Source organism: Neopelma chrysocephalum, unplaced genomic scaffold, assembly GCF_003984885.1.
Source record: "Neopelma chrysocephalum unplaced genomic scaffold, ASM398488v2 Primary Assembly neopelma1_77, whole genome shotgun sequence".
NCBI lineage: Eukaryota > Metazoa > Chordata > Aves > Passeriformes > Pipridae > Neopelma > Neopelma chrysocephalum.
The window spans coordinates 1,990,895-2,058,194 of NW_020897738.1; the positions used below are offsets into that span (position 1 = coordinate 1,990,895).

Consider the following 67,300-nt stretch of genomic DNA (forward strand, 5'->3'; position numbering starts at 1 on the left):
GCAGCAGGAAGGTGACTTTTCCGTGATGATTCTCCCCAAACAAAATGCCTCTGTTGTTATTTTTTTATAATTTGCTTTCTCCTCTCCATCATTCCTGCCTCCCACCCTACATTGCTGGAAAGCTTTGCAGGAAAGGATTTGTTCCCGAACCAGATGAGTGACTTCCAACCCTAGCCTCCCTGCACCCCTTCTGAGTGGAAGGGACTGGGGAGGGTGGTTTTATCCCAGTTTGGAGAACTGGTTTCTCACACGTTCCTTTGGGGAGAGGCCCCGTGAGCGCTCTGGGCTGGCGAGCTCCTCCTGGAATCCCAGGGATGCCTCGACTCAGCAAAGCTCTGCTCTGGTGGGGTCTCCCCTGTGAGGGGGCTGTCAGGGATGGGGCAGGCTGGCTCCCTGCTCCCAGGCCATGTCCTTGTGCTGGGAATGGGATCCAGGACTGCCCGGCAAGCTGTGCCAGGCTGGATCAGTGTCGCCTGTCCTGGTACAACCAGGGAGTGGTGACAGCCCATCTGAAATCTAAAGGTGGGCAAAGACCACTAGGTGTCCAGGAGCTCTGGATCCCTCTCCCAGCTGGACTCTGTGCCTGTGGCAGCTCCGTGTGTGTGTGACGTGTGCGTGGGAGCCTCTGCCCCGCATCCCCTGCCCGGAGCATCCCGGCGGGACACGTGTCCCTTCGGCCAGGCTGAAGTGATTGATTTTTTTTTTCCATTAGTTTAGCTAGGAATTCTCCGATTTTTCCATTTTTCCCAGTGTTTGCATGTCCAGAACTTCCAGGTTAAGGATTCCCTGTTGTGGAGGGATGTGTGTGTGTGGAGGTGGGACCGCGCCGTGGGAACGGCCGGGTCACGTAGCTGGAGAGGCACAAGGACGGGAAGGAGGAGATGGAGGATGTGGGAGGATGGCAGAGCATGAAAGCTTCAGAAAAATGGGATTTCTGTGTTTTAGGGACAAGTGGCATCCCCTGCCCTGTGCCCGTGGATCCACAATCCGGCTGCTCCGGATTCTTTGGCTGTTTGGTGACGTTTCTGTATTGCAGTAAATGCCTGAGATGTGTATTTTTATGAATTTTTCTTTTGGAAACCAAACCCGAAGGTCGTTACCCCCAAAGTGGTGATTTCTGTGTTGATTTGTACGTGTGACTTCGGGGTTGTGTGCTTGGGGACCTCGGGTTTGTTCCTAAAGTCGGAAGGAAATCAGTTTTGGGAGCCGCTGGATTGAGATGCCCAGAGGTGGGGGTGTGGGAGACGGTCCCAGAGGCCGCCCTGGATTTTAGTTCTTAGTCTGTATTTTATTTAAATGAACTGATGCCTCGCCAGGCTCAACCGGAGTCAGTGCCTGAAGCTTTTTGTAGCCGTGATATCCCGGGAGAGAACCAGCCCAGTCCGGAGAGACGCGCTCTTATAGAGCGCCGGAGTATCTGTCCAAATATTGCTTCCATTTTCAAAAGATAAAAGTCATTGATTATAAACTGCCTCTGCTTTGCTTTTTCTTTGGCTCTCGGCGTCCTGTGCCTGCCCTTGGCATTCCAGGTTTGATCAGTAACCTGGATATTAAATGTTGGACAGCTGAGCGGGGGGTTGGGGCTGAGGGGTCCTTTGGGACCCCCTGCTCTTGTCCCAGGGCCCATCCCTGACATCACACACGGTGATTGCCAGTGAGTGAGTGGTCCCAAAAGCTTGGCTGGATGTGGGATGTAATGGCACAGATGGCCTGGGGGGTCTCAGGGTGGCTGAGACCAGGCTGATGTGTGGAAGGAACAGCCCTGGTTGGGAATGCCCTGCTCTTCCTGAGCTGAAACCTGCTTCCACAGGGCCAGAGGCCTGGAATGGCAGAGGGCCTGGGCTGGAAAGAGCGTCACTCATCCCGCCCAGGTTTGAGCCTTCCCGGGGCTGCAGCGTTTCGCTGGTGTTGCACAACCACCTCCACCCCTCCCACCCTGAGCAGGGCAAGGATGCTCCAGGAGAGGCACCGTGGATCCATCCCCGGGGGATGCTCATCCCTCAGACCTGAACCCCTTTTCTTCCCTCCCCCAGCCCCATGGGCAGACTATTCCGAGAAGGGCCGGGGTGACCGCGGCCCCGGGTTTCGGGGGGAGGGTTGTTGACGCCCCGAGCCCGTTCCTGCGGATGTTCTCTTGCAGCACCTTCCTGCGGCTGCGGCCGCGCCTCCCGCCCGGTGCCCACGCTCGGGGCGGGGGTTTCCTGTCGTGCCGATGCCACGAGGCCGGGACAACACCCAACAGCCCCCGCAGCCTCCTGAGAGCCCCTCAGGACATCCTGGGCACGGTGCTGAGAGAAGGAGCCCGGCACAAGGGCTCTGCAAAGCATCGTCAGGCCCTCACTCTCCTTCTCCTCCTCCTCATGTGTAAAGGCATTTCCCTCACTGGGCTACCCTCATGTGCCCTCTCAGAGCACCATGACCCCCTCCCCGGCCGTGCCCACACGGTGCCCGAGGGGTGGCAGCCCTGGCACCAGGTTTGTGTCACTTCTGCTTTCAGGGTGACACCAGCCCCGACGCAGCAGCTCCTCGGGGCCGCCGGTGGGGCCGGGCCGGGGGCTCCCACCGGGCACCGAGGACACGGCGAGGGCGAGAGGCCCCTCTTTGGGGCGCACCCCACCCCCTGCCACCCTCCCCGGTGGGTGCCCGCAGCCCCACTCTCAGTGACGTCCTTCCCCCGTCGCTCTCCGAAACCGCAGCCGCCCTTCTGCGCTCCTTCCCTTCCCCGCCCGGGAGGTGCAGGGGAGGGTGGCCCACGACACCCTACGGGTGCCGGTGCCAGGGCTGCCCTCGCCCCCCGTGCCGGGCACTCGCCGGTGGATCCCGTCACCGCTGCAGCTTCGGATCCCGCGATGTCCCCGGCACAGGTGAGCCCCGCTGGGGAGGTGCTGGACTGGGGCTCGGTCCTGGGGATGCTGTGGGTGCAAAGGGAGTGCTCAGGGTCCCGGAGGGTGCCACGCTCAGGGCTGGTCCCTGGGGTTTTTGGGAGGAAGGTGAGCGCTTTGGGGATGTGGGAGCCTCCCGGGGATGCTCGGAGCGTTGGTCCGTGTGAGGATGTCTGGATGCTGTTGGGTGTGGAGCCGCAGGGACCGCGGTGGCCTCCACCCACTGGGGCTGCCAGGGGGGATATTGGTGATGGACATGGAAGGGGGGGCTTTGGGGGGGCTTTGGGGTGGGTTTGGGGCAGGTTTGACTCTCTTGCTGCAGCACAGAGGCACAGGCACACGGTGGCCTCAGCCCTAGAGCCCTGTGCCAGCCTGGCGGGTAGAGAGGCAGGACGGGCACCCTGGGGTGGAGGGGTCTGTCGAAACGTGGGCGAGATCCCTGTGGTTTCATTTCCACACGGAGACTCATCCCGCAACTGCCCGTCCCGCAGCAGCCGCCTCCATCACGGCTGATTTCCCATTTCCAGACACTCAACTTCCTTATCAAAACCTTCCCCTGGAGCGGAGCCGCCGGGGCTGAGCTCCCGCGGCGGGGCAGCGGCAGGAGGAGGTTGGTGGGCGCATCCTCCGGCTCCCAAACCCAAGGGCCCCTCTCCAGGAGGGGAGGAGGATCCTTGGCTGGAGTGCGATCCCACCTTGGGGCAGTTCGGGGCTCAACATCCTCCCGCAGGAGCAGGACCCCGATGTCACCTGCCCGCTCTGTCCCCTGCAGGTCCCGATGGCACCGGGCCGGGCTGTGCTGGTGCTGCTGGTGGTGCTGGTGCTGAGCCCCCCGCGGGTGAGCGGGACTGCGCTGGGGCAGCCCCAGGGCGGGCAGTGGCTCTGGGGGGCGGCCGGGCGGGCGCTGCCCCTCTCCCGCGGGAAGAGGGACGATGGTGGGCAGGACCCCGGTGCCACCGCAGCCACACCGGGGCACAGCCACGCTGCCACCGCGCTGATCAGCAGTGACCAGCCCGAGGGCGGCTCTGTGCCACCACCAGCACCCGGCACCAAGGCCAGCCTGTTCCGGGTGCCAACCACCGCCGACCCCATGGATGAGACCGATTCCCCTGATCCCGACCTGCTGCTGAGCTCTGCATCACCGGCACCCAGCACCAATGCCAGCCTGCTCCGGGTGCTTGGAGCGCTAACCACAGCCGATCCCGTGGATGAGACTGATTCCCCTGATCCCGACCTGCTCCTGAGCTCTGCACCACCACCAGCAGTGCCTGGCAGCAACGTCAGCCTGCTCTGGGCACTCACAGTGTCAACCACAGCTGATCCCATGGATGAGACAGACTCCCCCGATCCCGACCTGCTGCTGAGCTCTGCATCACAGTCCCCCAGCACCAACGCCAGCCTGAACCGGGCACTCACAGTGCCAACCACAGCCGATCCCATGGATGAGACTGATTCCCCTGATCCCGACCTGCTGCTGGGGCCCGGCACATCGGCTGCTCCCCAAAGGAGCGTCAGCACCACCCCCAGCTGGCTCACACCACCTGGCAGGGAGGGGACAGTGGCTGGTGGCACGGACAGCACCTCCTCCACAGGGCCACCCTCAACAGCCCCCTCAGCCCTCGGCCCCACCACCACGGGGTACAGTAAAGTCAAGAAAGCCGGAGCTCCCCCCGCACCGACCCGTTCGGCCCCTGGGGACACGACACCGACGGGCACCGCGGTGCCTTGGGACCCCAGCGGGGTGATGGGCAAGTGCCTGCTGGCCATCCTGCTGCTGGGGCTGGTGGCCGCCACCTTCCTGGTGAGCACGGGGGTGCTGGGGGCGCTGCTGTGGCGGCGGGCGCGGACGGGGCACCGCCGGCTCAGCCGCACCGAGATGGTTTGTATCTCGTCCCTCTTGGCCGACGCCGAGGCGGCCGCGGGGCCCCGGCCTGTCCCCGCCCGGCGGCACAAGCGGCTGCACGACGGCAGCGCCGAGCCCGACGGGGACAACCTGACTCTCAGCAGCTTCCTGCCGGAGCAGTCCTGAGCCCCGGGGTGGGTCCTCCATCCCACAGTGCTGGGGGGCGGTGGCAGTGCCAGGGCCATGTGCCTGATCCCCAGGCGAGCCACAGGCGGGGGACTCCCGTCCCCTTGGGTTCATGTTTTCGCTTGGATCGGCGTGATGGAGCCGCTTCCCCCGCGGCGAGCTCAGCCCTCGAGGCTGATCCCATTAAAGTGTTACGCGGACGCGGTGGTCTCTTCCTGGCAGGGACAGCGCCCGCCAGCCCCAGATCCCTCCCCGCCCCGCCGCCTGTCCACATCCCGCTGCCGAAATTTCGCTTCTCCATCCTCCTCCCGCAGCCCCCCGGCGGAGCAGAAACGAAACCCGCGGCCGCCCCTCGCCGGGCAGGGGCCAGACCAGGGGCTTGGGGACCGCAACTCCCGGGACCCCTCCCCGGTGGTCTCGGCCTCGTGGGCGCTGCAGGGGCGGCGGGGCCGGGGCGGAAATGCCGGGGGGGGAAGGGACGGGACCGCTCGTGGCTCAACGTGTTCCTGCCTGCGGTCGCTGCAGCGACGGCTCGGGGCTGTGGCTGCCGGTCAGGTGCTGCTGTCGCTGCCGGAGCACCGCAGGGTCTCGGCCTCGTCCAGTGGCGCTGGCCCCGGCTGTCCCTGCCTGCCCGGGACTGGGAATGGAAGAGATGGGGAGAACAAAGCCATGAGCAGCCAACAAGAGTCCCACCGGCGTTGGAGGGGGCTCAGGTTTGCTCCCAGGTCCCACCTCCCCCCGTGTGCAGGTGTCAGTCACCCCTCGGGCCACCAACTGGCCCCCTCCTTGTGCTCAGTGGTGAGGGAGCCACTCAAGGGAGCAGAAGTGGCCAAAGACTGTCCCTGCCCTGCCAGTCTCAGTGTCCCCATCTTCCCATCCCTGTTCCACCTGGGCTCAGTATCCCCATCCCCACATCCCCATTCCTGCCATGGCCAGGCTCAATGTTCCCATCTCTCCATCCCCACCCTTGCCCCGACAGATTCAGCATCCCCATCCCCACATCCCATCGCTATATCCCCATCCCCATATCCCCATCCCCATGTCCCCAAGTTTGTGGCCTCCTCGAAGGCCCCTCTGGGGTGTCCATCTGGGGGTCTCCCAGCACAGTGTCCCACCTGCACCCCAGCCCCACTGCCTGTTTACATTCACACTGTGCTTGGGATATTTTCCATCTGGCTCCTGGCAGCTGCACAGCCCTGATCCCGTCAGGAATGTAAATGTTTATGGGTGAGTCAGCTGGGTGACTGACCCCTATCCACTGGCCAGGGCTGGTCCCCAGGTGGGACACCCTGTCCGTGGTGATGCCACCCTGCTCTGTCCCACTGTGTCCCCATGCAGGTGGGTACCAGGCCCTTGCCAGGCAGAACATCTGCAGGAGGCAAAGGGATGCTCCCATCATCCATCTCCACCCCGCAGTGGCTCATTCAGCCCCTGCCCCCACTCCAGGTGAGGATGAGGCCAGTGTGTCCCGAGGAGGTGGGGGAGTGTAGGTTGGAGGGGTTGCTCCTGCTTTCCCAGCCCTGCACCGACTGCTCTGGAGCAGGAGCCCAGCAAGGATAAACTTTCCTCCACCGCTGGAGCTGCCAGGAGCTGGGAATCGCCCTATTTGGAATCGTCAGCAGGTCCTGTGGGGCTGCCACCGCCCAGCTCACGGCACAGGAATCTGCGGGAAGCCGGGGCGGTGTCACAGCAGGATCCTCAGGCAGCGGGAGGGCAGCGTGTGGTGGGTGGCACAGGGCCGTGGGTGGCACCAGGCTGTGGGTGACACGGGGTGGAGGGTGGCACAGGGCTCCACGCACCACGTGCAGCTCCGCAGGATGGGTCCCCTCGGGGTATTTTGCTGGCACAGCAAAGCGCAGCCCCGGGAGGTAAATTAGAAGCAGAGCGGGGCCGAAATCCCTCAAATTGCCGGTTCCCTGGGCGGGCGGTGCCGCCGTGCCGAGCCCTGCGCGGCCCCGCGTTCCAGCGGCCCCAAATTACACGGCGGGTCGGGCGGTCCCGGCCCTGCCCAGCTCCGAGGGGCAGAGCCCGCGCCCGCCGCAATCAAAAACGGCATCGTAATGGCCCGTGGGCGCTGGCACCGAGACTGCCCGGCTCGGGAGGGATCCCGGCGGGGAGGGGGGAACACTGGGCGGGGGAGAGGGGGATCCTGGGCGAGGAGGAACGGGAACCCTGGACAAGGAGGGATAGAGACCCTGGACAAGGAGAGATGAGACCCTGAGCAGGGTGGGATGGGGACCCTGGGTGACGTGGGATGCAAACCCAGGACAAGGAGGGATGGGAACCCTGAGCTAGGAAGGATGGGGACTCTGGATGAGGAGAGATGTGGACCCAGGGCAGACTGGGATGGGGACCCTGGGCAAGGAGACTAAGCCCAACGCCGGCATCGCTGGGCGCATGGGATGGGGAATTTGAGACCCATCCCCATCTGGGCTGCAGGAGCAAGTCCGGATGCCTCTGGAACTCCTCCCGGTTGAGGCCGCTCACCCCCGCCACGGCCTCCCCTCGCTTTTCCCCCTTCCCCTCTAAGATTTCATCACTGAGCACTTAAGGCCCGGAACAGCCGCCCCAGCAGCTGCTCGGAGCCGCGGCTGCAGCCAGACGGACGGACCGACCCGTTATTTCGGGAGCCGCGCCGGCGGCAGGACCCCAAACGGCGCCAGTTCCCTCGGGACACGGGGACAGACTCCCTCGGCCCCGCGGTCCCCTGACGCTGGCGGGGGCTTTTTGGGGGGTCTGGCAGGTCCCCAGGGAGGAGCAGAGGAAAATAGCAACAGGATGAGGTCACGCAGCGGCTGCAGCCTCTTGAGCAACCTCAGCTCGGGCCGAGGGACCAGGGTGGGGGGAGGCAGAGCCCCGGCGGGTGGGGGGGCCCAGGCGATGCCCCCAGACCCCCAGACTGGAGACCACATCCTGGGGAGCTGCCACGTTGGTCTGGGGAACCGCGGGGACCCCCTGCTTGTGTTCCTGCCTGCACCCCAAGGCAGAGGTGCCCGTATCAGAGCATTTCCACACTGGGTTGCTTAGGAAATGGTCTCCTGAAGTTACACAGGGGGTCCCAAGCCCTGTTTACCCCACTGCCAGCCACCAGTAGTGCCAGAGTACTGAGCCCACATCCTTCTCTGCCCTCCTCAGACCCTCACATGGGGCTTTACCCACTCCCTTGTGGAGAAAAACACCTTTGCAACACCCCCCTTGTGTGATCCCCTTCCCCGCTTGCACCCCAAAAAGTGGCCCCTCACAGTGGTGATGGTGAGCACCAGGGCTCCTGCCTTTTGCTGACAGAGGAAGAAAGCAGGAAACACCCCCAGCCCCAGCTGGATTTCGTCTGGGAGGGGGCTGGGGGCTGCCTGCCCTTCCCCGGCCTCCCACACCCCCTCCCCATCCCGGCCCTAATGAGAACAAGCTGGTCCTGGGCTGCGACGCAGGAGGAGGAGGAGGAGAAGGAGGAGGAGAAGAGGGAGAAGGAGGAGGCTCCATCCCAGCAGCAGCAGAAAGGGGCTCGAGGTGTGTGGGACAGACCCTGCGTTCCCGGCTCCCTTCTGCCGACGCAGCAGCTACAGGCGAGGTGAGGATCCCACGGCTGTGCCAGGCTGTCCCCGATTTTGGGGGGGCTCCCGGGGGGCACAGGCAGCCCTATGGCCGGGGGGTGCTGCGGTGAGGGCTGGGCATGGTCCCTACAGCGGGACACGGGATGGTGTTGGCCACATGGCTGTGTTCCCAGGCAGGAGTCAGAGGGTGTTGTGCCCAGACAACACTGAAATCCTGAATTTCTGGAGTGTTTTGGGAGCAGAGAGAAGCAGAACTGGAGCTAGGAACATTCTGTCGGTCTGGGTGGGTGAGGGTGGGCTGGGATGGGGTTGGGATGGGGATGGAGGACTGGCAGTGGCCGTGGTGCCAGGCCCTGCTCTTGGCACAGCTTTGGGCTCCCCTCAGCCCCTCCATGGCCGGGGCTGCTCCTCAGCTCCGTTCGCTGACAGGGAATTGATGCCATTTTGGGACCCCTCTCCCTGCCGAGGGGCCCCTCTCTGCAGTGAAGGGGGAGGATGAAGGGGCTCATTCCAGCTCCCCAAAAATCCTAATCCTCATGGAGCTGGTTACTGCTCTGAGCCCAGCACTGACGCCTGTGTGAGCCGGGAGGGTCGGGGGTCCAGGGGCACCTCCTGCCTCTGCTGCCGTTTGTTTGCTCTGGTTTAATGGAAACCAGATTGTACAGCCAGGAAGGGGCCTGGAAGCCAAGTCCTGCTGCTCGATCACTCCCGGCCCGGAGCACTGCTGGGCTGGATTTGTTTGGGGGAAAATGGGAGGCGGGTTGACGTTTGGGGGGCCTGAGGTTGGGGGGAATTGCTGGGGGGGGGTAGTCCCTGCTGATGGAGCTGTGGGGGCTGGTCCCTGAGACCTTCCCATGGAGCCGTGTGGAGGGGAAGAGCCCTGGGAATGGCTCCACGGTGTTACGTGGCGTGGCACGCGCCGATGTCCCTTGGGAATGTGTCGCGACGTGGTGGGGACAGTCACATCCCTCTCCCAAACCCCCGAGGGGCCATTCCTTTGGGATGGGAAACGTGTATCCCGTGTCCTACAGCACATCATTGGGCAGACCCAGCCCCATGTGGGAGCACGGCACGCAGATGTAGCTGGCCTTCCCCCTTCCCTGGGGACATTCAGGCAGCCGGGACCCCCAAAATCCCCGTTTACTGTGTCCCAGCTCCGGGGCTGCCCCTTGGTACAGGCTCCAGGGGGTCCCATCCCGGCTCCACTCGGCCACCGCGGCGGCTCCAGGGTGAAATCCTGCCCCAGCCTATTTTTAGCTGGGAATGGTTTGTAACGGTCCAGGACGGGCAGTTGGGAAATGCCGGCCGGCCCCGTTACAACGTCGCCCGTGTCAAAGTTTCCACTGCAAACCTCCATTTTTCAGGAATTTTCTAATCAGCCCAATGACTGTTGTCTGGAGCTGGTCGCTGGCAGCAGCCCCGGCTCCCCAGCCTTGAGCAATCCCAGTCAGCTCCTTCCATCTGGGTTTGCTCTGCATCCTCAGAAGACAAACGGAGCCCCTCGCTCTGGCAGGGCAAGAAAACCGGAGCTGCCTTTTGATTTCCACGAGGAAGTTCAGGCAGGTGGAATAGCGAGTGTCGGAGTCCCCTGTGCTGGGTGTTTTGGGGTGGGGGCTGGCCTGGGGCAGGGTTTGGGGGGCTTACTCTGTGGGGTGTTAATATTCCACCCTCCCCTCTGCATCCCACAGGTCCCTGTGCACGATCCCGGGAATGGGGTCGGCGATGTGGCTGCTGCTGCTGGCGCTGCTGGCGGCCCCGGCACACTCGGCAGCCCCCCGGCACCCCCCGGTGCTGCCGGACACGGGGGGCAGTGGGGACGGGGATGAGGCGTCAGCCACACCACCCGCCCCCCCAGTGACCCCCCGGATCAGCCCCACGGTGGGGGACGCAGGGGGGACCACGGTGACCAACAGCTCTGCCCCGGGAGTGCTGGACGGGCTGGTGGACTTCTTCAAGGAGTACCTGCTGCTGGTGGTGGTGGTGGGCTCGCTGTCTTTCGTGCTCCTCTTCATCATCTGTGCCGCCGTCATCGTGCGCCAGAAGCACAAGGCGTCCGCCTACTACCCCTCGTCCTTCCCCAAGCAGAAGTACGTGGATGAGCGGGACAAGGCGGGGGGGCCCCGGGCCTTCAGCGAGGTGCCCGACAAGGCCCCCGAGCCAGGCGCGGAGGAGCCGCTGGACGGCAGCCGGCAGCTCCAGGCGGACATCCTGGCAGCGGCCCAGAGCCTCAAATCCCCCCCCCAGGGCACCGCTGGCCAACGGGGCCCAGGCTGAGCAGAATCCCACCGGGGAAGAGGAGAAGGAAGAAGAGGAAGGAAGCAAGAAGTTGGCGGATGACCAACCTGCTAAGCCCTCTCCCCAAAATCCAGGCGTGGAGGAAGCGGCAGGAGCGACGGGAGCAGGGGGCAAGGAGACCCCTGACGTGCCCCAGGATGGCTCCTCAGCCCCCTCTGGAGTCTGAGGCAGGGACATGGTCCCGGGTGAGCCCCAGGAGCCGCCAGATTGGGACACATGATGGACATGGATCAACGTTCCGTATGTACGTGGTGGCTCAAGGAAGCCCCGATGAAGACCCTGCTCCCTCACCCTCCCCAGCCCCCTTGAACCCCCCCACCCTTGTGCCAATGGGACACTGTGGTAAATCCATGGGGTTTTTTGGTAGCCGCTGGTTTCCCCCAGGGCTGGAATGCCAGCAGCCCCTGCTCCTGCTGCCCAAGGGGCTTTTCCCACCCCAGCTCTGGCTCTGCCCTCCCTGTGCCAACAGCTTCCTCCCAAATGTTATTTTACTGATCAGTCTCTTGGGCTGGGGACCTGGCTGGGAGCTGTGTCCCTTCGGGAAGAGGGACAGGACCAGGACCAAGGTCTGTAGCTGTCCCCTCCCTGGGCAGCAGGGCAGGGGTTCTCTGTGACCATGGGCATCATGGGCGGCTTTGCCCGTGGCTGTGGCACTGAGGCCACACGGACAGGATGCCCTTGGCCACCCGAGGGGAGGAGGGATGAGGATTTAGGGACAAGGACTCACCCTTTCATTTTTTCACCCCAAAGCATGTCCCAGAGCCCAGCTGGACTTTTGCCTCATTTCCTTAACCCCTCTGGCTAGAAATAAACATTTCTTCTGCAGACCTTTTCCGTGTTTCTCTGCAGCTGTGGAGGACCAGGGGACATTCCCAGTGTCCCTTTGCTCCTACAGGACCTTCCCTGGGCTGGATTGGGCTCCAGCCTCTCTGGAGCCCGGCAGTGGGACCCTGAGGAGGCTGCGTATCACCCCCCAAATCTGCACGTCACGCACCGGTTCCAGGAAACCCTTATCTTGTACCCACAGCCCAGGGCGGGGGGGGTAAAGTGGGGCTGTGGGGGATCAAAGGGGCACTGTGGGGGACCTTGTCCCACAGCACTGGGATGCAGCTGCTCCAGCAGGGATGGCAGATAAACCTGGAAGGCGAGAGGCTGTTCTGCCTGGAATGCAGCACATCCCCACTCCCTGCTTCCCTTTATCCCCCATGTCCTTACAGCCCAGATCCCTGTGTCTTGTCCCAGCCACAGGAGAGGTCAGTATGTGTCCACATGTCCCTGCCTCGGGACAACCTGCCCTTTGGAAGAGCCTGTCAGCACGAAGAGCTGACTCTGCCCCAAAGTAGATGTGGGTGTCTGAAGTTTCCCTGATTTTTCTTTTTTTAACTGGGAAACAGCAGGAGTGTTCCCTGGGAGTGAGGCACTCTCTGGCAGGAGCTGAGGTACAAGAGGGATCTTGTGAGGGACAAACCGCAGCAGCAACATGTGGGTTTTGTGTTAAAAATGACAAATATTGTGCCCAGATGTACCAGAATGAACCGATTGCTTTTTAAATGTGGTTTTAAATGTTTAACAACACTCTCAGTAAGAAGAAAGGGAAGTGAAGTGCCTTGAGGGAGTGAGAAGCTAAAGATTTGAAGCTTTCCAATGTGTTTTCTGCCTGTTTTGGAGATACTCCTCTGGAAAAGAGGAATCCTGGGAGCTCCCCCTCAGCTCCATGTCCCAGCTCCACTATTCCCCACTGGGTTCCAGTCTGAGGGGGTATTTCATAGAATCCTGAAATGCTTTGGGCTGGGAGGGATCTTAAAGCTCATCCAGTTACAACTCCCTGCCTTCGTCAGGGATACCTCCCCTTAGCCCAGGATTTACAGCTGTAACAGAGCACTTGGCCAGGGCAGGGGTAGAATTCTCAGAGAAAACACCCCAAAATTACAGCTGTTCTTTTAACAGGAGCTTCAAAAACTTTAAGTGGTGACAGGATGGGAGCAGAAGCCAGCAGGTCTGTGCTCCCTGGCCACCACTTGCCCTTTGGCACCTGCTGAAGGGTCCCAGAACTCCAAGAGCAGGAATTTGCACCCAGATTGCAAAACCAACCCCAGCTCAGTGGGACACGGGCTGAGCGCAGTTCTCACACACACACACAACACCAAGGCAATGCTTCCCACTAAATTCCATAAAATATTAGGCAAAACTAGACATCTTCCAAAAAAAAAAGAAAAAAAAGAAAAAGTGCAGCCCTTCCAGTACCGGCCAGCGGGGTTTTCTCTCTGGAGCAGAGTCTTCCCGCGGCATTCCAGTGGGGACAGGGCCCCCCCATCCCGGCCGTGTGAGCACTACGGAGTGGCTGGACACCACCAGGGACACGTTGTGCGTAACTTGTGCGTATCTTACAGCTTGAGTAGTGCACTGGGTCCTACAACAGCTCGGGAATTGCACTGCAAAGTGAGGAGGAAGGAGGAAAAGCTCCGCAATCAGTTCAGGCATTATTGGCTTTTTTCTCGGATTCTTTGTTGGGATCCTGCTTCAGTTTGTAATCAGCCAGGGCGGCCTTGATGGCGTCTTCAGCCAGCACTGCAAACCAAAAACATGGGATTTTAAGGATCATTAGAAGGCTTTTAGGACAAGAGATGAAGGAAAAACAAGAGCAGGCAGCAGTGACCATCGCTACACGCAACACGTGTCAGATTTGAGGAGCAGAATCTGAACAGAACCCATATAATACTGAATCCACAGAATAGTGAACCCATATAATGTAAATTTATGTAACATAATTTCAGATAATATAATTCAGAATCTGAACATTTATTATCACTCTGCTAAGCTACAGCTCCAGAATATTAAAGAGATCAGAACACACTTAAATTAACCCTGAAATCTGAACATGGAGTTTCTCTTCAGGCCAACTTCGTGCAGAAACTATTTGGAAAACAACATCCCGGAGCATCTGGGCTATTCCCAGAGTATCCTCCTGAAATCCCAGGTGTTTACTTACTGGAGCAATGAAGTTTGACAGGGGGAAGGCAGAGTTCCTTGGCAATATCTGTGTTCTTGATTTTCAGCGCTTCGTCAACCTGGAACACAGGGAGGGTGGTCAGGGGTCATGGTAGGTATAACACAGGCTGGAAAGGGGTTTGCTAAGAGGGTTTACTGAATCCCAAGGGCAGAACATTTCAGCTGCCCGGGCAGTGAGGATGTTGGAATTAAGGAATCTGACAGAGCAGGAATGAACCAACACACACCAGTGTCACAGACTGCCACTACTTGAGCTGCTGATCCTCTACCACAACACTAAAGTGCATTTGTTGCTGGTAGAACAGGTCTAAATGATCTCAAACCTGTTTGTAATTAAACTTTCTTCCAGAACTTGCCATCAGCCTAGTTTTGCTTGTTGCATAAGACACAAAGTACTTCCTTGGTGGAATCATCACCTCTGGAAGTGTTCAAAAAATGTGGCACCTGGGGACATGGGTCAGTGGTGGACCTGGCAGTGCTGGGGGAATGGTTGGACTCAATGCTCTTAGGGCTTTTTCCAACGTTAATGATTCTCTGATGATTCTTGGAAAAGGCAACTCTTGTTTTAAGTCAGGGGTGGCAGTCACTGCCTTCTAAGCTACAGCACAAATCAGTGCTGGGATTCCCTGGCCAGGGTGGTCCCGACAAAGAGCACAGGCTGGTGTGAAAGTCGGAAGCTTTTCCAGGGCTCTCTCACCGTTTTCCCTTTGACCCACTCGGTGGCCAGCGAGCTGGAGGCGATGGCCGAGCCGCACCCGAACGTTTTGAACCGGGCGTCCACGATCTTGCCGTTCTCGTCCACCTCCACCTGTGAGAACATTTTGGGAACGCTTCAGTACCCGCCCCGGGGGAGGAGGGCGGGGCCTGCCCCGGGTACAGGGCACGGGCAGGGCGGCTGTGCGGGAAGGCCACGCTGTGCCCTGAGGGGACACGGGCAGGTTTGTGCCTCACAGCAGCCCCATCTGACCCCCCCGCCAGGTGCCAGAGGGTCCTCAAGGTCACCTGTAGCTTCATGACGTCGCCGCAGGCCGGGGCGCCCACCAGGCCGGTGCCCACGTTCTTGGCGTTGCGGTCGAGGGAGCCGACGTTGCGCGGGTTCTCGTAGTGATCCACCACCTACGAAGGCACAGTGTCACCGAGAGTCATCCAGATTCCCTCCTGTCCCTCCCCGTGCCCCGCTCGCCCCTCACCTTTTTGTGATAGCCCAACGCGGCCGGGGCGGACCTGGCCCGGGGCCGCAGCAGCGCCGCCCCCGCTGCCCTCAACGCCGCCATCTTGATTGAGGGGCGGGCGCAGCACGGCACCCTTTTATAACCTCGGGTGGGGAAGCCACGCCTACGGCCACTCCCACAACCGCGCCCCCTTGCCTCAGGCCGCCGGGCGCCCGGCTCTCATCGCGACCGGGGGTTCGCTGCGCAGACCGAGCGAGCGCTGAGGGCCGCCCGCGGGAAGGGCCTCGCGCTGCCTCTTAAACGATCAATAAGTAAATAAACGATGCAAGCGCTGTTTCAGTCGCGACAGGCGTTTTATCGCGATATCCGGCGCGTGTGCGGGACGCGCCGGCCACACTCAATATGGCGGCCGAGCCGTACCGCACACGCCGCGGACCCTCCCAGAGGCCCCATGAGGGCCGCGCAGCGGGGTGCCCGCGGCATTGCCTGCGCCACACTCCGGAATACAAGGGGTCGCGCCGCCCCTCCGATCAGCGCAGCTCGGTCCCGCTGCGCGGCCGAGCGTGGGACGGTGCGAGCGGAGTACCACCGCTCTCTCCGCCCGGTTCGGCTGGCGGCGGCGCGGCTCGGCGGGACGGGCAGCGCCGGGGCAGCCGTGGCGGCCGGCGGAGCGCGGCGGGCGGCGAGCGGAGCTGCATAAGATGGCGGCGGCGGGAGCTGAGGCGGCGGCCGAGGAGGAGAAGCGGCTGCCGGAGGGAGACCCCGAGTCGGGCGGAGACTCGGATGACGAGGGGGACTCCGACTCCTCCGGCGACGGCGAGGATGAGGAGAAGGAGAACGAGGCTGAGATCCAGCGGCTGGAGGAGCAGGTGGGCCCGGCGGGCAGCGGGTGTGGCGGGAACGGAGGATAAGCCACGACTGTGCCTGTACTTTGATGCTGGGAAGTGTCAAGACGTGGATTTCCGTGGTCCTTGCGGGTCTCGTCCAACTCGGGATATTTCGTGGTTTTAAGACGCGAGTCTGAAGTGAAAACTGAGCGTTTGGGGTGGCTTTTTGCGAGAGAAATCACCGAGTGGAGCCCCAGTGCGCGGTTTGTACTCATTGAGACAGCTAAGCCGTCTGTGGGGGGGCTTCATTGCCTTTGAAGAAATTAAAGCACGTTTTTCTCTGTGAGCAGCGACAGCACCAGAGGAAACGTCTGGAGCTGTGTCAGGGGAGGGTTAGGTTGGATCTCAGGAAAAGATTATTCCCCCGGAGGGTGCTCGGGCACTGAACAGGCTCCCCAGGGCAGTGGTCACGGCCCCAAGGCTGCCGGAGCTCGAGGAGCTTTTAAACAACGCTCTCAGGGACAGGATGGGATTGTTGGGGTGTCCTAGGCAGGGCCAGGGGTTGGACTGGGATGATCCTCGTGGTCCTTTCCAGCTCAGGATATTCCATGAGTTGGCTCTTAAAAAAAGACTCTTCATTCGGGTGCGTTGTGCAGCTGGAATCTGTCGTGCTCCTGCTGCATTGGGATTTATGAGCAGTAACCCTGGGAGCTTAGAGCCATGAGCTGAGCACCAAGCTTAACTTAAAGCTCTTTTAAACCTGAAAGTGTTTTTTTAAAAATGTCTCTGTGTGACCTGGAAACACCTTACAAACAAGGGTGAAGTTTGTTGCAACTCCATTGTCTTGGCTCCGTGAACACACAAGGAGATTAGATTTATTTTCTGATTTCTTCGTGTCCATCACTCAGCAGTGGTTTTAGAATTGATTTTTATCATTTTTTAAGCTGTCCATCAATGCCTTTGACTACAACTGTCACTTGGATCTGATCAAGCTGCTCCGTCAGGAGGGAGAGCTGGTGAAGCTCCGCAGAGCTCGGCAGAAGATGAGCGAACTCTTCCCCCTCACTGAAGGTACTGAGCATCCTCTGCTCCTGTTATAACCCCCACGAGGGAAGCTTCACCTGTGGAAATTGCTGGTTCAGTAGTGAAATAACATGTCTGTGCCAGGTTTAAGCACCCTCAGACAGAGAGTGTGACCCAGATCCCAGCAAACTCCTACCAAAAGTGACATTTCACAGATGGGCAGCAAAAAAATTCCTTTTTGGTGGAAGCTGTGGGCAGCCCTGGAAATGGGTATCTCCTTTTTATTCATAACACAGACAGTGTAAGTACTGCAGAGGCTGCTCTGCCAGTGGGATTTTAGTCTTGGAAAGGGAAGCCCTGGCACAGGTTGCCCAGAGAAGCTGTGGCTGCCTTATCCCTGGAAGTGTCCAAGACCAGGTTGGACAGGGCTTGGAGCAACCTGGGCTAGTGGAAGGTGTCCTTGCCTATGGCAAGGGGTGGAACTGGATGAGCTTTAAGGTCCCTTTACACCCAAACCATTCCTTCTGTGTCTGTTGAAACTTGCAGCCTCCAAAGCCATTTACTGTCACAAATGTGAGGACAGGTTGGTTCCAGGTACATCTTGATACTCTGCCCAAGGTGCTGATAAATTGCAACTTCTCCCTTAGTAGAAAGTTGCTTGTTTAGTTTAAAAAATCTCCATCCAACTTTAATTTTAAATTAATTATGAGTAGTCACGGAAGTTAAAATTCGTTTCTTTGCCTTGGCCCTCTCCCTGATTTTAACTCTGTTCCTAAAAACTCTAATAAAACACCAAGTGGATGTAACTTTTTATTTCTGAACAGTAGTGACATGTTCCAAATCTTTTCCTTTTAGAAATCTGGCTGGACTGGCTGAAGGATGAGATAAAAATGGCTTCGGAGAGCCATGAGCGAGAGAAGGTCTATGAGCTGTTTGAACGAGCTGTCAAGGATTACATCTGTAAGTCCTTAATAAATGCTGTAAAATGTCTTGTGTTACATCCAGATTTGGCTTTTTTTATAGATAAGTCTTTTCCTTCTGTTATAATGCAGAAATTGGATTGACATTTCAAGTTAACTTCTGAAATATTCGTGTGAAGTGATGCAGCATAAATTCAATATTTTAACTTTACTGTACTAGATAAACAAAAAAAGAAAATAAAGAGAACTGTCATGTGTTGGTCTCCTTATTTGCAGCAAATAAGGTGTTCGGGAAGCAGAGTTGCTTGGGTTTCATTATTTTTTGAGGAGATCAAGTCATCTGTTTGTCCTTTGTTTAGGTCCTGAAATCTGGTTGGAATATGCCCAATATTCCATTGGAGGCATCGGTCAGGAAGGAGGGATCGAGAAGGTGCGGTCAATCTTTGAGAGAGCACTGACTGCAGTGGGGCTGCACGTGACCAAGGGCACAGCTCTGTGGGAAGCATACAGGGAATTCGAGAATGCCATCCTGGAAACAGCACAGGTGAGGCCATTCCCCAGGGCTCTCATCCCAGATAAGCTGTGGAGCAGCTCCCGGAGTCACCTCGGGCTGTCTCCTCTGAGAAAAGGGCCTTTTCAGCTCTAAGAACTGGCCCTTTGCTCTGGGAAAGCCATTCTGTGTATTTGGTTGGTAAATCAGTGGATTTGTGCTTAAATAAAATCATAAAATCTCAAATCCAGGAGCAAAGTTTCCCTCTGCTGATTGAATTGCCGAGAACAGCTTTAAATTGAGGAGCTCCATTATCAAACAATATTCTTGCCAGTAACTATTTCTGCACAGAATCAATCTTGTTTAAGTTTCTAGACTGTTCTCTACTTCAACTTTTAACTCATTCATTATTCCACACTGTTTGTGCCTTGTGGATGAGGATATTTTATCCCTGGAAAGTACAGTTTGACATCTGCAAAAGATACTTTTACGCAATGGCCAGAATGTGAATATTTCTTTTTATTTTTATAGTTAGCTACATGAGAGATGGAAGTTAAAGATGTCCCTGCTCATGGTGGGATGGGAACTATTTCATTTTAAAGGTCCTTTCCTACCCCATTCTCTGAAATGCCCTAACAAAGGGGTAACAGGAGAATGCCCTTTCATTCCCAAACACAATCAAAGCTGGAAGTTCCAAATCATCTCTCCACACCCCAGGGATTTACTGAAACCTCTTTGGTGGTTTGTGAAGCAGCACAGTTACTTTTCTCCTTGATCATTTCCCAGTGCCTGTGTCAGCTTTCAGTCAGGAATGCTTTTCCCATTGACCCAGTGGAGTGATCTCCAAGTTTTAGCTTTCCCAGCAGTGAAACGCGAGTTGGCCGTGTGTGTCCACTTGGATCTCGGCTCCCCCAGCTCATAAACAACCCCCCATCGTGTCCATCAGCTTGGAGCTGATTGAATTCCCTCCTTTTGTTGGTAGCCAGCCCCTGGCAGCGTTCCATCCCCGGAGCAGCAGCAGGTGCTGTGCAGCCAACTCGAGAAGATCCACACACTGTTCCGGCGCCAGCTGGGGATCCCACTGCTGGGTAAGAGCCGGAGCGCCCGGAGGGAGGGAGGGAAGAACTGGGATACACTGATCCAGCCATTGGGCATCAGGGTTCTTTTGGTAGAGCCACACATGCTGCAGCTGGAATTCTTGTGTTCCCTTTAATCAATGCCATTTGCCTTGTGAGTGAGGTACAGATCCCTTTGGATAGGAATATTCTTATTTATTGACACTTGGGTTGTGTGACTGCTCAGAGCTTTTTAAAGTGCAGGTGATGAGCACAAAATGTGACCACTAGAAATGAGGAATTTGCCTCATGAATGAGGCACAAATCCCTTTGGACCAGAAATATTTGTGTTTATTTAAACCTAGTGTATCTGGTTGCTCAGAGCATAATTTGAGGCTATCTAAAGTGCAAGGGATGAGCACAAAACGGGACCATTAGAAATGAGGAATTCAGCTGTGATTGCTGCATAAAAACCTTGGTAGGTAGTATCTGTGACAGCTGGATTGTTGGAATTCTCCCTTGTCTAGTTCGTATTTTAAACTCCTGAGTCCCTTTTCTTGCTGCTTTGCTCACAAGAGAAAGTCAAACATAGTTCTTTGACTTCATTTCCATATAGAGAGACTTTGGTTTCTTAAATTTTCTTTAAAGCCTTGGGAAAAATTTTGCCCCTTTGGTTTTCTAATTCCAAATGAGCAGGTTTAATATAACTTGCCCTGAGTTTGCTGTAGGATTCTGTATAAGGTGAAGTGTCTGAGCCCTTAAAGTGTGCAGTAGTGTGATAGATCCCAAGAGGGGATAAATAAATATTTATTATAAATATTATATAAATAACAATAGGAATATATGCTAGAGCCAAACATAGGTTGAAATCTGATTTTTTTTAGTCCCATAAGTGCATTATTGATGAGGTTTCATGTCTGTTCTCATAGACATGGAGGCTTCATATGCTGAATATGAGGAGTGGTCAGAAGAGCCAATTCCAGAAACAACAATCAAAAATTACAAAAAAGCTCTACAGCAATTGGAGAAGTGCAAACCCTATGAAGAGGCACTGGTAATGCTGTCACTTGTATCTTGCTTTAAAACTAAGAGTGAAATGCTTTGGGGTGACTTATTTTTTCCCAAATTTATTAGTTTCTAATCCCAGAGATAAAGCAGCTGAGTGTTGCTGGGGGACTTGTTGAGCTGTGAGCAATGGGGGGCAGAAGAAGCATCACAACTGGGAATACTGGAAATTATTGAATCTATTGAGTGTGTCAGGCCACCCTAAGGTGCACATGAGTGTTCCAGCTGTTTTTTCCAGCATTGAGGAATAACAAGTAGGGATCTGAGTGGTTTCAGAGCAGGGTGGTGTTCAGAGGTGTGTGAAAATCAAAAGCTGCTGATGTTTAGAGGCAAGTTTCTTATGTGAAATTTTGCATGAGACCTGCTCTGGGGAACAGCTGAACTGTTTGAGTTGTGTTTTATTTAAGAGTTTAATATTTTGTCTCCCTGTTTGTTTCCCAGCTGAGTGCCGAAACACCAAAGCTGGCAGAATACCAGGCTTACATTGATTTTGAAATGAAAGCAGGGGATCCAGCTCGCATTCAGTTGATCTACGAGAGAGCTTTGGCTGAGAACTGCCTTGTCCCAGATCTCTGGGCACGCTACAACCAGTATTTGGTAAGGAAATAAACCTAAAAATAAGGAAAATATGTGCAGTTTTATTTCCCTGGTTTATTGTTTTTTAATCTCAGTGGCTGACAAACAGCCAGTAAGTTCTACTTCAGTCTTGCCTTTTAGTCTTTAAATCCTCCAGAAACTGATTTTTCTCCTCACCTTTGCTTTCCTCCTGTTTTTAGAGGTGTGTTTATTAATCAGGTGAACATTTGAACACTTTTTTCCTCGAGCTGTGTATTTTCTCTGCAGAATTAAATGTTTTGGCCATTGAGCTGTACTGAAGTAAACCCGGCTGTTCAGCCCATGTTTCCATGGGGTTCGTTAGTGCAGTCTGAAACTGATCCTGAGCTCCAGAGGCAGGACAGAAGGTGGCTGGATTAAGGGATCAGGGTGACTCCCTGCAGGAGGCTCATCCAGGCCCAGTTGCTCCGTCATCTCTTTATCTTCCCAGCTGGAGACAGCAGGTTGCAGATGGAACAGCACCTGCATCAGTAGACTGTGTGTGATCCTTTCTTCTCTTCTTACATTCCAGTTGGGAATTTAAAATTTAAAATAAACATTATCTCACTGGCAGAAAACACCTCAGTGGTTTGGTAGTTCCAATTTGTGTTGCTCATTTGAAGGTGTTCCCTGGCTTTTTCGGAATATAGAATTTGAAACACCCAGCTCAGCTTTTCAAATACAAAATGAAAGTGCTTTTTTTTTATTTTTTTCAAGTGCTGACTCTTTATAAGATGGGATTTGGCTCAGATGGTCTCTCTGGCTGACAGGAACTTGAACTTTGTTGTGTGATTCTTCCAGGACCGGCAGCTCAAAGTGAAGGAGTTGGTTTTATCCGCCCACGACCGCGCTGTCAGGAACTGCCCCTGGACAGTTGGGCTGTGGATTAGGTACCTCCTGGCCATGGAGAGGCACAGGGTGGATCACAGCATCATTTCTGGTAAAGAAAGGCCATCTCAGCAAAACTTCTTTACAGTTCTGCCCTCTGAATAACCCATGGCAAGTGGGACTTGCAGGATTTGTTTCCACCTGCTGCAGTCTCAGAGCCGCTGCCACGTACAGCAGGTGCTTGTAGGGCTGTTTTTGGTGAGCAGCTGCAGCTCTGAGCAAGCAATGAACAACTTGGAATGAACATTCCTGAATTAAACTGGCTTTAAATCCACTTCTTAAACCAATTTACTTTGTAGAATTTCTTGTCTTTTCCTGTTTTCCCAGAAACCAGTGGTATGTGTGTATATATTTATTGTGCTATGACTGCAGTTTGCTAATTTTGACAATGACAAGTAATTGTGTTTGGGTTTTCTCCCCTGTTTTCTTTCAGAAATGTTTGAAAAAGCTCTGAATGCAGGTTTTATCCAGGCAACAGACTATGTAGAGATCTGGCAGGCATATCTGGATTACCTGAGAAGAAGAGTGGATTTTACACAAGGTCTGTGTAGTAAATGTGGGAATAAGTATTTAAACTGTTTTCTATGTACTTCTCTGAAACAGTGGTACTACTGTTTGGGTTTTTTTAAATAACAGTATTTTCATCTTTCACAGAAGTTAAATTCATATGTTTTATAGACACTAACTGGCCAGAAAGTAATTGGTTTAAAGCAGCTTCTTGCTGGCAGAGTAGATTATGCTGTTGCAAATCTGCCCTGCCTTGTATTTTTGATACCTAATGGATTTTTATTATGCATCTAGTGAGTTTTTATTAGTGAATAATAAATTTAAGTAATAATAGCCGTAAGAAGAAGTAATAAACTTAATCTCCACCACTAACTCATAAAATCATTGTGGGTGTTAAGGAAAATGTTTTGGTGGATGAAAAATGGAAATTAATTATTATTTTAAGGTAATTCTTTCTTTTTTTTCCCCTAAAGACTCAAGTAAAGAGCTGGAGGAGCTGCGCTCTGCCTTTGCACGTGCTGTGGAGTACTTGAAACAAGAAGTAGAAGAAAGTGAGTTAAATCATCCAATATGTTGTTTTCTCTTGTTCAGAATAATTTTTATAAAGCCAGTTCTCCACACAATGTTTAACTTGTCTTCAAGGGTCTTGAACATCTTAAGAAAGCTCCAGATAAGCATTTCAACTCCATGGAGAACTTGTTTAATAAACACTTTATTTCCAAGAGCCAAGTACAACAAACAGTCTTTGTTTTTATTCCTAGGATTCAGTGAAAGTGGAGATCCATCCTGCACCATCATGCAGAACTGGGCAAGAGTTGAGGTGAAGTTTTTCTCTGCTGTGTTTAAATTACTGAACTAGATAAAATTGATTGTTTTAACATTCCAGCCAAGTAGAAAATTCCTTTTCTACTTTGGAATTTTGTCTGGGTTGCTTCAATGAGTAAATGTGCTGGTGCAGTCACTACAAGTGGGTGTTTTATTTTCCTTCCTTCGCCATGGGCTCTTAGGATTGGGATCAGTCATGTTACCTGTGTGCTGTAATGTCTCTGGGCACAAGGCATGGGATGGGTTGCCAAAGTGTTGACCACTGGAATCCTCTGAACGATGTGGGCCTGAATCTGAATTATTTCATTTCATGCCCAGTTAGGGAGAAAATAAGTACATCTAGGTGTGGTTCAGGTTGTGCTAAAGCAGTTCTAAGTCACCTGTCTGGTGTATTGATAGACCTCCACAGTCAGATCGGGTGAATCCAGCTTGGGTCTCCTAAGCCATTTCCCCTCTTCCTAAACACAAAGCAAGCTCTCAGTCTGGGAGAAGAGCTGAAGTGCTCTGTTAGGTACATTCATCAATGACAAAAGGAAAAAATCAGAAGCAACTATCAAATATTTTTTATAATGAAAAAGAAGAAATGTATGCGGGAGCCAGAACCAAGGCAGATGTTTGAGGTGGGCAGAGAAGTATTACTGAGGAGTAGGATTGATCTAAGGGTGTATCTTCCTGGGTCTATCTGCATCACCTGTGGTCTTCCCTTGGTTTGGGTGCTGGGGTTTAATGGTGTTGAACAAATGATCCTAAATGATATTGGGTATTTTGGGTGCTCTGTTCCAGGCCCGCCTGTGTAACAACATGCAGAAAGCCAGAGAGCTCTGGGACAACATTATGACTAAGGGAAATGCCAAATATGCAAACATGTGGCTGGAGTACTATAACCTGGAAAGGTAAGAGTTTGGCTGGGGGGGAGAGTTAATTCCCTTTTAATTTCCTCATCTGTGTGAGACAAAGCTTAGCTTAGCATGGGTTTGCTTCTTTTGGGTTTGGAGGTTCTTGGAGTAGCTCTGCTGTGTATTCCAGGAGTGCTACAGCACATGTGAAGTGGGAGCTGCTGGGGAAGGAGGGGGAAGGTTTTCATGGATGTAGTAGCTGTGTTGTGGCCCTGCTGTGAGGTTTGGCCCCTCAGTGCCCTCCCCTCCTGCAGAGCCCACGGAGACACCCAGCACTGCAGAAAGGCCCTGCACCGCGCCGTGCAGTGCACCAGCGACTACCCCGAGCACGTCTGCGAGGTGCTGCTCACCCTGGAGAGGATTGAAGGTAATTAATTGGCTCAGAGAAGGGTAATTAATTGCCTGCTCCTCACCTCGTCTTACCCAGCCTGGTTAATGTGTGATGACACAGAGTGAATTTTGATCCGGTGTTTTTGTGTTCACTTTCCTTTCACTGCTGTCCTGTACACTCACAGCTCTTGTCTTCCTTCCTTCTCTTCTGGCCTGACTTGGAGCCTGCTGAAATTACTGGATTTTTCCAGACCCTTTTGGAGTATCATAGTTTAAATGAGGGGTTTCTGCTCTGCTTGGCTCCTGTTTTTATTTTCTTTGAAGCTACTCGTTCTAGTTAAAATTTTCATGTGTAAAGGTTAATATTAAGAGCAAGTTCCATGAAGTCAATCACTCTTGTTTTTCCAGAATTGTATTTTTGAATTATGAGAGAGCTAAATATGAGACTTCTTTAATTATTTTCACTTTATCCATCAGGAACACTGGAAGACTGGGATGCAGCTGTTCAAAAAACAGAGAACAGATTAGCTCGAGTTAATGAACAAAGAGCAAAGGTCAGAACTTTGCGAGCTACCAAAACAGTTTATACACCTCAATTAAGATCATGCTTGTCTGAATGTCAGATTTCTCTTGTTACTTCCCAGCCTGACTTGTCTTAAAGCCTCAGAACTATTGATTTTTTGTTTAAAACTATGGTTAACAACCTCTCTTGATGCTTTTCATCTTTTCCCTTTTGACCCTTGGGTGGATACAAGAGTGCTGTGCACTCCAGGAAAGCTGGGAGAGCAAATAACTGAGATGTGCTTTAAATGATGTTCCCATTAGTGCTGTGGTTAATGTAGCTCAGGAGAAAACCCTCTGGGTCCAGTGCTCCAGAAAATGCTCTACCATCTGCAGTCACTGGAAAAAAATTAATAAATAAACCTTACCTCTTTGTAGGCTGCTGAGAAAGAAGCTGCTCTGGCAAAGCAGGAGGAGGAGAAAGCTGAGCAACGAAAACAGGCTCGGGCAGAAAAGAAAGCTTCCAAAAAGGCTAAAAAAGCCAGGATCGGAGACAAGCGCAAGGCAGACGATGAGGATGAGGGGGAATGGGGCCAGGAAGAAGGTAAAAAAAAATGAAATTAAAACCTCAGACCTCTGGTAACAGGGTTATTTTGTGTTAGAGGCAGATGAGGAATTGCCATCACTCGTGTCTTCAGAGCTGCTGTGCTTTGAGGGCTTCTCTCTTCCTGGCAGGTCTTTGTTGTGGTAATGAAATGAAAGCAAAGCTAAATGGTTTTTGACCAACAGAAATACATGTTTTTAAGAATTCTAGAGTTTTCTAGGCTTTTCTTATTTTGAAGAAATATTTTTTCCTTCTTTTTTTTTTAAAGTCGTTTTTCTGACTCATCGTATGATGCCAAGCCATGTGTGTAAATTGGGTTATTCACTATTGCAGCAAGCTCTGGGAAGTTGATAACAGAAGACTTTAATAGGTTGCAGCCCCTGGGAGTTTTGGGAGCTTTTAGATTTTTCTTCTTTAAAAAAAAATCCCATTAGACAAAACAAAAGAACATGAATCAGCAACTGTCAGTTGTAACTGACTGACAAAAGGAACAAATATTCCTGTTGCTTTCATCTAAAGCTGTCTTGGTGGAATAATCTGTCGTTGTTATTTAAAACCTTTTTATTTTGTGTCTTTTGTGAAACCACAAATACAATGACATTTCCAAGCTCCACAGTGGGAATGGAGGACATATTAGTTTCAAAAGTGAATGAAATGAGGTAATTTTTTCTAATAAGGTTTTTAATTTCATTATTTAGAGCTACCCAGCAAGAGGCACAGGGGAGAGGGTGATGGTGTGCTTCCTGAGGAAGACATGGAAGTGGAGACTGGGCTGTTTGGGAGAAGTGCCCCTGCAAAGCCAGATGGGCCAGCAAACCCCAAGGAAAGGGCATCAACCAGTCGGAAGGACATCCCCAAAGTGCTCCATGACAGCAGCAAGGATAAAGTCACTGTGTTTGTCAGCAACCTTGCCTACACCATGGCTGAACCTGAGGCGAAGCTGAGGGAGCTGTTTGGGAGCTGTGGGGAGGTGGCAGAGATCAGACCAGTGTTCAGCAACAAGGGCACCTTCCGGGGCTACTGCTACGTGCAGTTCAAGGAGGAGGAATCTGCTCTGCAGGCCCTGGGCCTGGATCGCATGGCTGTGGAGGGAAGGCCCATGTTTGTGTCCCCATGTGTGGACAAGAACAAGAATCCAGACTTTAAGGTAAAGTTTTACTGGCTCAGGTTGCATGGTGGGTCTGCAGAGGGGAGCTGCTGGAGTGTGTTGTGTCCAGAGTGCTCACATCCCATGAGCTCGTGTTGTGCTACTTTGGAATGGTCAAACTGTTTTTTTGGGGATTTCTTGCATCTTCCCTTACTTTGCCATAAACAAGGACTGGCATCAATTTATTCAAGACTTGCAGAAATCTGCTAATTTGGTTAGTTGTGGATCCCTTCCCACTGAGGATATTCTAGGATTATCTGTGACCATCCTCATTGTGAAGGAGACGTGGATGTTTAGAAGCATTTACTTGCAAGTCCTTGGAGTATCCCTGTGTTTATATGGAAATATCTTCCAAGATGCCACTCGTGATTTTAAGGTAGTTTTGGATCACAGAGATATCAAGTACTCTGATAACTTTTAGGGGATGTAAGATTGAAATCTGTGGAGTCTCTGACTGGTTTATAACTAACATCCTTTTTGTTTCTCCAGGTTTTCAGGTATAGCACTACCCTGGAGAAACACAAACTGTTTATATCTGGTTTGCCATTTTCCTGCACTAAGGAAGAGCTGGAAGAGGTGTGTAAAGCGCATGGGAATGTGAAAGACATTCGGCTGGTCACCAACAGAGCTGGAAAACCCAAGGTAGGCATCCTTAATACACTCTTATTTTCAAGAAATCCTTCTAAAAGAAGCTTGTTGTGAAGTGTGGATACAAAAAGTTGGTTTTATTAAGTTGCCAGTGTGGCTTTGCGTTAAAACTTGGGGAAATGCTTGGACTTATACAGCCCGGGGTGTCTGTGCTGATAACTAACTAAAGAGGGAAAGTGGAATTTTTTCAAAATACTTAAATGGCACAAGAAAAATGGGATGGAGGGGAAAACGTTTACAGCACTTTCACTACAGTAAAAACAGGTATTTGCAAGTCTGCAAAGGCTTTATTTTTAGAGTAACTGAGTAGATGGTGTTCAACCAATTCCCATCCTCCCTTTCCTCTGTTCCTGAAGACTTTTGTTCCCAACATCTGCTGCAGAAAGAGATTTGCCAGTGAGAAATGAGCCACCTCTCTCTCACAGGGCTCATTATTTCCATCCTGGAATAAATGACTCCTTGTTAAATAAGTGATTCTAAACCAGCTGTTGCTGTGCCAAAATTCTACCTGACACCTGGGCCATGTCTGTGGTGGGCCCTGCTCACAGGTGCCATCCTGGGGGTGCTGTGCATGTATTAAATTGGATTTTCTAGCCCTTGGCACCATCTCAGGGGCAGTTCCCGTTTCATGCACACCTTGTAACGAGTGCTCTCACGTACCCCAAGTCTTGCCATCCATGTTCTGAGCTTAGTTTGAGCTGGGATTGGGGCTAAACCACACATAAATGTACTTAGGGAATGTTATGTAAAAGCTGATGTATTTCCTGTGAAACTGGATAATCTGAAAATGCAGCTTAAGGGCTTGAATGTCATTTGAAAGCATAACAGCAGTGAGAGGTGATGCCTCCCAGCCAGTATCCCTCATTATATTTATTTTAATAGGATTTCTTTTTTTTTTCTTCCTTCCACAAATTAGGGCATCATGAATGAGAGTGAAGAAATTCGGGTTGTAAAAAGAATTCTTTTTAGAAGAATACTGGGACTCTGAGCCATGTTTAGCTTTGCTTTCTGTATGATTTCCTTCCAATTGGCCAAATTACTTGTAAAATACTGGAGATACAGAAGCACTAAAAATAATTTCCTTTCCTTATTTAGGGCCTGGCCTATGTGGAATATGAAAATGAAGCCCAGGCCTCCCAGGCTGTGCTGAAGATGGATGGTCTGACAGTGAAGGACCACGTGATCAAGGTGATGATCAGCAACCCCCCCCTGCGGAAGCTGCCCGAGGCTGGAAGGGCCTCCACATTCCCAGCTCCTCGACAGGTTTATGGAGCGTAAGTGTGAGGGAGGAGGGGGCTGCTGGCACTTCTGGGAAAGGAAATGCTGGGTTTCTTGTACACTAAAATTTAGGAATCTCATCTGGAATGTGTACCTTAAGGGGGCTTAGAAAAAGGAGGAAGAGGGACTTTTTATATAGGCAGCTACTGACAGGACAAGGGGGAATGTTTTCACACTGCCAGAGGGCAGGTTTAGATGGGATATTAAGAAAGAATTCTTCCCTGTGAGGGTGGTGAGGCCCTGGCACAGGTTGCCCAGGGAAGCTGTGGCTGCCCCATCCCTGAAAGTGTTCAAAGATGGGACTTGGAGCAACCTGGGATAGTGGAAGGTGTCCCTGCCCGTGGCAGGGGGTGGAACTGGATGATCTTCAAGGCCCCTTCCAACCCAAACCATAATAGAGTTTTATGAATATGAGAGAGTGTTTAAAAGGTGCTGAACCATAAAAAAGTGGGTTGTTGGATTGATGAGGAAAAGACTTTTCCTCTTTATCAACAGAAACAGGTCTGTAGTGATGAGAGTATCAGGCATTGGCCACTGCCTTGGATCCAGTGTTGGCACCTGATCCCTCATAACCTCCACATCCTCTCGTTCTGGAGAACCAGCCATTGCTCAGAGTGAGCATTTAGGCTGCTCTTTCATTTTTTGGAGTGTTCCTGTATTGTAGGTGCCCTGGGGATAAACAGAGCTTCAACTTCTAGGGGCTGTCAGGCAGTTGTTGTCTGCCAGAACTCGTGTCTGTGTTTCAAAGCCACCCATTGAAACCTTTGCACTGCTTATTCCTGAAGCAAATGACAGGAATAACATTTAAATGAGTTCCTCATAATGAACAAAGTCTTTGTTGTTTCCCCAAGTTAAAAGAGTGTGTTTAAGTGGGATTTTTTTGCCCTTTAGGCGAGGCAAGGGAAGGACACAGCTGTCCATGATGCCCCGAGCGTTACAGCGTCAGAGCAACCCCATGGCCAAGGCTGAGAATGGGATGGTCCAGAACTCACCAGCAACTTCATCTGAGCCCCCTGCAGAGCCTAAAAAGATGTCCAATGCTGATTTTGCCAAGATGCTACTGAAAAAGTGAGCAAAAAGTCTGCAATCAGCAGGTCTGGTACAATGTGAAATGCCTTTATGGAAGCCATGTTGTGTCCTTATGCTGGCAAGGAGAGAAAGCCTGTCACAATCATGGAAATACTGTTCTGGACTGCTGCATTCATGGGATCAGTGTAGGATGGCACAAATCCAGGTAGTTTTCCTCTAAAGAGCAAAGAGTTATACTTTTGTTCTGGTAAAATGGCGTTCTATGATTCCTCATATTGAGGGTAATGAGGGGGGCAACATTTCCTGTCCAGCTCGGATGCCATGTGGAGTTTTTTTGAGTACTTTCCAACTATTTCTCTTTCATTAACGAATGAGATGCAATGTGAGACCCTTGGCAAGCCCCACTGGTCAGCTCAGATTGTGACTGCAGACATTCTCTCTGGCAACAAGCCCATTTTCCACCCAACCCCACGCACGCAGGGACAGTCATCTCCTTCCATGCAGAGTCCAATGGCAGATGCTCCAACTTCACCACAATGGCCTATTTTAGTATTGGGAGAGTTTCTATACATATGTGTGTATATGTAGATACCCAGATATACATATATATGTATTCAGTTCATGTTCTGTTCCAGTTGACCTGTTTTTTATATGGTGTATTTGTAAAAGACATTCAGATGATTATTTTTAAGTGTCATGAACTAATCTTTAGATCTGGTAGTTTTTGTTTCCCATAAAGTTGTTCGTGCTGTTGCTGAGGACCATATTTTTTGGTTGGTTTTGTTAGCTAGCTCATGTGTCTTTTGCAGGTGGTTTCTGTACGGTTTTGTACAAATGTGAAGTGCAAGCTGACGTTTCTTGGTTTATTAAACTCAAGTTCTCAAAGGTTTTCTATACATACTGTTGCTTTTGTTTAAATGTGGGTGTTGGAATTGCACTTATCCTCTGGCAGCTGGGTAGAGGTGATGTACCTCACCTCAGGTGTGCTCAGATAGTGTCACTCATACCTTTAAGCAGCTCATTCCATCTGCTCTGAATATCCTGAAATCAATAATCACCTCAGACTTTCAAAGAATGTAGGATGATCTTGGATAGAAATATTCCTGCTTGTCAACTCCTATTCTGGAAGTCACCACATGCAGGGGTGGATGTGAGGGGGGACCCCAGTACCAAGTTCACTTGTACCACACAAACACTGCTGCAAATAAACACTATTTTCTGTGCTGATTTCACTTGGCTTTACTTTGAAAAGATGAGTCTGGTCATGATGTCACAGGGCTGAGGGAGCCAAGATCTGCACCATGGGCCTTCCTCCTCCACAGCCACTTCATTCACTGCAGCAAAGTGTTCTGAGAACAACCTATTCCAAACAAAGACTTTAATATTAAAATAGTTTATTAATCTGTTACTAAAATAACATTTTTCACCCCCCCAGAGCTCTAAAGTGCAGATTTTATTCATACTCGGATTGCACTACAAAAATAAGCACATTTTGTAAGGACAGAACACCCTTCCTCAGGTATTGTCTGCTTTTCCTAGACAGCAGTGACCAGAGAACTCCGAGTCTCATCCTGCTTTTTGCTTGTATAAAATGTGTCCTAAGTCCCTGGCAGGTAAGAGAGAGTTAAAAGGGAAGAAAATTAACCCTGGCTTGGGACAGTCTAACTAACAGCTTTTGTAAAGGAGTTAAGCTTAACAGCACCCTAAATGGGGATTTTAAATGGAATTTCTCTGAACTTGGAGGTGGTGGGATCAATGCTGCTGTTACACACCTGGCAGTTGGGGGGAGGGAGCTATTCTGGGGGTACTTTTACCTTAAAAAAAAAACAAAGATAAAAGTGATTCTTTGAACTGCTCAGCAGTTTCCAGGTACTCAGCAGTTTCCAACTGCCACTGCAGCAGAGAGAGGCCTCGAGTGATTCTTGCCCCATTTATTGCAGTAATAATGTGACCTAATGATTAATTGTGAAAGTTCCCTTATGTAAACTAAAGAAACTGAAGGCTTTGGCAAACTTTCTACACACATTCTCACCAAACTGGCACAGCTCCTGTCTCCTGTCTAACAACCTTTTCTGCCCACAGCTTTGCAGCCACAAGCTCCTTTAGACCCTGAACTGAAATGTCTGAGGACAGTTGTGCTTTCCCAGGGCTCCTGCTCGCTGAGGTGAGGCCTGGGAGCACCAGGGAGTCCTTCCCCCTGCAGTGAGTAAGTCAGAGCATTTCTCCTCCTGTTCCACTCCCACCACCTGTAATCCTACACTGAATACTTCCCACTTGTACAAAACTGGCCCCAGGAAAGGCAGCTGAAAGTAAACATGCAAAGTGCTACAGAAACGGGAGGGGAGAGGTGGCTTTGAAGTGGAGTTCAGCCTCCTTCCTGCTCAGTACCTGTGTGACTGACAGGAAAGTGTCTGATGGACACAGCTGGGAGAGTGCTGTTCCTCCAGGGATGTGTTTTGGGGTGGTTTTGAACAACAGGGATGAGGTAACACAAAAATAACTCAGTTTAGACTTTGCCAAGCAGCTCCTTGCCAAGGTCAGACATTGCAGTAACTGCCTGGGTGAAGGGGTGTGATTGAAGCAGCTCCTCAAAGCTTAACTTTAAGGAGAAATTAAATCCTAGTTCATCTTTTTGAGCCTCTCTGCCACCTCTCCCCATCTCCTTCCAGTAGCACAAGCAACTTCTAGTGCACAGCCATCATCAACAGGTCACATTCCATCTTGGCGTAACGTATATAAATAAATTATATTAATTTAATCCAATGTAAGACACTTTAAATAAAGGAAATGCTAAAGAGTGACACCTCCTGTCCAGTTATTCCCAGCAGGAACACTGAGTGGCTTGGAGTTCTGCTCTCCCATGGGTTCACCGGCTCCTGAGTGTCAAGTCTTGACGGGGATGGTCTGTTCGCACCCGGCAGTGGTTCCCTCTGCCTCAGGCAGGCCCACGGAGTACTCGGTGGTGGCGATGAGCAGCATGTCCAGGGTGGTCTCGGTGCACTTGGCGATGAAGCGGATGAAGGGCCTCACGTCGCCCTCGTTGGCCACCTCCAGGACGTGGTAGTACTCCGCGCGCTGCTCCTTGCGGATGGTGATGGGCGGGTACCCCGCCTGCATCAGGATCAGGTTCATCAGCAGCCGCGAGGTCCGGCCGTTGCCGTCCACGAAGGGGTGGATGTAAACCAGCTTGTAGTGGGCCAGGGCAGCGAACTCCACGGGGTGCAGCCCCATGGCGTCCTCCGAGTTCATCCACTGCACCAGCTCCCGCATCTGCTTCTCCACATCGCGCGGGTGGGGCGGGATATGGTGCCCCACGAAGACCTGCGTGGTGCGGAACCGCCCGGCCTCCACGGGGTCGGCGTAGCCCAGCACACGCCGGTGGATCTCCAGGATGTCGGCGATGGTGACGGAGCCGATCCGCGACACCAGCGTGGTGTTGACGTACTTGAGGGCCGCGTGCATCCCGATCACCTCGTTCTGCTCCACCAGGCTCTTCCCCGGCACCGCGTACCTGGTCTCGATGATGTGCCGGATCTCAGAGAGTGTCAGCGTGTTTCCCTCGATGGCCACCGTGTGGTAGATGTGGTGGTAGTAGGACTCCTCCATGACGCGGCGCAGGGCGGAGTTGCCCTTGGGGATGGCCATCACCTTCTTCACCTTGCTGTCGATGATGCTGAAGTACCTCTGGTCGATCTCCTCCACCAGCGGCAGCGTCCGGCCCCGGTTGCTCAGGGCCTTCTCGTTGTGGGGGGAGATGGTCAGGGCCTTGGAGTACAGGTAGTCGGCCTGGAGGATGTCTTTCTCCTCTTCGGAAAAGATCCCAAACTCGTTCAGGGCGTCCACGTAATCCGGGTCCATTTTGAGGGCATACAGGAAGAGCTTGTGGGCCTTCTCCCGCTTCCCCTGGCGCTTCATCTCCAGGGCTTGGTTCAGAGCTGCCCTGGCTTCCAACTTCACTTCTGGAACGCAACAAAAATGGTTAGAGAACAGGGTGGTGGGTTTGACTGAAAACTGATCTGGACTGAAAACTTCTAGAGATCTGGACTCCATCATCCTTGCGGGTCCCTTCCAACTCAGGATATTCCATGATTCTATGACCATCACTCTTCACTGATATAAAAGTTAAACAAAACCAGCCTCTAAGAACTGGAACAGAACTTGTGTTCCAGTCTTTGCCAGGCTACAATCACAGAGGTTTATGCCACGTTTCCAGGCCGAGCATGAGGCAGCAGAGCCATTCCTGTCAGGAAACGTGGTGAGGCAGGACCTGTGAGCAGCTGGCTCAAGGTGGCCAAAGGTGTGTAGCCATCCCAGCCAAACTCACTTTGGCCACCAAACTGCTTCATGTGGGAGGACACGATGTGCCAAATACATTCCTCTTGGCATTATTTTAGGTGAAATTCTAACACATTGTTGTGTTGGCTGCTACCAGCACTTCTGTTTCTTCACTGAACTATCTAACATTTTCCCAGCAGTAAGAGCTTTAATACAAACAAAGATAAAGTGCTGGAATCATAATTCCTTTGCGTGTATTCCAAATTAACATCCTGGCTGATAAAGGCCATGACCGCAGCCAGTTGTTGCCTAAAAGGCTGTTTCATGCCAGCCAGGATTTCAGGATTAACGCTGTATATCCCAGATTCCTGTGTATTAAAACACCTCTCTGTGTTCTGGTTACCTCCACAGGACTTACTAGTACTGAAAACATGAGGAAAAACCTCAGAGAGACAGAGTGGCGAGGAGGGAACGCTGGCACAGGGCCCTGGAATGCAGTCGAGGAGCTGCTGAGGGCCTGCTCCACCTTGGGGGCATTTCCAGCTGGTGTTCACTGCAGGTGGCAGTAGGAGCTCCTTACCATCATGGGCTGGTGTCACTCCCATCATGGGCTCCAGGAGAAGGCCAGGTAGGTGATGAGATCTCCACGTTGGGATTGTTTTATACAACTCACAGAATAGCTGGGGTGGGAAGGGACCTCTGGAGATCATCCAGTCCAACCCCCCAGCCCAGGCCGAGTCACCTGGAGCAGGTGACACGGGGACATGTCCAGGTGGGTTTGGAATGTCTCCAGAGAGGGAGACTTCACACCCTCCCTGGACAGCTGTTCCAGGGCTCTGCCACCTCCATGGAAAGGAGTTCTTCCTCATGTTGAGGTGGAATTCGTGTTTTAGTTTATGGCCATTGCTCCTCATCCTGTCACTGGCACCACTGAACACAGTCGGGCACATCCTCTGACATCCCTTGGAGATATTTGTATGGACTGATGGGATCCCCTCTCAGTCCTCTCTTCTCCAGACTAACCAGGCCCAGCTCCCCGGTCTCTCCTCACCACAGAGATGTTCCAAACCCCTCATCGCTATGGCCTCCCCTGGACACTCTCCAGCAGCTCCTTGTCTCCCTTGTACTGAGGAGCTCCTCTGTCCCCCTGCACCCCCCAGGACCCCCTTACCTGGGGAGGCCTTTCCCTTGAGCACCAGCAGCTCCAGCCCCTGGGAGGTGACACTCAGCTCCGTGCTCTGTCCCGTGATCCTGGGCATTCCCGAGGGGCCCAGCTTGCTCCTCAGGAAGGAGATCCCCCTGAGCAGGGCATGGCACTGGTTCTCCACGGCAGCGAGGGGGAGCAGCAGCATCACCAGGGAGCTGAGGAGCAGCACGAGCACGGCCGCCCAGCGCACCCGCACCCACAGGGTCACCCACTGCAGCTCCGGATCCGTCGCCATCGCCACGAGGTTCATCCTGCCTCCAGTACGGCCACCGGGAGCATCTCCCTTCCCACCGCTCCCACCTGGGAACACACACGGCTTCAGCCAGCGCTCCGTGCCACCGGGAAGGGTTGATGTGAGCACACGTGCTCGGGGCTTGTCACAGCTATGGGGGGGTTGGTTGTCCCAGGAATCCCCATCCCTTTCCCTGCCACCCCACGGCACGTCAGGGCAGTTCCCAGCGGAGCACGAATCCATGTGGAATCCTCCGTGCGTTACTGTGACAGCAGCAGCACGAGGAGACAGGGCTGCCCGGGAGCAGGGTGGGCTCTGGGCTCTGCAGGGATCACGGAGCTTCTCCCATCTCCCCCGGCCCCCCAAGCCAGAGGCTCCAAAGCTCTCCCTCCGCAGACTCCCAGGTCCCCCCATCCCCCAGTTCCCCTTCAGCACCGCTCCCACGCCCGGGGCTCCCTCCCCATCCTAAACCCCCTCATCCCCGGTTCCCCTAAGCCCGGGACCCCCAGTCCCACCCGGCACTTCAGCCCTCTCCCGTCCGGGGTCCCCCAGGTCCTCCCTGCCCGGGACACCCGCTGCTGCCCCGACCGGGTCCCTTCAGATTCCCCGCGGGTCCTCCCTGCCCGGGACCCTGGTCCATCCCCCTCCCTCCCCTGCCCGGGGTCCCCCCATATCCCCCCTGTCCCCCCGTCACCTCCGCCGCCCCCGCCGCGCCCGGTCCCGGTACAGCGGCCCCGCCCACACAAGCACCGCCCCCGCGTTCTCCCATTGGCTGAGTCGCCCCCTCGTTCCCTTCCCATTGGCTCTCGCAGCGGACGCTCCTCCCCTCCCCTTCCTGCAGCGTCTTCCGGGTGGCGCCGCACCCCGGGCGCGGGAGAGGCTCGTGGAGGGCGGGGACTGGCGAGAGCGCACGTCAATCATGTGCAGAGCAGCCAATAAAAAGGGAGGCTGGGGAGAGGGCGGGCACTTTCGCCATAATAGGGCAAGGCGTCCCCGTTGCTACGCGACGGGCGCGTGGGGAGCGCTGATTATTCCCATGTTTGTTTCCATGGAAAAACGCCTTTTTTCTCCTGGATACAGAATTGTTGTCACCCATTCCAGGCCTTTCTGGAAAAATTCTCCTTAATTCTGACCTTAAGAGTGTCAGTAGCATCGTAACTTGGTGCTCCACACGCCCTGGAGACCATGAATAGGGAGAGACTGGAGACCAGGAATGGGGAGACATTGGACACAAGCTGAAGGAAAACAGAATATTTTAAGGAATTGCAGGTAATTCCCCCAGATTTTGGCATCTAGTGAAGTAATAAGGCAGTTTTCTACCAGATGCTCACACAGCAAATCATCACCAGCAGGGAAAAATAACCTGGTTTGTCAGAAATAAATTGGGGCAATTTGAACTGTATTTCAGAGGAGGCTGAGGGGAGACTCGTCAGAGTCTGCAGCTTCTCAGGGACAGGGTGGGATTGTTGTGGTGTCCTGGGCAGGGCCAGGAGTTGGACTGGATGATCCCTGTGGGTCCCTTCCAACTCAGGATATTCCATGATTCCATGAAGCCAAACCTTTCAGAAGATGTTATTTCCATGGTCTCTTTGCCTGGTGCACTTCCAACTATGAGGACAAGCTGTCTTTGAGTCCAAATAATCAAGGAACACTCTGCCAGTGCTCAGGTAAGAGCCCAGAGGTGGGAATGCTGTCCCAAAGCATGGCTGCTGCCCATGCACAGCATCCTGATCCATATGGTGCTCTTACTCCATTCTGCTTCCTCTGCACATGGAGTTTTCCAGAGAAATCTTCCTTTCCATGGTCGATTTCAGTGAGAAAAGCAGGATCCCTCTCTGGGAGTTGGGGCTCTCTCGGATGTTCACTGATTTTACCAGGACTGACAAAAGCAGCTGGATGGAGTCGGCTCAACCAACATCCCAAAAACAGCCTGACAGCACCTCAGCTCTGAGATCTCCACAGCAAATGGAGCCCAGGGCCATCCCTGAAGCACTGAATTCCTGCCAATTCCAGCCATTCTGAGCCTGCCAGAGCCTGGAAGTGTTGGGAGGGAACTTTGGGGATAATTAGCATTTCAAGGATGAGCAAATCTGTCTTTGCTCCCAGAGGAAGTGCTGTGTGTTTTCCTCAGGCACCTAAACACAATTATGGAATAATTACGGAGCTGTTGATGTGTTTTCCTGTCAAAAAGGGGGAGAAACACATTTAGAATCTGTTCCCCAATTAAATCTGATCCAACAGAAGGGAACAACAGGGATAGCCAGGAGTGCCTGGTGTCTCATCCTGGCTTTGATGCCTCTTTGGTACCCTTGGAATGGTCCAGGCTGAGGTAGAAGCCAATCCCTTGGGAATGCCGATGGCACTGTGAATCCCTGGCATTTCCACAGCTTTTCTTAGCATGGATCCAGGCCAGCTCAAGGGATTCCATAGCCAGCACATCCTACACGGGAGTTATTTTTGATTTTGTCAGGGACAGGGAAGGGAGATCCCAATGGCAGGAAGGAGAAGGGCTGTGAAATGCTGGATCTGCAGCCTGGATTGTCCCACTGGGTCACCCTGGGAATTCCTGACGTGGTTGGACACGGATGCACCAAAGGGATTCCATCTGGAGCCTGAACCTCCAAGGGGAATTTGCATTGGAAGCAGCATTCCGGAGGGAAGAAAGTGTGTAAGAGCCTGGGTTTTATCCCCAATATCTGACGCCAAATCCGGTGGATTTTGGAACAGCCAGCAGATGGCACTGACTCATCTCCTGCTCCATGGAAACATCCCAGCGGGATGCAGCCTCTCCAGGACCTTTCCACCTTCTGCCTTTAGAGGCACCGATCACGGAAAACATATTTGAAGGTTGAGTAAGGCTCTGGCTGCCTCCTGGAACGGCTTGTACTGGGATAAAAATCGCCTTTCTGTGCTCAGGAGGTTCCTGGGATCTGGTGCTGACGAGATGGAACAGCAGACACGGGAGCTACTGCTTCCCAAAGCTTGTCCTGTGCTGTGGCTGTTGGGCTGATCCTCGGGATAATCTTCCCTGGCATAAATTTGGAAGGTGTGATAAGGCAGATACATCAATGTTGTTTCTTTCTGGCTTTCCTGGGCCACATGTTAAAGGGGAAAAAAAGAATTAATTTTTTGCAAAAGGGAGGATATTTCTCCCTTTCCTGCCTCTGGTTTAGCTGAGGCTCTGAAGGTGGAGAGCTGCAGGCCCAGCATCCCTGGGAATTTTTCCATGCTGGGTTTTTTTTTTGTTTCCCCTTGCCTGGATTTCATTCCTTTTATTTCCTGCATTTGGGAATTGTCTTGCCCTTGAGCTGTTGGGTTAAACCGAGACCATGGAACATCCCTTGGGAAAGGCCCCTGGCCTGTAGGAGGGTCTTGTCATCAGGAGAAGCAACTGGATTTAAATGTGGGATTTCAGTGGATGAACAGATGGACAAGGAAGGGATGAACTGCCTGGAAAAAGCTCAGCCAGGTCACAGCAAGGTTGTGAAAAACAGATTTGACATTCCTGGCTGTGGCGTTTGTGAGGAAACGGGAAACCGCATCCCAAAATCCAAGTGCAAGGCCAGAGGGATTTTTAATTAAAGAGAAAAGGGAAGGATAAGCCAAAAGCAGGAGCTGGATTGAGCCCTGATGGTTGTTGCTCCTGGCTGCAAACGAGGGGCTTCAAGGCTACGGGAGCCATTTACAGCTCATCTGCAAACACAAAGAGAGGGAACAGAGAGCTCCAAACAAAGCTCCTGGAGGGTGAGGAACACAGGGCTTTGTTGGATCTCCTCAGGAATAATGAGGAACCAGCTTCTCAGACAGATTGGTTTGTGGCACTGGGAATAAATGGACAAAAGGAAGACGTTCAGAGCAGTGCTGGGCTGGGACAGAGCTGCTCTCACATCGCACCAGCAGGGCCCCAGCAAAGCCACTCTGCAGGGTCTGGGTATAATGAGGTAAGCGATTTAGTGGGAAAAAGGGAATAAGGAGTCCCATCTGTGGGGGAGAAAAGCTCTTTCATTATTGCATTTGTGGTCAGAGTGGTTTTCCAGTCAGCCATGTGTGGCTGCTGGTGTGAGGGTCTGGAAGGCAGTGGGACACTCCAAAGGAGCAGAGAGTCCCCAGGCAGGGACAGAGGTGGAACTGGCAGTGCTTGGAATTCCTCCCTCTTCTTAAATTTCATAGAATCACAGAGTGGTTTGGGTTGGAGGGGACCTTAAAGCTCATCTCATCCCACCCCTGCCATGGGCAAGGACACCTTCCACTATCCCAGGTTGCTCCAAGCCCCATCCAGCCTGGCCTTGGACACTTCCAGGGATGGGGCAGCCACAGCTTCTCTGGGCAACCTGTGCCAGGGCCTCACCACCCTCACAGGGGAGAATTTATTTGTAATATCTAAGTTAGTGATGAGTTTTCAGTCACGATGCTGGGAGATGTGGAGAATGGGGAGCAAACCTAGAAAATCTTGGAAAAAACCAGCATATTCTGTGGGAAAGAGCACGGTTTCTCATGGTACATCCTGCCCTTGCTGGCTTTCCTTCCTCATCCATGTGGAAGTTGAGGGCTGGAGAAAGGCACAGTTGTGGATGTTCCCAGGGTTGATGAGGACGTTTCTCGGGGATCTCAGTCCCTCACTATGGATTTCTCAGCTGTTTTACTCAGAATCCCAAACTCTGTGGGAGTCCTGCCCTCAGAGGGAACCTGAGAGAGGGATGAGCCAAGTGGCTGCACACTCATCTCCTGCCTGTCCTTGAGGCTGAGGTGGAAATGCTGATTCTCCCAGAGTCATTTTGGACCAAGTGCCACATAGACCCAGCTAATGGGACTCCACGCCAGGCAATCTGGAGATATATTAAACCCAGGAGCTGCTGCAGGAATGATTTGCATGTCAGTGACAGGAGGGAAATTGCCTCGTGTGTCTCTCTGGGTTTTGATCCTGTGAAGTGCCGGGTATCCCATCTCCAGTCCGTTTAATTGATTCCCCGAGGCAGTGGAGGCCTCCTGGGATAATGAGGGCTCCCGAGGGGAAGATGCTCAGTTATCTCCTGCTTTTACCTCCCTGCTCCTCTGGCTGAGTGAAGAGGGGGAAAATCAGCTAAAAATGAAATGTGATTTTTTTTGCTAAAAGTGAAATGAAAAGTGATGCTTGTTAAGAGGGATTTAGTGGCCATGTAGGCTCCCAGTGTCCACCCCCTGCACTGAGATTCCTTGATCTCTGACACATTGGAGAGCAGGGAAACCTGCTTAGGATCCCACACAGGCATGAGCCACCTGGGTTTCTGATGACCACCCAGAGGGAAACAACCTCCTGGTCTTCCCTGCTTGTGACAGGGCAAGGGGAATGAATTCAAACTGAAAAAGAGGAGGTTTAGGTGGGATATTGGGAAGAAATTCCTCCCTGTGAGGGTGGTGAGGCCCTGGCACAGGTTGTCCAGAGAAGCTGTGGCTGCCCCATCCCTGGAAGTGTCCAAGGCCAGGCTGGACGGGGCTTGGAGCAACCTGGGATAGTGGAAGGTGTCCCAGCCCATGGAATGAGGTGATCTTTAACGTCCTTTAACCCAAGCCATCCTGTGATTCTATGTTTCTATGATCTTTTCCAGGTGCCAGAGGAGCAGTGGGATCAGGGCAGCCTGGCAGAGAAGGGTGGAGATCTCTCTTGCAACAGACACCCTTTTGGGAGACCCCTTCATGTGAGACATCATTTAACAACAACTCCTCACACGTCCCGTCTGCAGGGCTGGAATGTAGGACGAGGAGGCTAAAACAGGCTGAGGGTGGGTGTGCTGTGGGAGCAGATTACAAAAGGAGCTATTTTCCCTTGTAAGCTTCTCAGCTCGCCCCCTGCTTAGGTCCTGGCAGCTGTCAGAGCTCAGCAGGGGTCCCGTGGAGATTTGGGAAGGCAGGGAAACGCACTCAGAGGTGGCAATTCTTGCTGATCCCGTGGTGGCACCGATGCCACTGACTGTCCTGGAGTGGAGACAGTGGTGGCTCCAAGGCCACCTGATAGTCTTGGACAACCTCAAGCTCTTCCCTCCTTGGATTTCATTTTAAACCCCGCCCTGTGTAGATCTGGGAATGACTGGATCCTCGTTACTCTTGCCTGTGTTTTTTTTCCTTGGTGATGTTCAGCTGCAGGAGGTTTTTGGCTGCTGGGAATGGATCCAGTGGTGTCCAGCTGGAGCAAATTCCTCGTGGGCAGCAGTCCCTGTCCCGCCTGGCCTGGGAGACCAGGATGTCCTGGGAGTAGGATGAGGCCAGGAGAGAGCCACTTGAGAGTTGTCTGGGTCAGCCCTGTGCTGTGGAGAGATATGGAAGGACATTCTTCCTTAAAGGAAAGGGATATTTTTCCTACCAGGAGAGGGGACAATGCTCGGTCACCATGGCAACTGCAGCTCAGGGATGCTGGGTGCACACCAGTGCCCTGGCAGAGGTGCTGGGGATGCTGCTGGAGGCCAGGATGACCTGATCCCAGGCTAATTCCCAATATTTCAGTCAGTGTGGGCTGCCTGTGAGGGGCTCTGCTCTGCCGGGATTTGGTAACGGGAATACTCCTGAATGCAGCCTTCAATTAAGCTCCTAAATCCCAGGAAGAGAAACAGGAGCTCTGGAGCAGAGACCTTGGGAGCCACCTGCCACTTTAGTTTTGCTTTTCTATGGATCTAATTTTCCAAAGGTTCCCAGAGCCTTGGATATTCAAATGGCTCTTTCTATGTGCTGGTTGTTAAGAATCCAAACCAAAGCAGGTGGATGATCCTTTAGAAGTCATAAAGCACCTCTGTGGCTGGTAACAGTGAGGAGATCTGATCTCAGAGGCTCTGCACAACTCTTCCTTCGGCACCTGCACTTGGAAGGTTGGAAAACAGAGATTTGTAAAGCAAGCGGAAGAAAAGGATTTGCAAACCTCTGCTGTTCTAGCAGAGCTCAGACACTGCCTTAGAATTACAAAGATAGAGCATGTGTCGTTCCCAGCTTTCCGTGGTGCTCTGCTAATTTTCCTGCATGCTGAGAGATAAAATGGATCCTCTGGAATTCCTCCAAATTAAAACCCAGGCTCCCTCTCCCCCTGCCAGCAGGGAACAGCCCCTGTTTGTCACCAGCAGCATAACTCCACCTTTATCAGGTGCTTCCAGTTCTCCTCAAAACCAGGAGCTGTGAAACATCTCCCTGATTTCATTACCTTGGAGATGGAAGGTTAAATCTCTCAGCTGGGCTTTGTGGCTTCACCAGGCAGAGGCTGAGCTGGAGCAGGAGCTGTGTGTGGATCCCTCTGTGCTGCTGAGGTGAGCACTGTGAGGGAGCTCCATGTGCTCTCCCTGTGCAGGTGCCGGGCTCCCTGTCCCTCCCTGAGCCTCTGGCTGCCTCTTCCCACAAGGAATGGTGGTGGAATGGGCTGCAGCAGGTTCCTGTTCGGGCTAGGTGAAGGGATGGGAGAAGCCAAGTGCTGTGTTTTGATGCTCCTGTGCCAAGTCTGTCCAGGCCTCGTGGGAATCCTGTGGGATGTGGGTGCAGCCTTTTCCCAGGAATGCAACACAGAACTGTGGAAATCAATCCAGCCCAGTTGGAACACACATGCACAGGCTGGTTCCTCCTCTCTCAGCTCAGGTTATCTGTCCAAACCTGCAGTGAGGAAACCTTTCACTGTTGTTTCTTCCCTCGTAGCCAACTCATTCCCTGTTTTCTGGCTCTTGGATCTCACCCCTGCAGCCCCCCAGGCCGAGTTCCAGGTCTTCCCTCCCTCCTTGGACTTCCTTCTGTGTCTGGTGCTCATCTCCAGGGGCTGCAATTCCAGCTGTTTGTAGGTAAGATCAGCTCTTGCCAGGTGAGCCCGAAGCCCAGCCCAGCGTGGTGGCACCTGGGTGAGATCAGGTCCTGCTTCCTGGTTCTGCATTCCTGGACTTCCAGCTGATATGTCCAGGGGCTACCAAGGAAGGGAAAACCTGAGGATGGAGGTGGTGGGGAGGTGCCTGGTGATCATTAGTCCAGCTACCAAATTAGTGACAGCAAACAGCAGCTCCTGTGGGAACTTTTGAATGTGGGACTGTCAGAGCCTCATCTTTCAGGGTTATTTTATTTGCAGGTGTTTCCCTGAGACTCTGCCATCAGAGTTTGGTGTTCCATCAGCCTTGGGCAGCTTGACTTCCCAGAGCATGAGCCTGCTCCCAACCAGCTACTGCAGAGCCCAAACTTCCCTGTGTTCATTTTCTTGTTATTGCATTTAGTCTCTGGTGACTCCCGAGCTGACAGCTGGTAAAGATGGCATGGAACTGAGTTAATTTTATTGTCTAATTTGTGCAAAGCTGAAATCAGGGTTCTGAAAGCCTTGCTTTGCCTTATAGTGCTGACACATCTGCTGCATGCATTGGCCTTTGATTCCTGAAAGTCTGTTTTCCCTCTATTTCACCGGGATGAGCAGATCTTTGTGATCTTTTGTAAATGCTTTAACACCAGAGCTCAGAATTCCAGGCTGTTAGGGAGCTCCCCCAGCCCTCCCTGAATCTCAGAATCATCGAATTTTTTGGGTTGGAAGGGACCTTAAAGATCATCCAGTGCTACCCCCTGCCATGGGCAGGGACACCTTCCACTATCCCAAGTTGCTCCAAACCCCAACCTGGCCTTGGACACTTCCAGGGATGGGGCAGCCACAGCTTCTCTGGGCACCCTGTGCCAGGGCCTCACCACCCTCACAGGGAAGAATTCCTTCCCAATATCCCATCTAACTGTGGCCTCCAACTGCACCACCCTCCTGCCCCTTTCCCTCTCCAGTTCTGATTTTCCTGACAAAGCCCTGAGTTTGAGCAACCCTTGGCTTGTGGAGACATTGGAGAAGTTGTGGTATTTCTTGTTTTGAAGCTTAAAATAGCCTGGAATTGGCTCTTTATGTTTCCCAGAGTCTGCTTTGCTCTCCAAACCAAAGTGCAGCCACCACGACTCAAGCAGGAATTAAAGGCCCTGGCTTGAAGTCCGTGTGTGTTTTACAGGCCCAGGACAGCTCAAGCAGGAGCTGTTCCCCTGATAAGAATTATTCTGGATCACAATAAAAGCTACATCAGCTTAAGACTTCTCCAAGCCTCATTTTATAGTGGCTGTTAAAGACTGGAGTGAATTGCTCAGGATGATCCCCCGGGCACCACTGGAAATAGGGAAAGTGGAGGAACAAAGAAAATGAAACATGTTTTGGGGCCCTGAAAACCATCTTTAGAAAGAGCTTGGTGTGATTATTATTATTTTCAGACCAATGTTCTCTGCCTAAGTAATGCCAGCAGAGTGTCTCGAGCAGCTCCCTAATTTGTGAGGGTCCCAAAGGCACAGCCTTGGGAAGGAATTGGATTTACACTTATGAAAAACAAATTACAGGCTGAGGACTCATTAGATGATTTGGAATTAATTTATTGATCTGAGGCTGGTGTGGGAGGAAACAGAGGTGGGAAAATAGCTGAGTGCACTTTATCCCCAAACACACGAGATTCTGTCACTGAAGGGGATCAGGGAGCATTTTTGGTGACTCCTTGGATTTGAGGAGCTCATGGAGGGACAGAGGTGCTGGGTTTGGAGTTCCCATGGATCCTTTGGGATGAAGGAGAGAATTCTCTAGCTTTGGAAGCCTGTGATGGCCTGGGAGCAGAGCAGGGTGCTGTGGGATGCTGTGCCCTGCTCCATCAGCACAGCAATAAATCTCCCACCTGAAGATGCTGTCATTCCCTGGAAATGGATGTAGGGAAGATGAAGCCAGACTATCCTTGGAGGCAGAGAGTGACAGGCAAAAGGAAGATGGCAGGAGAAAATGTTCCACTGGGAATAAGGAAAAACCCCTTTGCAGTGGGGGAGTAACCCCAGGTCAGGGGTGAGAGCAGTGGTGGGATCTCCATCCTTGGGATGCTCAGACTCACTTGGAGAAGGTCCTGAGCTGTCTGCTCCAACCCAAGGATCTCCAAGCCCCCTTCCAACCTCAATTAATCCATGATTAATCCAAATAGCTCCAAATACAAGTGTGCTTTTACCCAGCCTGAGCTCCAGCTTGTTGTGGCCAACACTCCAGAGCCAGTGCTGGAGCACCGGAGCACAAACCATCCATGTCCTCTTGCAAAAGGCACCCAAATCCAGGCAGCTTCAACAGCAACCTTATTTTTTGGCCAAATATGTGGAAAATAAATCAGGCATTTGCCATTCAATGTGATATTTTTATTGCTGTTTTCAGCCATGCCCTCTCTGCTTGCTCCCTGTGTGTCCCAGACCTGTCACAGCGGAAAAGTTCCAGTGAAAGCTGGAAACTTGGCAAACTTGTGCAGTATAAAGCGAACCTGATGTTTCTTTTTAGAGGCTGAAAATAAATACATTAAAACCAAGGATAAGGGAGTCTCTGGGTCCTCTCCTGGCAGGCTGCTTTCCCATGTTTATGTGATAACCTGCTGGCCAGTGCAGAGGCACCGATGGCTAAAAATAGGGAGTGAGCTGCTCCATCGGGTCTGGGATAATCTGGTTTGGAGGGATATGGTCCATCATGCAATCCTGGGAAATCACTATCCTGTTTTTTTAATATGGAGCAAGATTTGCAGCACTGCATCCGTAACGGGGTATTTATCCCAGGGCACATGGTGTGATTGCCCACACGGGTCAGTACTGCTCTTACTGGTGTTACTGGTCCTGCTCTCCCTGGGGTTGGTTCTAATGCTTTCTTTGGGATCCTCCTTGGTGGCATCGCTTGGAGCAGGTCAGTGGAGCCCACCCAGCCTTGGCACCTACTGGTTTGTACTGGAAGCAAAGTGTGAGGGGGCTGCTGGGAGTGGCTGTGCCTGTTACAGCCTGGGATGGGGGAAAGGGCTGGTCTGGTGAGCCTGCATATACCTGGAGGATTATTTGCCCTGGGAGTCAGTGGCTTTGGCCATGGGCAGGGTGGGCACTGCCTGGCACGAGGGGGCACATGAGATGCTTGGATCTGTTGGGATGAGCTCTGGATTCTCCACCCTCCAGCAGCAGCGCTTCTGATTTCCCCCCCATTTTCCATAGCACAGACACCCTGACCATCACCCCCAATTAACGTTAATTATCTCATTAACTCCGCTCACAGGGAGCTCTGTCCTAAATAATGAAGTGAAATTTCCCTCTGAACTGGGCCAGAAGATTTTCTTCCCTTCTTTATTTATAAATGTATTTCCCTCTTTCCTTCCTGGAGGCAGCTTTGGGCTTTGTTTGGCAGCAGCAGCCGTGGCTGTGGGATCTCACGCTCTTCCTCAACAGAAATCCTCCCAAAGGAAGAGGAAGGGGAAGGGAAATGAGCTGCTGCCATAAATCCCAGGAAACCAGGGCCATTCCAGGAGCTCTCCCATGGCAAGTGTCGCTGCCAGGGCCATTCCCCAGTCTAAGCCTGGGGGTCCTAAAGGAGGAGCTACACTTTGGATTAAAGGATTTGCCAAAGTCTAATGAAGGAAGAGCCTCCAGGCTTCCCTTAATTAACAAATTAGCTCATCGAGAGTCTCCCTAATTTGCCAAATATAAAGCTGCCCTATTAATTAAACAAGAGGACAGATTTTAATTTGCCAAACCTTACATGTCATTGATAAATGACTAATTTAAACCCTTCTTGGTGGAAGTTTCCAGGAGCAGTAATGGGGGATGAGCAAGTGGGATCCTCCAAACAAGGAGCACCTGGGATCTGATCCACCAACGGGACTTGGGGACCACCAATGATCCCACCACCTTATTGACCCATCCACTAATTGGGTCTGATTACATCCAACCTCTTTCCTCTTCCCCCTAAATCCCATTAATTCAGTGTTTTCCATGAGCAGAAGCTCCTCAACAGCTGAGCTGATGCCAGCCTGGGGGTGATGCACTCAAGATGGGATATCCATGGAAATGTTTTACCTCTCCCTCAGGAACTACGACCCTAAATCCCTCATCTCTGGGGATCCTCTTGCTTCTTACTGCTGTGCAGTTTTATGAATCCCCCCAGTCCCACCCAGGATGGATCAGGTTCTGAGGAACCTTAATTGAATCTTTAGGATAAAACCTTTCCATCCTCACAGACAATCCGGAACGTTAATCCTGGATAATGTGACATGGAACATTTCCGTGGCTCCTCAGCACAGCTTTCCCTCCTCGTGCTCCCTTTGAGTTTGGATTTGTTTGTTTTCCAAGGCAAACTCTGGATCTGGCTCCCATCAACAGCACCCTTTCAACAGATCCCAAAACTTATATGTTTATTTAAGTAGTTCTCAGATAACGGGGCTATTCCGGGAATGGGATTCTCGTGGCAGTCCTGGGAGAGGGTTGGATCCAGCACGGGATGAGCTTTAAGCACTGGGATGCTCAAGATGCCTCTGCCCAGAGGAAGATGCTGTGGGGGGACCCCGGTGAGGGCACAGGTGCCCCCACATCTCCCTGGCACTGCCCAGCAACTCTCTCCTTCCAGAAATAGCCCCACACTGGCATGAGCTCAGGAATATTTTGCTGTTATTTTTAAAAATTCCAGGGGAATTGGAGCTCAGGGGACCTGTACCAAGGCCACCCCTGGCCAAAAAAGGCCTGAAAATGGCATTGAGTTCTCGGAGCTGGCAGGAATGCTGAGGATTCCCGCAAGGAACCAGCCACTTCCCAGTCTGGAGCTGGGCAGCCTCGAAGCCCATCCCAGTGATGGGAAGCAGGACTGGCAAAGCTGGAGGGCACAGTCACCTCCAAAATAGTTGTCTCTGCAAAGCCTTGCTCTGTGGAGCAGTGATTTGCCTGGATGTTCATTGCAAGGAAAGTGGGTTTATTTGTTATAAAAATTATAAATAAAGCAGGTTTTCTTATGGATGTTTGGGAAGTTGAAGCCTTTTGGTTTTAAGTTTTTGTTATTGAGACAAATCCAGCTGGTGCCTTAAAGAATATTGGGTGTTTCCTGAGGGCTTTATCGGCCAGGACCCATCGATGGGTCTATTTTTTCCGGAAGATTTCAGGAATACTCACCTCTGCTTGTGTTTAGTGTCTTCTCACTGTGATCCTGGCACAGGGACACCAGCTGTGGAAAAACATATCCAGAGGGATTTCAGGGTGATGCTGAAGGGTTTTAGGGTGAAGGATGAGCCTGAATTAAGCTCCAGCAGTTTTGAAGCCAACACGAGGCCTTGGAGACCTCTCAGCATCACCTGACTCCCAGTGGGATGCTCAGCATCCAAACCTGGAGCCCTGCCAGGGCTGTTTAACCCTCTTCCATCCTAAATTATCCTCTCTCCATCTGAAATCCCCCCAGGCCCAGGGGTTGGTGCTCACTGTGCCACCAAGTGCTGAGTGGGGAGCTCAGGGATTCTGCCCCCCCCCATTCCTGCTCCCACCAGTGTCCTCTTCCCATTCTCCAAACCCAGAGCTTGTGTTTTTTTTTCCTTGGAGCTGCAGACACCAGCAGTCCTGGCCTCCATGGTTCCCACACAAGCTGTAACACTAAAAAAACCCACAATGAGTGGGAGAAAAAGAGATGGATGACACATTTGCTGCAGGAAAGGGCTCAGGGTGATGAGAAAACACTCATTTCTGGCAAAACTAACAATCTGGGGGGGAAAACTGGGATGCAGAGCAGGGAATACCTGTGCTGATATTGGAATCTGCCTGGTCAGGAACCTGTTTAAGGATAATAAAGCACAAGGACACACAGAGCACCCCCCATGCACTGCTTCCTCTACCCTTTGGGCCATTGGCTCCCGCCTCTGCAGAGCAGCTGGGGGATAAAATTCCTTAAAATTAGATCAAGGCCATGAAATGAAGGTGCAGCACCACACTCAGAAATCCAGCTTTCAAGCCCTCATGTTTCCAAACCACACTCCATGAGGGGAAGAGGACGAAGGAGTTTGCAGCATTGTACAGACAAGCAAAGGGCGCCGGGGAAATTTGGGAAGGAATCCCAAAGGATTCAGCCGAATGCTCAGAGTCTGGATATTTACGGGAAAACACTCAGGTGGGGAAGGTGCTGGGAGGGTAGTTTGGGGCTGAACCAGCAGCTCTGTGTGCAGACCAGGCAAAGGTGCCCTGACCTGCCCCTGCCAGCGGTGGGATGCAGTGGGACATGGTGCCAGCAGCCTCGGGATCACAGTGGGATCTGGCAGCCCCGTCCGAGCCCCGCCGTGTTCCGGGGTCACGGAGCTGTTTATAAGCCCCGAGTTGCACAAGGTTGGGACTGTTTTTTTCCATTATTGTATCAAATCAGCGAAATAGGGAACATGAAATGTCTCTTTGACATCCTGTATGTGGGCTCTTTATTTGTGCAGTGACTTTTCATTTCCACTTGGATCGGGAGGCAGTGACGAGATTCGGAGCTCGGGACCACAGTGGGTGTGAAGCTGGGAGCCAGAGGGATGAGCTCCCTGTGGGAAAGGAAGGGGATAAACCCAACCCTGAAACACTGGGATATGTGGTAGGAGCCCTGTGCTGTGTCCTCTCAGCTCAACCCACCTCCTTTTCCCGCCATTCCCATTTATCCCCACGGCTCTGCCCAGGGTGAGGGAAAGTTCTGCTGGATGACGGACAAAGCTCCCCTGGAGAGGGAAAAGCTTCATGCAGTTTCTTCCCCATTAAGTGTGACATCTGTTTTGGGCTGAGTCAGGCGGGTTCCCAGCGCCCACGGGGGAGACAGAGGAGGGCGAGCGCCTGTGCCGGCGGGGTCGGGTCTGCCGGGCTCCGTCTGTGCACCCCGGCTCGGCAGGGAGGAGCTCCGGGGGTTTTAATGAGCCTAAATCAATTTAGAGCTCTAATTGCTTTGCTCGGTGTGGGTGGCACTCGGTGCTCGCCAAGGACGGGGCGGCTGTCAAAGGCTCCGCTGGCTCCGGTGCCTGGAATTGCTGCTCCCCATGGCCGCTCCTGCAGTGCCGGGATGGTTCTGCTCCAACACCATCCCTGGGAATGGGGCGTTTGTCCTGGTGCAGGCGCTGCTGTCAGCAATGTTTTGCTGAGCAGGCGATGCCGGAGGGAAGCCCCAAACCACAGCCCAAGGCAAATGCTCGGGAGGCGACGCTGAGTCCCCAGTCAGCGTGTTTTTATTTCACCATCTTGCTAAGCACAGGGATAAGGGCCTGGGGGAAGGATCCTGCATCCTGCCTGGACCAGGGGAAGGGGCAGGTGCCTGGGAAAGGAGTAGTGCCAAGAGGATGGGTCCTGCCCCAGTGCTGTGAGTGTGCAGAGCTCAGCCTTGTTGGGAACACTGAGACTGTGCCGGCTCTTGGCTCAGGACCCCTGGGTGTTAACACGCCCCAAGATCAGCCCTTGGCAAGGCCACATGCAGAATCATCAGTGCTCGGTCATTCCCAGCCCCACCACACCCTGCAGTGGTTTTGGGGAGCCCCCAGGTCCCACCATGTTTCTCACCCCACACATGGGGATGGTGCCACTCGAAGCTGCCTGGGATGAGCGTCCCTTTGTGGCACGGTTTGACTCAGGACACACCAAAGGTGATAACATCAATTTGTGGTTAATTCTCTCTCTTGCTGGCTGGATACAGGATAGTTTGTGGCCTTAATTAACCTTAATTAATCACCTGTAATATATGAACTTCCTTTCTGCTGGGGAGAGGGTTGAACTGGTTGGTGGCAAGCCCAGGGCCAGCGTTGCTTTGGCCTGTGCTGGAGCAAATCCTGCCCCTTCTCCAAGTTGGAAGGGGATAAGATGGGGGTGTCATCCCCAAGCTTCCTTGTCTTTCCAAGGTGATGCCTTTGCACCCAAACCCTGCACTGGCTCTTATCCCACTGGGCTGAGCCTGGGACTGGGATGGCTGCAGCTGGAGAGTGCAAGGACTGCGTAGGGAGGGAAGGAATTTTCCCAGTGCCACATCAAGTGTGGAGTTATCCAAACCTCCTGCATCGTGTGAGTGGGGGCTGTGCTGCTCAGTGCCCCCAAACCGGGGCCTGCCCCAAAAACTTCCCATTTGGGGCCAGGCTCCCCCTGAACCCCATCGCTGCATCCAACCTTGCCCATCCCTCCTGCCCGGGACAACCCAGTGCCCCTCTCAGCCCACCCTGTGTCCCCAAAGGACTTTCCTTGCAGATGTTATTGAGGCTGTGGGGGACAGAACTGCCACCACAGAGACCCCGCGGGCTGGGGGTGCTGCCTGAAAGCAGCTGCAGCATCCTGGTGCTAATGAAATCCATCGGGAAAGCAGCCCCTGAGCAGCAGCAGCGGCGTTTGGGAGCCAGATTTGCCGAGGGGAAGTGACTCAACGTCTTGGAAGGAGTTGGGGGCGGTGGGGGGGGCAGAGGACAGGGGTTGACCCAGGGTGGGGACAGCACGGGGGGGGGGGGTTGGCAGCCACCTGCCTCCCGCTGGAGGAGCAGCATCCCTGTGGAGTGCTCTGTGCTCTGTTATCCCTCCTTAGGGCGGTGTGATCCCGGCCTGGGGGACGGGACAGGAAAGGAGGCCCCTTGGGAAGCAGTTGTTGCTTCCTCACGCTGGGCCGTGGCAGGATCCGGGCCAGCGTTCCCAGCTCCCGGCGTCACACCCTCTCCCAGCTGTTGCTCGCGGAGCATCCTGCTGCCAAGAAAACCCTGGTGATGGATGCAACCAGGACTCCTTCCCACTCCCCTCGCACTTAAAACCGGCGGGGAGCGGCCCCGTGCCTGCGCCTGATCCTGCCGCACCGGGATCCGCCTGGGAATGGGATCCCGCTGCCACCCTGGACACCTTGGGCACCCTGACCTCGTCCTGCCGGACAGGGAACAGTGGAAGAGCCTGGCACCACACGAGGTATTTGGAAAGGTGACTGGAAGGCTTGTTGCGGGAATACTGGGAGCACTGGGATGTGTTACTGGGGGGACTGGGTGTGTTACTGCGGAGTGGATGGGACAGGACCTGCAGCAGAGCGATGGGGAAGACCCAGCCCTTGTGACCCCCCCCCCAGCCCAGGACCACACTTCTCCTGGTTTTTATTACTTTGAGAGGTGAGTGGCATTTTCCACTGTCATGGGGGCACTGCTCCCCACGGGCAGAGGGGCTGCACCCCACTGGGGACCTGCCACAGGTGCCACAAGTGTGGCACATCCCGCAGCACCGCTGGCACTGGCACCCTATGGAGCTGCCGTCCCATCCCAGGGGTCCTGGGAGAGAGGGACCCCAGTGTACCAGTCACGAGCTGCCCAGTTGGCACATCCCCCCCTGGTGCAGACGTCTGGAGTTTTGGGTCTCTTCTCCTTTCCCCGTGCTGGCCCCACTGATCTGGCACATCAGCACTTTTCCTCCTGATTCAGCCTCGGGGATGTTGCAACACGGCCCCGTTGTGCAAAGTGGGCCCTGGCCCCAATTCCTCTTTTTTGGCTCCTGTGGGAGCTCAGCCACGTGCACGGGGGGTCGTTGTCCCCACCTGCACGGGACATGATGGCTGTGAGCTCCCACAGGGAATCACTCTCCACTGGCATCACCTGCTGATTCCGGGTCACAGCTGGGCGGCAGTTTTCCAGTTGTGCTGGCGGCTCTGAGGAAACTGGGATATCTCCCTTGTGTGTGTCTGAAACCAGAAATCTCATGGATATTTGTGGTGGGAGCAGGGGATTGCTGTGGTTGAAGTGATGCTCCGGTGCAGGTGCACAGTGCCAGCTTTTGGTCCAGGCATTGGTGTCTCCCTCTGGATGGGCTCTCCTGGCTCAGGGCAGGGATTTGTGTCCCTCCAGGCTCAGCCTGATCCGGGTCACCGGATGCACCGTAAACGCCACCAGCAATTCCCACCTTCTCAAAGGGTCCAGGTCAGGATGGCCCTTGGCTGGTGACCCTCTGCTTGGGGTCCCAGTGCAAACCAGCACAGGCTGATTCATCACTGGGAACACGCTGCTGGATCCCACCTCAACCCAGCTGGACAAACAGCTGGGAACAGGCAGGACCTGACGAGGCAGGGACACAGTCCCTGTTTTCCATGCATCCCAGGGATGGCTTTGGGTTACTCCACTCCTGCATCCCAGGCCAGGAGCATCCCAGGAGTGGGGAAGGGAGATGGGGGTCCTGGGGAACAGGGATGAGGGGCATCCAGGGGTGGAGAAGCCCAAGGGGACCTTCTGGCTGTGCTCAGCAGGAGCAACAAAACCACAGTGAGGGATGGCCAAACCTTTCCTGAGGGGTCCCATGGGGCTCCCGAGCCACTGTGGGCAGCACAGGGTGGTGGATGGGACACGTCACCGAGGGCAGCCACTGCCACATCCCCTCTCGTGTCCGGCTGAACCCACGGTCCGAATACCACATCCTCCCACAGAGCTTTGCTTCCCCCTTCCCAGGCTCTCTGTGCCGAGCTGGTTTATCCCACCAGCTGCATGTATTTTCCTCATCCTCCCATTCCCTGTGCATGTCCCCGGAATGAGAAGCTTCCACAATATCCCTGTCAGCTCCAGCTTGGACACCAACCGACCCAACCCTGGGTCATTTCGATGCCAGCCCTAACGTGGGTATAGAAGAAGCAGGGATGTCTAATCCAGCCTCCAGATGCTGAAAAATCCTTGGGGATTTATCCATCTCAGGTAAACACCTCTGGATTTATATATGTATTAATTTCTTTATTTTTATAGGGATTTGGGAGGCGGGCTTTGCTGTAGATTTGCAACCAGTTGAGGTTTTTTGCTCCCCTGTTGTTATAAAGTGGATTTGGGATGGCACAGGATGGTGGGTGGTGAGGACCTCCGGGATCCCTGCTGTCCTCCACCCCAAACCCCATATTTTCCCTAATTTTCCATAAAATCCCCACCTCTTTTGGAGCTGGGCTTTGCAGCCTGTGGTGATAGAAACCCTTAATGGTGGGAAAACTGCATGGAAGGGAGAGGAGCTGGATGTGAATTTGGGGGGGGTGATGTCCTTACAGTGTGGCAGTGTCACCTCGATGGGGACAGGGAGAACAGGGGGGCTTTTCTTTTCCGTGCTGATCAGCATTCAGCTGGGAATGCCAAACACAGCTGCAAGGATGCTCCTGCGGATCCGGGGGGACTTTCTCACTCAGGGGGGGCTGACTGCGCTGCCCCATCCGTCCCTCTCACGGTCACGTCCGTCCCCCAGCAGACTTATTTCCTTTTTCTCGCTTTCCTTGTTCTTTGTACCCTCCAAATCCGGAGTGATGTCCCCAAGGCTTTGTCCCCACGCAGCCATGATGAAGCCCAAGCCATGGTCAGGGACATCCCTCCCTGGGCTGGTGGGATGTAGCAGGGAGGATGCTGCAAAAAAGAGAGTTTTATTGCTCTTTTTATTGCCTGAAAAGTGCCAGGAGAGCCTTGGATTATTAGAAAAAAAAAAGAGAGGAGATGAAAGAACTTTTATTATCTTGGAAGTCAAGTCATCTTAAGCAGCTCAGAACTACAAACTGCCCTTTTCAAAGAAAATCTTTGCCTGTGTAGGTACAAACGCCCAAGATTTTCCCCTTTAATCCTCAAACCTCCCTGAGAACAGAATGGATGGAGCAAAAGGCTGGGATTTTAGTAACAGGGCGGCTCTTAACAACACTTTGTGCCAGGGAAGGATACATTCCTTTGCCTGGATCCTGCTGGAGTTTCACCCTGGCAAGAGACTTTCATGACCTTCATTTTGAGGTTAAACATCAGTTTCTGCCTGGACTGGGATGTGTTCCCCATCAGGGTGACCCCATACCATGGCCAGGGGGTTTCCATGGGATCCATCCCATTCCGAGCCGTCCTATCCCGCGCAGCCCAGCCAACGCTGCCCAGATAAACACTGACTCATGTTATTCTGTCCCACCCTGGGCACAGCAACTTTTTTAAGGCTGCCTTTTCCAGCTATTCCTTTTTTTCCTGTGCTGTTCACACGGGGCGGGGGATGAAGCCTTAGCTGGGATGTCTGGAGCAGTCGGGAATGCCGAAGGCTGCGAGTCCCGGCTCTGTGTTGGTGAAGCGGGATGTGTCTGAGTGCCGTGGATGCAGGTAGGGATCAGACTTCCCACCACCCTCTGCCTTGGGGAAGAGCCCCGTGCCTCAGTTTCCCCCGTGAGGACTGGCTGTGCCCCCTCCCTTTGCACTGGAGACCCCCAGCTCATCAGGAGAGCTTCCAGCCTGGATCCTCACTGGCAGGAGCCCGTGCTCAACCTGCTGCTGCTTCTCCCATGGCATCCTGCGTCCCTTTCAGCCTGTTGGAGCAGGACTGAGGGATCAGGGATGGTGGCAGGGCTGGGACCGTGGCCAGGAGCAGCTTTGGGCAGGCCAGTGCTCAGGGTTTTGCACTGGTGAAGTCTAAGCTCCCTCTTGATGGGCTGGTGGTGGATTTACATCCAGGAGTAAATCCCAGTTGGGGCTCCATCCCAGACATCCTGGTGGGGAGTGGGATGCTGCACAGCATCATCCCTGCAGCAGCTGTTGCCATGGCAACTTCTGGCCAAAATAAGGGGGAGTTGGAGCTGGGTCCCCAGAGTTCCTTTCCCATTCCTTTTGGTGTCTTGCTCCATTGAGCCCTGGCAATTCCCGTGTGGGAGTGGGAGCTGGATTCTGGCAGGGAAGTCCCTCCCATGTAACCCTGGGCTGGAAAAGTGTGGGTGCTGAAGGGATGGATGGGGGTGGCTTCAGGTGCCAGCCTGGAATGGGACCTGCATCCGTCTTCCCTGGGGCACGAGATCTGGCCCAAGGAATCCTTAGGGATGCTTGGGATCCAGCCTGCAGGGTGGGTCTCAAGCTCAACCAGAGCAATCAGCCCCCATGAGACTGAGACCGGCATCTGCCACATGTCCCCAGGGACATCCCTGCCTTCCAGGCACATCCAGGACTGCACCAGGGCTCAGTGGGGGCTGCTTCCAGCAGGTTCAGGGGGACATAGGGATCCTGTTTTGCCCCATGCCCTTCCCAAAACTCCTCAGCTGAGAGACCGTTTGTTCTCCCAAACATCTGCTGGCAATTCCCCTCTCCCAGGGAGTGGGGCTGTGCCGGGGCTGCGTGGGCAGCTCCTGTGCCTCTCACCCGCCGGAGGAAGTGGGTTGGGGTTGTGGAGTGTGCTTGGGAGCTTGGAAACCGCTGCTAGAAGGAGGGAGGGAAGTGCTCGAAGGAGAAACAGGCAGAGCAGCTGCGTGGGAGGGGTGAGCAGAGCCCACCCTGACACCCACCTGCTTTCCAGGGGATTGTTCGTCCTGTCCCCAGGTGTCCCTTGCACCCCATGGGTGCTGTGGGGGGACAAGCACCAACCCAGGGGCACCCCCAGTTTCCCCAGGGCTGCAGACCCGGCACAGTCAGGTCCCAGCCCAGTTTCATTGCATGATGTGGATAAAAGTGTGATGCACTTTGACAGCTCAGGAAGGACCTGATGTGCTCAAAAGCTGCTCTGCTGGTTTGATTTGATTTTTATTTGATTTTATTTGATTTGCTTCTACTTTTATTCCCGCAACCTGTACCGGTTCCTCCAGTAAAAAGCCTGGCCCGCGGGCACTGAGGGGGCAGGAGGCGGTGCTGGCAGCCTGCCCATCCCTGTAAATCCCGGTGCAGGGCTCTGGCACCGCCCGTGCCCGGTGGTCCCTCCTGCCAGGGTGCCGAGCATCCCCTGCCCTCCCTGTGTCCCTGGCAGGCGGATCCAGCCGAGCTCCCCCCGTTTCCCCACTCACATCCACCCCCCGCCCGTCTGGGCTGGCCACGGAAGAGTTTTCGCCCAGAAAAGCTGGATTTGAACATTTTCTGCTGTTCTCTCCGCTTCCTGTTGCCTTCCCAAGAACAACATCCCTGACCTCATCCGCGGGATGCTGCCCATGTGCCGCCCGTCGGGAATCCCAGCCGGCGCCCCGGCTTGGGCTCGGCCTTCCCTGGGTACCAAGACAAATACAGCTGCGGGAATGTCGGACCAAGAGGCTATTTTGGGTAAATCCTGTGCTCATTTTTGTTGAGGTAGGAGGACACAGATGAATAGACTGAAGGGAGAACAGTGGTTTTGGCTCGAGCTGGGAATTTTCATCCCGCAGAGCAGCGATGAAACACTCGTAGTATTATATGGCTTTTTTTTTTTTTTTCCCAGACTTTGGGTTTTTTGCAGTGAGAAATGAGGAGGTTTCATGCAGCTGCCCTCTCCACTTCGGGGAAGATTTCAGGGAGGCAGGTGGGAATTTGCCCAATGATTTTCCAGCGGGTCTGGGCTCCCGGTGCCCATCCTGCCCCTGAGCTCTCTGGAGCCATCTGGAATGTTCATGGTGGGGTTGGCAGCTGCCTGCCTGCTGCTGTGGGGTTTGGGATTGCTGCTCACGAACCTTGGAGACAAACCTATCCCGTGCCAAATCCCATGGGGAAACAGAGTCCTGATGTTCCTGTTGCTCTCTGCCATCCTCATCCCAGCTGAGGACTGAGACCAACCTGATGCCCAACATGGCGGAGCAAAATAAATAGACAAAGTAAAGAATCTATTAAACAGAGCTTTGGAATGTCTGAAACTCTTCAGGCTCAGCAGTTAAAAATAATAATGAAAAGGAGATTTTGTGTTAAAAATATATAAGTGGTCACAGTGGGAAGAGGAGCCTGTGAAGCTGATAAATTGTTCCTGCCCACCTGGAGCAGGGGCTGAACGTGGGGTCTGGGTGACCCCGTGGTGGTGAGGGGTGGTGGTCCAGCCCTGGGGATCTCCCACCCCACAGGTGACACCATGGTGGAAATGAGGGCAGGTGGCATTTTTGGAGGTTTCTCCACGGTGGTAGAGCAAGTTCTGGGAGCTTTGAGGCTCTCTGGGTGGTGGGTGGTGGGATGGGACAGGATAGGATGGGATGGGATGTGATGCAGTGAAGTGCGGTGGGATGGGATGTGATGCAATGGGGTGTGGTGGGATGGGATGCAATGAAGTGGGACGGGATATGAGGCAATGGGGTGGGGTGGGATGGATGTGTGGGTCTGGGTTCTCCCATCTTTCTTTGGGAAGGTGATGACCTGAAAGCTGCTGTTCCATAAAGTAGCGACTCATTACCCAGGAACATTAACATTAGGAGTCAGTTCTGCTGATTCTGTTCCTTCCACCGGATCATCAACTTTAATTCATCTCTTGACCATCAAGGTTTTGCCAGGACGAGACCTTCTTCCAGCTCCAGCTAATTCCCAAACCTTGCACTAATACCTCATTTATTCTGGCCTCTTATCACCCCCTGGAGTTCAGCAAGTGGGAGGGTGATGGGGTGGGATTTAACCCCCTGGCCAGGAACTTTGCAGCAGCAATGGCAGGAAGGAACAGGAGGAAAAGCCCAGGGAGAAACAATAGGTTCCAACACAAACACCATGGGAATTTCAAAGCAGGGGTGGCGGGAGGGTGACGCTGAGGGGACGTTCGAGGTGAAATGCCTTGGGAACAGGGAGTGTCCCTGGGTGGGCAGAGCCACATCCCTCCTGCAGGACACATCCGGGTGCAATGCTCCGTTCTGGGGCTCACACAGATCCTGCTCCTTGTGCCAGGGCTTGCTCAGACTGGTGGCTTTCGGCTTTAGTTCACCGTGATGGTTCACAGGGGGTGGTTGAACCTGTTAAACAAGGGCTCCAAGTGCCTGCTGGAGACTGGAGTCTGATGATGGCAAACGATGCTGTTGGGTATCACAATTAACATTTGGATACACACAGAACACCAGTTTAATTGGAAAGATAACCATATGAGAGTCCAGGGTGCAAAATAGATAATGCAGGTAATGCACCTCATGCACATTTATGTCTTTATTTATAGTAACGTGGCTGTGGGGTTGATTGTCATTTCTCTATGAGCACCTACTGATGCTGCTCCTGTTTGGTGCTTGTACTGAGTGTACAGTACAGGATTTCTGTCTTGGGTTACTCCAAAAGCTGGTGGGATGAGGACAGGACCCCAGCTTCACCAGACTGGTGGCGAGGAGGGTCCCCAGGCCAGCACAACCCTCCCAGAGGAGGCTGCACAGGGTTAAATTGCAGCGACCGAGTCTGTTTCCTCCCTTAATTCCACAATGGAGGGTTAATGGCCTTTGTTTGATCTTGGCTTTAATGTTACAGCTCCGTCCCTAGGCCTGTGTGGAGGGAGCTGCCTTTGTGCTGTAGGACACTGAACCGCTGCCTCTTCCCCATCCTGCTGGAGCACGGCCACCACACTGGAGAGGAGAGGAGAGGGGAGGTGAGAGGTGAGACAGTGCTTGGCATCAATGGGGCAAATGGGGAGCTGCCTGCTGGATTTTCAGTCTAATTTGCTGCACACTCAGGAGAAAAAATACAGAAGAGCCATAATGTGTTGCAGATTGGAAGGTCTCAAAGCTGATAATGAGCTGTTAATAAGCGTTTTCCTGGATTTTCCGCTGGAAGTAGGCGGGTAATAGACATTTTCTGCAGGATGAGGCTGCAGCCACATCCTGGTGGAGATGAGGGGCTGAATCATGTCCTGATGTCTCAGGGTCAGGGGGTGAGAACTCGGTGAGGAGCTGCAGGAACATCTTTCTCTGGGGCCAGTTGTGGGTTTCCCATGGGATCCCCCATACCTGTGTGCTCCCTGTCCCCTCTTGCCCACATGTGTCAGGGGGCTGTGACCCTCCTGCTGTGACTGACACCATGTGTTTGCCCAGCAGAGAAACATCACCGGCTGGAGATCCTGGGGCTGCCCAGGCTGTGATTTACCCAGATAATGGCCCTTTCCAATTTGTCCAATTTCTTGGATGATGTCGATAACTACAGTGACTACCAGGATTACATCTACGACGATGCGAGCAGTGTGTGGGTAGACCCGTCCCATGACCCGAAGGACATTGCGAGGATCCTCTCCGTCATCATCTACACCGTGTCCTGCGTGCTGGGCATCCTGGGCAACGGCCTCGTCATCGCCATCATCACCCTGAAGATGAAGAAATCAGTCAATGCTGTCTGGTTCCTCAACTTGGCCGTGGCCGACTTCCTCTTCAACATCTTCCTACCCATAAACATCGCGTACACGGCCATGCGCTACAACTGGATCTTTGGCACGGTCATGTGCAAGCTCAACTCCTTCCTTCTCATCCTCAACATGTATACAAGCGTCCTGCTGCTCACCACCATCAGCTTCGACCGCTACATCTCGGTAGTTTTCCCCGTGTGGTCCCAAAACCACCGCTCGACCAACCTGGCGTATTTAGTGTGTTTGATCATCTGGACCATCGGCATCATCATGAGCTGCCCCTCCCTTGTCTTCCGAGACACGGCACAAACCCGAAATTCCGTGATTTGTTTCAGCAACTTCTCCCTCTCCAGGAACAAGTCTTACCAAGCCCTGGCACTGATGAGGCACCGCACGGTGAACATCACCAGGTTCCTCGGCGGGTACATCCTCCCCATAACCATCATCACTTTCTGCTACATCGCCATCGTCTTCAACCTGCGTCGGAATCGCCTGGCCAAGTCCAAAAAGCCCTTCAAGATCATCGTCACCATTATAGTCACCTTCTTCCTCTGCTGGAGTCCCTACCACCTGCTGAACCTGCTGGAGACAGAGCCGGGCATGGTCCCGCCCTCTGTGTTTGAGGTCGGCATCCCCATCACCACGGCCCTCGCCGCCTCCAACAGCTGCATGAACCCCGTGCTCTACGTCTTCATGGGCCAGGACTTCAAGAAGTTTAAGGTCACCATCCTTTCCAGGCTGGTGAATGCCCTCAGTGAGGAGACAGGCCACTCCAGCATCGTTCACAGGAGCTTCTCCAAGATCTCTTCCATGACTGAGAAGGAGACGACAGTGCTCTAAATTCAACCTGGTGCCTTCAGGGGGGACATAGTCCTCTGGTGTTGGCCATGCCCTCCACTGGGATGCTGGCCGGCACTGTGGTGGTCCCTGATGTGGGACAAGCATGGTCCAACACCGTCCTATAGTCTATTCCTTGACTGGTGTTGCTGCCTGGGGGCTGGAAGAGATTGGAGACCACCACTATGTGCACGTGGAGAAGACATAAGTACCCTGATCTTTGTCATTGCGAAGATTGTTGTACCAAACTATTTAAGGAAACACTTCAGGATGTTCCTGTCTAACCTTTGCACTCTCTGACCTGGGAAGGGCATTCCTGGTGTTTCCAGAGACATTGTGATGGGGTGGGGGATGTGTCTGGGAAGGCACCTCCCAAGATGTGTGCTGGGTGGGCACCACCACAGGTGATACCTGCTATGGCCAAAGTGGGGACACTCCTCTCCTATGTCTCTGTTTGGCTGCTTGTGTTAAATCCTGAGGTATTTTGGTACAAGTGCAATGTGTTTGTAACTGTTGGGAGCACTTTGCACCCCAAGAGGCCCTGGGAGGTGTCCTCATATCGGCTTTGAATATCCCACCTCGATGAACTGGGAAGTCTCAAATGTCTTCTAAGTGATCCAGACCGAGGGGGTGGGGACTGGGCTTGTGCACAGGGTCACTGACGTGGAAAACTGAGAGAAAAAAGAGAGAAAGATGAATTTGAAGTGTGTTTTGAACAACCCTCCCTTTGATGGGCACATTCCACACGGTACATTTTGCAAAGTGATTTGATGTTTGGGACCAGGAGTCCCAGTGATTCCTTGCAAAGGGCCTGAGTGGCACCAGGGAATGGGTCCAGGGGCTGGGAACGAGCTTCTGCAAAGGACCTGCTCTCCTCTCCTGCATCCAGATGGCCCTGGGAACTGGCTCCGTTGATGGCAGCTCCCTGGTGGGACTGATTGGTCCTATGGGATGATTTTCTCTCTTCCAACCAGGCAGCAAACCCATCTTGGGAGACTCTGGGAGTCTTGTGGGAGACTCTGCCGCCACACACCAATCTCTGAGGTGAAGGCTGGGCTAAGCCACTGTCTCCATCCAATTTCACACACAGTTAATCTGGGAGCTCCTTCTCCATTAGGGCTTCTTGACTATGACACCGGTGTCACGCTTATTTATGTGTTGGTTTCTCCGTGTCACCCACAGCCTCTCTCTCCCAGGAAAGTGAGGAGCCCTGGAGCTGGGTTTGGGCAGCCCCAGTGGCACCAGGGATGTTTCAGGAGGTCCCCACAGGAGCTTTGTGCAGGTATTGACAGGCTGGCAACTGAAAGTCTGCTCACAGGTGCCCATGAAGGCTGAAATATTTATTTATAGCATTTCTTGAAAATCAGAAAATGGAAAAAACCATGAAGAGGCAGCTCCCAGGCAGAGGAAGAGAGCTATTTACAGGCTCCTGGTGGCAGCAGATCGTGCCAGACAGGTACAAACCGAACCACAAAGCCTCGGTAATTGAGCTGCCGCCCTGAGCTGCGGGAACGTCGTGGATCAGAGCGGATGCTGCAGCGGGAGCTGGATTTCAGAGGGATTATCAGGCGTCCCCTCCGCCCTGGCACTGCCTCCCTGCTCTGCCTTGATCTGCATAACCTCGTTAGTGTGATGGGGAGAGGGCAACAGCCACGCCATGGGAGCTGGATCTATCCTTCCCTGGGATGAGGCTGCCTGCAGCATCCCTGCCCCAGGACAGGGATCCCGATGGAATCCAGTGTGTTTGGCTGCGGTTTTGGTGCTGCTGATGGTGTAAGTTGTTCTGGGGCAAGTTTGTCCCCGAAGCCAGGGCAGGGAGGTGACCTCCTTCCCACCACTGTGGATCCAGCCTGCTAAAAGTGGGAGATTTATCCTGAAAATTAAGAGTATCCTACCTGAGCCCCGAACGGAAACGCAGCACGGGATGAGGTTTATAAAGGAAATTGATGGGAAATTAATGGGAAATTAGTGACTTCACCTGTTGGATGCTGCTGTCACTACACAGGGGCTGTAGGACACACAGCACCTGGCTCCAGGTGTCTCCATATCTCCTGGGAGCTGGGAATAAGCTGCTTCCCCAGGGAGCAATGCCACATTCTTGGGCTGCACTGTGTCCTGTGGCCAAGCCCAGGACCACTCTCAGCCCAAATCCACACATTTTTTCCTCTAAAACCGGTGCACAATCCATAACCATGGCAGATGCTGGAGCAGGGATGCTCCTCCCTCATTTTGGTGGCTGGATTTTGCAAGCCCATCTATTATTCCTGCAAACAGCTTTCCAAAAAAAATAGTGACTTGGTACTTAACCTGGGGTTAAATCATCACTATAATGACAGCTTGGGAATCCCAAGTTTCCCAAATGTTTGAGTTCATCCTTGTAGCTGTTTACTTATTTAATAAAAGAACCTGTTTTCCATACAAATACCCCCGGTATGTGCTGAAGATCATTACATGGAGTGGGAAGGATCCCAGGGTTTTTTCATTGAGCAGTCCCCGTGTGCATTCCTGATCCCTGCTATTGAATTTGGAATTGTCAAAGTGGTCAGGAGCAGAGAGGTTGCAGGGCTGGGGCTTGAGCGACCAAGATGGGAGTGTGGTGCTCTGAGCCTCTTGGATGGGAAATGTCTCAAAGATGTTCTCCGGGGGATTCCCACTTTAATTTGTCCCTGAAAAGACCAAATGGCTCTTTAGGGAAAAAAATGTGTCTGTGTGTAAAAAGCAGCTGGAATAGCATAATTTCCCTATGTCCACATGTGGATCCCTGTTGGATCACATCCAGAAAATGCTCTGTTATTCCAAATTGAACGAGGAATTATTAATGCCAGTGCAGAGTTGGTCCCTGTGTGGGATCTGTCTGTGGGATCTCCCTACATCCCCCCCAGCAGGGGTTGCTTCCCCATCACCTCCTGTACCCCACGACACCCAGCCCCCACTCTCCCCATCCTCGATGCTGTTCTGGGGGGACAGGGAAGCAGGGAAGGGGTTGGTTCCTGCCTCCCAATGGGCTCCCGGTGCTCCATCCCAGCATCCACCAGACACCAACATTGCTGCTCCATCCCCTCTTGCTGCTGGTTCTCCCCATGCTGGCAGGGTTTGGGGTGAGGATGGGGAGAAAAAAGGGAAAAATCCACTGAGTTTTTGCAGCTGGACCCTGTAACCTCCCAGATTTTGAAGAAGCCAGGAAATAACGATAAATCCCCAGGGAATATAAGTGATTCCTGTTCCCGTGTCACCCACTGATCACAGCAAACAGATCACACAGGGAGCATTAAAAATGTATATATATTTATACATAAACAGGACAAAAATATTCCTCCTAAAACTTCAGCAGCTCAAGCCCCTTCAGCCAGGTTTTTCTTCCCTTTTTGGCAGAGTGGCAAAGAAAAGCAGCTAAATATTATCCCAATTTCTCTGACATTGCCTAAATCCTGCAGGAGAAGGAATCTCACAGGGTGCTGGAGATGTATCCTGTCAGCTTCTCTTTTTTTTTTTTTTTTTGCAGTGCTGGTTATTTTGTTATTGAAGGGGAGGGGGCTTAGGTTGCGGTGTTGATGAGGGGAAGGTCCAATATATTAAATTGAGGATCCTTGGATGCATCCCAGTGATCCTGGTCCCCCTGTGCTGCTCAGATGGAAACGTCCTTCACTATGAATTAATGAAGTCCTCTATGAATTAACGAAGTGCTCTTGATTAATGACAGCAGGAGGTTAATGACCAGCTCCAGGGGGACGTGCACAAACTGGAATTAGCATCCAGGGAAGGGGCTCAGTGGGAGCTGCAGCTCCAGGGCTGGTGTCCCAGCTCTGTCCTGGCTTGGGACCCAGCCCCTTTTGGGGCAGAAATTGATGAAACTGGTAATTAGGGGTGCAGAGGGTTTAGCATCTCAGAGTTTAGGGGTGAGTGGGATGCAGAACCACCACTGACCCCATTAAACCTGCAATTAAGGCAGCTGTGGGGATCATGAGCTTAGGGTAGGTCAGAGATTGTGGGGGAAGAGCAGCAGGTTTTGGAGCTGGGACACCAACCCCCATCCCAGGACCCTCATCCCAAGCCCTGGGACTCAAACCTTCAGCCCAGGACCCCAATCTCCAGGACCCCCATCCCCAGCCCTGGGACATCCCAGGAACCCCCTGACCCTCAGCCCAGAACCCTGTGACCCCCCACCCCCAACGCCCACATCCTGTTCCCCAGCCATCCCACCCCTCCCTACCCCATGACCCCATGGTGCTGAGGAGCTCAGCACCCCCAGACCCCGATGCTGTTGCAGCCCACCAGGAGCCTGGGCAGGACCAGTCCTCACTGAGCACATCCCAAACCTACCTCATACCTCTCCATGTCCTCTTCCCACCCCTCCAAACCTGGGGCTGGGTCTCATTCCATGTGAGAAATGACTCTGGAATACTCCAATCCCATTTCTGTGGAGCACATTACCGGCCTTAATGATGGCTCTTTTTCACTTGGCTGTCACAGCCCTGAAATAAAGCCGTGCTTTACCTCACCCATAAATCACTCCTTTATTTGGAGTTGGAATTAAATTAAAAAAAAAGAAAAAGGAATAAACATGTTACCTTCTCCCTTTTCTCAGAGCCAGGCAGGTTGGAGCCATGTTTAAATAATCTCTGCTGTATTCAGGCAGATTGTCAGCTGTAAATTTGGGGGAAAATAGCAAAGCTGATAAATAAACATGTTGGGTTTATCAGTGATGGATGTTGCTGCTCTCAGATTTATGACACATCTCCCCATTAAGGGGCTTTTGTGACAGTGCTGCTGGGTGGTGCTGCTGAGGGGGGTGATTTCCCTCTCATTTAAAAACAGCAGAAAGTTCATGGGATTTAATTTGGGAGGAAGGGGAGCCCCTTCCCTCTAAGCTGCTCTGAGCCTCCCAGCATCGCTGGGGTCATTGCCCAGAACCCCCTGAATTCGCCCCAAAGGGGTTTTCACTACCCTTGATGAGGGAGGGACCTCTAACCCGAGCTACTCTGGTCATCATCTCCAGAATCATCTCTTGCACCGCAGGGACCACTGAGCACAAAACCCCCCCCGGAATTGGGAGCACTGCAGGTGATTCTGGTGCAGCCGCTGTTGCAGGGACCGCTGAGCACAAAACCCACACAGAACTGGGGGAAATGCAGGCGGTTTTGGTGCAGCCACCGTTGCCACAGCAACCGCTGAGAAACTCATTCAGCCCAGGAGGGAGGATGCTGCAGCCTCCGCCAGCGCAGGACCGGGAGGCAGGAAAACACTCCCAGGGATAAGAGATTGATGGAAATAGATGATTTTCAGTGCAGGAATCCAGGGAGGTGGGTCGGGATCACCCCAGCCCCACGTGGGGCCGGGCGAGGTGGCTGTGCCCACCCAGGGATTGCTCAGGGCTCGCTGGGGCTGAGTCAAGCAGAAAGATTCCCTGCTTTTCCAATCCTCATGGAAAGGTTGAGTGTTGCCTACCCCGGGCTAATGGCATTACAGAGGCAGCCGAGCAGGGAGGCTATTAAATGTCAAGAGCTTTGCACAGGAAAATGATGCAGGAAGGATGGTTGGCTCCTCTTTCCAGGGGGAATGGAGATTTTATTAGTGCGTGCCAGTCCCACGTGGTAAAAATATAACCCAGTATTTAATAAATAAATAAAAATAAATGAGAGCATGAAGCTTCGGCTCTGTGCGTGCAGGGACAGCAGCTCCTGGCAGGAGGGAGAAGCTGCTCCTGCGTCAGTGGGATGGAAGGGAAGGAGGGACCCCCTCTAATCCAGAGGTGCAGCCAGATGTGCAGCACACTCTGACAGGGACCTAATGACTTCCAAGTGCTCCATTTCAGTGCAAATTAAATTTAAGAAAAGCAATTGCAGTGCAATAAAGGCAGGAGGAAAAAATAAAAGAGGGGAATTGAATCTGCTGGTGCTCGGGGAGCTCCCTCGCTCCTTTTGCCGTGGGTTGGGAAGGGGTTTGTGGGGGCGGCGGGGCAGATGTGGGGTCCCCCTCCCCACGCCCCCCCTTCCTCCTGACAAGCTGCAGCCCAGGCTCTGAGCACATTGGCTGCACGCAATGTCAGCTCTTAATTGTTTTATCTCCGAGATTAATTGGCTTTTGGGGTTTAATTATTTCCGAGGGGTGGAAGGGAACGCTGCCCCTTTGGCAGCCGTGGCCTGTCAGAACAAATCACTCCTGACGTGTGTCTTCATCACTGCACACCCAGTGCTGCTATAAAAAAAGGGATTTCACCAACTCCTGATCAGAAATAAGGAATAAATTGCACCGAACCTGCTCTTGCTCCAGCGCTGAGGAAGGTTGGGAGGCACCAGGAATAAAGCCTGCAGTGAATCTCCTCATGGACTCCAAAAATCCCGTACTGAAGGACACTCTAAAGGTACTAAAGCTCCCAAGAAGGAGCCCCTTTGGTTGCGTTGTCAGTGGTTTAAATACAGAAATCACATTGTTGGGATTAA

The 67,300-nt window shown here is 53.0% G+C and overlaps 7 protein-coding genes across 15 annotated transcripts in view; 5 read left to right on the top strand and 2 right to left on the bottom strand.

Moving 5' to 3' along the window:
* The window catches only part of CORO1C (coronin 1C), a 43,280-nt gene extending 41,809 nt beyond the window's left edge, over window positions 1-1,471 (top strand). Inside the window, exon 11 of the mRNA XM_027689279.1 lies at window positions 1-1,471. This exon is cut by the window's left edge and continues 1,120 nt beyond it. The gene's annotated coding sequence lies outside the window, so the exon portion shown is untranslated.
* Window positions 1,472-3,660: 2,189 nt separating this feature from the next.
* SELPLG (selectin P ligand) lies at window positions 3,661-4,911 on the top strand. The gene has a single exon (XM_027689777.1). The coding sequence runs from the start codon at window positions 3,661-3,663 to the stop codon at window positions 4,909-4,911; it is 1,251 nt and encodes a 416-aa protein (XP_027545578.1).
* Window positions 4,912-8,306: 3,395 nt separating this feature from the next.
* TMEM119 (transmembrane protein 119) lies at window positions 8,307-11,624 on the top strand. Its single transcript, XM_027689778.1, is given in 3 exon segments — window positions 8,307-8,479; window positions 10,151-10,697; window positions 10,699-11,624. Coding segments are annotated over 3 exon segments (945 nt in total). The 3' UTR covers window positions 10,924-11,624.
* A 656-nt stretch (window positions 11,625-12,280) lies between these two features.
* Window positions 12,281-15,069, bottom strand: ISCU (iron-sulfur cluster assembly enzyme). The gene is made up of 5 exons (XM_027689779.1): window positions 14,957-15,069; window positions 14,769-14,882; window positions 14,464-14,574; window positions 13,747-13,825; window positions 12,281-13,325 (listed from the first exon to the last, which is right to left on the bottom strand). The coding sequence occupies exons 1-5, from the start codon at window positions 15,038-15,040 to the stop codon at window positions 13,231-13,233; spliced, it is 483 nt and encodes a 160-aa protein (XP_027545580.1). The 5' UTR covers window positions 15,041-15,069; the 3' UTR covers window positions 12,281-13,230.
* A 541-nt stretch (window positions 15,070-15,610) lies between these two features.
* On the top strand, window positions 15,611-30,792 carry SART3 (spliceosome associated factor 3, U4/U6 recycling protein). Its single transcript, XM_027689773.1, has 19 exons — window positions 15,611-15,807; window positions 16,710-16,836; window positions 17,644-17,748; window positions 18,068-18,252; window positions 19,181-19,286; window positions 20,183-20,307; window positions 20,760-20,915; window positions 21,714-21,852; window positions 22,234-22,341; window positions 22,781-22,858; window positions 23,069-23,127; window positions 23,916-24,025; window positions 24,283-24,395; window positions 24,836-24,912; window positions 25,298-25,463; window positions 26,162-26,610; window positions 27,100-27,252; window positions 28,354-28,532; window positions 29,428-30,792. Exons 1-19 carry the CDS (start codon window positions 15,640-15,642, stop codon window positions 29,606-29,608), a joined length of 2,784 nt encoding a protein of 927 aa, XP_027545574.1. The 5' UTR covers window positions 15,611-15,639; the 3' UTR covers window positions 29,609-30,792.
* On the bottom strand, window positions 30,789-35,990 carry FICD (FIC domain containing). 4 transcript variants are annotated; one of them, XR_003535242.1, is made up of 3 exons: window positions 35,012-35,607; window positions 32,370-33,524; window positions 30,789-30,925 (listed from the first exon to the last, which is right to left on the bottom strand). XR_003535242.1 is itself a non-coding variant. In XM_027689776.1 (3 exons), the coding sequence occupies exons 2-3, from the start codon at window positions 35,295-35,297 to the stop codon at window positions 32,449-32,451; spliced, it is 1,362 nt and encodes a 453-aa protein (XP_027545577.1). In that variant the 5' UTR covers window positions 35,298-35,347; window positions 35,974-35,990; the 3' UTR covers window positions 30,943-32,448. The 4 variants fall into 4 exon arrangements, 3 of the variants coding, with proteins under 3 accessions (XP_027545577.1, XP_027545576.1, XP_027545575.1); XM_027689776.1 differs by lacking the exon at window positions 30,789-30,925 and adding an exon at window positions 35,974-35,990 and having other exon boundaries at window positions 30,943-33,524; window positions 35,012-35,347; XM_027689775.1 differs by lacking the exon at window positions 30,789-30,925 and adding an exon at window positions 35,795-35,922 and having other exon boundaries at window positions 30,943-33,524; window positions 35,012-35,347.
* Window positions 35,991-51,769: 15,779 nt separating this feature from the next.
* Window positions 51,770-63,435, top strand: CMKLR1 (chemerin chemokine-like receptor 1). Of its 6 annotated transcripts, none has more exons than XM_027689395.1 (3): window positions 51,770-51,977; window positions 59,159-59,283; window positions 59,722-63,435. In XM_027689395.1, exon 3 carries the CDS (start codon window positions 59,778-59,780, stop codon window positions 60,861-60,863), a length of 1,086 nt encoding a protein of 361 aa, XP_027545196.1. In that variant the 5' UTR covers window positions 51,770-51,977; window positions 59,159-59,283; window positions 59,722-59,777; the 3' UTR covers window positions 60,864-63,435. The 6 variants fall into 6 exon arrangements, with proteins under 6 accessions (XP_027545196.1, XP_027545195.1, XP_027545197.1 ...); XM_027689394.1 differs by having other exon boundaries at window positions 51,770-51,965; XM_027689396.1 differs by lacking the exon at window positions 51,770-51,977 and adding an exon at window positions 53,352-53,719.
* The last annotated feature ends 3,865 nt before the right edge of the window (window positions 63,436-67,300 follow it).

Excerpts from the sequence above, each read along its gene's own strand:
- FICD (XM_027689774.1), bottom strand. The coding sequence starts at position 35,522 with ATGGATTCGTGCTCCGCTGGGAACTGCCCTGACGTGCCGTGGGGTGGC. Across the intron at positions 33,525-35,011 it reads CAAGGGAAAGGCCTCCCCAG|AAGTGAAGTTGGAAGCCAGG; the intron begins GTAAGGGGGTCC and ends GTTGCGTTCCAG.
- ISCU (XM_027689779.1), bottom strand. The coding sequence starts at position 15,040 with ATGGCGGCGTTGAGGGCAGCGGGGGCGGCGCTGCTGCGGCCCCGGGCC. Across the intron at positions 14,883-14,956 it reads CGTTGGGCTATCACAAAAAG|GTGGTGGATCACTACGAGAA; the intron begins GTGAGGGGCGAG and ends GTGCCTTCGTAG. Across the intron at positions 14,575-14,768 it reads GCGACGTCATGAAGCTACAG|GTGGAGGTGGACGAGAACGG; the intron begins GTGACCTTGAGG and ends ATGTTCTCACAG.
- CMKLR1 (XM_027689395.1), top strand. The coding sequence starts at position 59,778 with ATGGCCCTTTCCAATTTGTCCAATTTCTTGGATGATGTCGATAACTAC.
- SART3 (XM_027689773.1), top strand. The coding sequence starts at position 15,640 with ATGGCGGCGGCGGGAGCTGAGGCGGCGGCCGAGGAGGAGAAGCGGCTG. Across the intron at positions 20,308-20,759 it reads AACCCTATGAAGAGGCACTG|CTGAGTGCCGAAACACCAAA; the intron begins GTAATGCTGTCA and ends TTTGTTTCCCAG. Across the intron at positions 23,128-23,915 it reads AGAACTGGGCAAGAGTTGAG|GCCCGCCTGTGTAACAACAT; the intron begins GTGAAGTTTTTC and ends GCTCTGTTCCAG.
- SELPLG (XM_027689777.1), top strand. The coding sequence starts at position 3,661 with ATGGCACCGGGCCGGGCTGTGCTGGTGCTGCTGGTGGTGCTGGTGCTG.